Source organism: Lynx rufus, unplaced genomic scaffold, assembly GCF_022079265.1.
Source record: "Lynx rufus isolate CCGP_SWC_20201006 ecotype Redwood Valley unplaced genomic scaffold, mLynRuf1.p SCAF_3, whole genome shotgun sequence".
NCBI classification, from domain to species: domain Eukaryota; kingdom Metazoa; phylum Chordata; class Mammalia; order Carnivora; family Felidae; genus Lynx; species Lynx rufus.
The window spans coordinates 184068899-184140987 of record NW_025814845.1 but is presented as its reverse complement, the minus strand read 5'-3'; the positions used below and the strand labels follow the sequence as shown (position 1 = coordinate 184140987).

Sequence of the window (72089 nt, the reverse complement as noted above, 5' to 3'; positions counted from 1 at the left end):
CCCATGACCCATGAGATCATGACCTGAGCTGAAGTCGGACACTCAACCAACTGAGCCACCCAGGCGCCCCTCTTTTTTTAAAGTAAAATTAAAAATGAAAATATTTTATAAATCTTCTACATATATACATTAGTTTTTAAACAGAAAAAAACAATATTTTTGTGTTACTCCAAAGGTAAAATTGGTAGTAAATTAGAAATAAATGCAAAAATTAATAAAGCATATTGCCAGCTGTGGTTTAGGGAAATGGGAGCCTTATGATAAAAAGCTTGGAAATACATGCTGAAATTTAAAATGCATGTAGGCTTTGCTCCATAAGCCTCTGAGGTACTTTTCTCTAAATAAGTGGTTTCTCAAATGTACTCTTCTGTCCAATACAACCTGAAAACTCTTGGGTGGTAATAAAAAATGTAGACTACTAGGTTTTATCTAGGATTTATTAAATTAAAATATCTACAGTCATCTGCAACTTACGATAATCTGCAATTTCAATAAATTCCCCACTTGAAAACTTAGTGCACCTTCAAGTTTAGAACTGCTATCCCAAAGACATGATCACACAAGTGTGAAAAGTTGGTCACTGGAGCATGTATTGTCTATAACAGTGGAAAACTGGTACCTGGCCAACAAAACTACACTGATCTTGACACGACCTAGAAAATAATCTCAAGAAATTGTTTATTGTGAATCTAACCCTCAAGAAACAATTAGAAAATGCAGATTTGGGAATATTCTACAAAGCAGTGAACTGAGAAACTTAACAGAAGACCATGGGGCGGGGAAGGAAAAAAAAAAAGTTTAGAGAGGGAGGGAGCCAAAACATAAGAGACTCTTAAAAACAGAACAAACTGAGGGTTGATGGCAGGTGGCAGGGGGGGAGGGTGGGTGATGGGTATTGAGGAGGGCACCTGTTGGGATGAGTACTGGGTGTTGTATGGAAACCAATTTGACAATAAATTTCATAATAAATAAATAAATAAATAAATAAATAAATAAATAAATAAATAAAACAAACTGGCAATGTCATAAAAGAATGATAGCAATGTAAATTAATCTTGTCCATAAAAATACAAACTGTGTCTGGTAGAATGCAAATGATTACTACTATATGGATATGATCAATTATTTTTGAGGAGGAGAGAGAGAATCCCAAGCAGGCTCCACACTCAGCCCAGAGCACTAGGCAGGACTCCATCCCACAACCCTAGGATCATGACCTGAGCTGAAATCAAGGGTCAGAGGCCCATCCCTCTGAACCACCCAGGTGCCCCAATACTGACCAATCCTAATAGATTTTGCATTTATTTGTAAATCCATTACAACATTCCCTAATTGACATATATATGTAGTTTTTCGAATTCTTTTTAAACTGGTTATATCTTGATTCCTTCATAAACTAAGAGATTTAAAAAAAATCTTCACTCACGTTTTTATATTTGTATGAGAGCCACCATTATATCCTCTTAAATTTTATGTTTGAGGGAACCTGGGTGGCTCAGTCAGTTAAGCATCTGACTCTGGCTTTCAGCTAAGGTCATGATCTCATGGTTTGTGAGACTGAGTCCTTCATTAGGCTCCACACTAACAGTGAAGAGCCTGCTTGGGATTCTCCCCCACTCCCTCTGCCCCTCCCCTGCTCGTGCGCTCTTCCTCTCTCTCTTTCTCTCAAATTAAATAAACTTTTAAAATTAATTAATTTTATCTTTGACCCTTAAATGTCTTCTTATGAGCATGACAGGTTTTGTTTTGTTTTTTTAATTTATATCCAAGTTAGCATATAGCACAACAATGTTTTCAGGAGTAGATTCCTTAATGCCCCTTATCCATTTAGTGCATCCCCCCTCCCACAACCCCTCCAGTAACCCTCTGTTTGTTCCCTACATTTAAGACTCTCTTATGTTTTGTCCCCCTCCCTGTTTTTGTATTATTTTTGCTTACCTTCCCTTATGTTCATCTGTTTTGCATCTTAAAGTCTTCACATGAGTGAAGTCATACGATGTTTGTCTTTCTCTAATTTCACTTAGCACAATACCCTTCAATTCCACCCTCGTAGCTGCAAATGACAAGATTTCATTTTTTGACTGCCGAGTAATACTCCACTGTATATATATATACTACATCTTCTTTATCCATTCATCTGTCAATGGACTTTTGGGATTTTTCCATACTGTGGCAATTGTTGATAGTGCTGCTATAAACATTGGGGTGCATGTGCCCCTTCAAAACAGCATACCTGTATCCCTTGGATAAATACCTAGTAGTGCAATTGCTGGGTCGTAGGGTAGTTCTATTTTTAATTTTTTTGAGGAACCTCCACACTCTTTTCCAGAGTGGCTGCACCAGTTTGTATTCCCACCAGCAATGCAAAAGAGATCTTCTTTCTCTGCATCCTGGCCAACATCTGTTGTTGCCTGAGTTGCTAATGTTAGCCATTCTGACAGGTGTGAGGTGGTATCTCATTATGGTTTTGATTTGTATTTCCCTGATGATGAGTGATGTGGAGCATTTTTTCATGTGTCAGTTGGCTGTCTATTCATGTCTCTTGGAGAAGTGTCTATTCATGTCTCTTGCTGATTTCTTCACTGGATTATTTGTTTATTACGTGTTGAGTTTGAGAAGTTCTTTATAGATTTTGGATACTAACCCTTTATCTTACATGTCGTTTGCAAATATCTTCTCCCATTCTGTCGGTTGCCTTTTAGTTTTGCTGACTGTTTCCTTTGCTGTGCAGAAGCTTTTTATTTTGATGAGGTGCCAATAGTTCATTTTTGCTTTTGTTTCCCTTGCCTCCAGAGACGTGCTGAATGAGAAGTTGCTGTGGCCAAGGGAGCATGACAGTTTTATAAAAATACTAACAGTATTTTAAAAAAGAGAGTATTGTGTAAAATTTAAAATATTCAAAATAGGCTTATTATTGTTTCTTTTTCTAAAAGTTTGGTCTGGGGCACTTGGGTGGCTCAGCTGGTTGAGCATCCAACTTCAACTCAGGTCATGATCTCCCGGTTTGTGGGTTTGAACCCTGCATTGGGCTCTGTACTGACAGCTCAGAGCCTAGAGACTGCTTCAGATTCTGTGTCTCCCCTTCTTTCTGCCCTCCCCCACTTGCACTCTCTCTGTGTCTGTCTCTCTCAAAAATAAACATTAAAAATTTTTTTCATAAAAAAATAAAATATGTACATATTTACACATACACATATACTAAGATATAAAATAAGGTCATAAAATAACCTTATATATGGGATATAAAAGATAGAAGTATAAAATAAAATCATACAACCAGGAGCTCTAAATTACCTACCTGGGGCTACTATAACAAAGCCCACAGCCAGAGGCCCTCAAGCAGAAACAAATATTGATGAGCAGATTAAAGAAAAGACCAGACGCCACTGAAGGCAAAATTTGCCTTAATAATTGTATAGTCCTTACTGTCTAACACAGTGACAGCCTGTTTCAAGGAGTTTGTTATTTATTTAGTTATTGCTGCGTAATACATTGCACCCAAATAATCATTCATTATCTCATAGTTTCTATGGGACAGGAGTTTAGTCACAACACAGTGGTGGGGGCTTGTCCTAGCTACACAACATCTGGGTCATCAACTGGAAGACTCAAGGCTAGAAAGCTAAAATCACCTGAATGCCTCACTGAGGCTAGAGGCTGTGCTTCTGAGTTGGCTTGTCCCACAAAGCTAGCAATTTGGTTCCTTGCCACATGGAGACCTCCTACAGGGCTGACTGACTGTCCTCATAACAAGGTGGCTGGCTTCTCCCAGACTAACACAAGAGGAAAAAGCCAAGTAGAAGCTCTCCTATACTTGGAAGTCACACAGCATCAATTCCACTATTCTTTGAAACCAGCTGCAAGTTCTTGTAGTAGTTCAAATAGGAGATTTTTAGGTAAAAATCAATGACTTAGTGATTAATTAAAAATTGAAAAAATTTTTAATTCTCAGTTTTGCTGCTAAAGACTGGGCTGGTAGTATAATCATCATTCTTGAGGTCTGCCAAAGAAAAAATTTTAAACTAGTTAAAATTAAACTAGTTTAAAATTCTTCAATACAAATCAATCAGCTTAACTAAGCCAGGTGTAGACTGGTGAGGAAAAACTTGACTTCTTTTGTTTACTGTGGCTAGAAATAAGCAATTATTTTTATTTAGGCAATTAGAAAAAAAAAAAAAAAAGAACATTTTAGTACTTAAAAACAAAGCCCAAGTAACAATATTTGAAAAATATCAAATGAGTAATCATCTGGGCAATCAAATTCCAAGGTAAAAACAAAAGAAATTACAAAACCTTCCTGGCAAAAGCCACAGAAAATGTTAAAACAGTCTCAGAAAATGTGCTGTCACAACCCTGCTATTTCTTTGCATGGATTCGGTGCATGGAAATGGATAGGATATATTTGTAAAGATAAAAAAATGACTCTTTTCTCAAGTGCCTTTGATTTGGAATAGAAGCCAGAAGGACAATCCAAATGAAAGAACAAATCTACCTAGAAAGATGAGACAAAACAACAGAAGATTGTATACATTCAAGCCTCCTGCTTACTCTCCTTAAGAAGGACAGGAGAATTGCTTTGACTTGAAAAATATGCTAAGAGGTGAGCCATAGTGTCATAAGCCTGAAACTTGCTCCCTTTCAAGCCCTGCTGGGTAATAAGCAAATATACAGATGGTAAAAACAGAAACAGTGAGGAGGTTAATAAAGTGCTGGAAATTCATCTGTGATAAAAGATAATGAAAAAAACCTATGAGCGGGTAGGTGTGACATTGCTAAAGTAGTAAAAGTGAGTGCTGTAAAAAATAGGCAGTTTTTGAAGTATTCTTTTAAAAAAGGGTTCCTAGGATACTATGAAGTTAGGTTTCTTCATGCCTCCCCTATGTTTCATTCCTGTAAAGGATGAACAATATTCATTTTTTACTTAAAAGATTATCTGTTGATAAAATAAAGTGAAATAAGTAACTGTTTCTGAAATGAGTCCTATTTTTTAATGCTTCTTCTTCTAGATAGGTTTTAGCACAATTTCTTATTTTTGTTTATAAAACTATACAATAATTTATTCATGCAGTGAGAAAAGGAAATTATCTTTCCCATTATATTTATGCAAATGCAGCACATTATATATTCTCTACTCTACACCTTGCTTTTTGTGGACATATCATAATTTTGTAACAGACCCCTACCCAAATGGACATTTGGGTTTTAGACATTATTTCTTCTAATAACCACAAAATATCTACTTGTGACTTCTTACATTATTTTATTCAGAGATCACAAGGAAAAGAGACTCAAGCACTCAAAATTATTTATTTAAAATACACACTTTTGTTAAGTAAAGCTATCTTTTCAACTTAAAAGTTTATCATCCATTCATAATAAACTTATCACTTAAATCCAGTGAAGTACAATTAACTTTTTCATACTAAGTTCAAGACAGAATCAAATAAAAATACCTTTCTATATACAGAAATTTAAAAGGGTTTTCAAAATTACTGTTGAAAGTCTATTAGTTAGACTCTAATTGAAATTATGTGTTTTTTTTTTTTTTTTCAACGTTTATTTATTTTTGGGACAGAGAGAGACAGAGCATGAACGGGGGAGGGGCAGAGAGAGAGGGAGTCACAGAGTGGGAAACAGGCTCCAGGCTCTGAGCCATCAGCCCAGAGCCCGACGCGGGGCTCGAACTCACGGACCGCGAGATCGTGACCTGGCTGAAGTCGGACGCTTAACCGACTACGCCACCCAGGCGCCCCTGAAATTATGTGTTTTAACTGAATTTCTTTTTTTCTTTTCCTTCTTCTTAAATCCTTATTTTTTATGTGGCTACTCACTGTAGTAAAAACAGGTCAAACATTTATCAGTTACATTTGATTATATACTAAGAATAATTTCTCTAGGTTTCACAAAATTAGTAAGTTTTTACTCAAAAAAACCTTGTCTTTCTTCAGAATTTCAAATGAGATCTTCTAAAACAAAAATTATGTGTTACTCAGTTCCTAAGCTCAGCTACATGGTTGAAAGATTGACAGTTTGTTATATTCAAAGAAGGTCAAGTTAATACCACCAAAATACTTCCACAAAGAAAAATATTTTATTTTTTTAAGTTTATTTATTTGGAGAGAAAAAGAAACAGCATGAGTCGGGGAGGGGCAGAGAGAGAGAGGGAGAGAGAATCCCAAGCAGGCTCAGTGCTGCCAGCACGGAGCCCGATGCAGGGCTCGAACTCACAAACCGTGAGATCGTGACCTGAGACAAAACCAAGAGTCAGACACTTAACCAACTGAGTCATCCAGGTGCCCTCCACACACACAAAAAAAGTTTTTAATTGCTATATATTAAAATATATTGGCAGCAGGTGTGAAAATGGATGTATAAATATATAACAACATAAATGTGCAACTTATAGACTTTAAATATTAACCTTTAATTTCTTTATATGAGTACTTAAAATGTTAAATATATACTTATAAAAATAATTTTAGTTCTCTGTACATTAAAGATTTCAGTGATATTTTTTCCGTATAAATGTGATTAACATAAAACACTGATATTAAAAAAGAATATTCCCCCTCACTCCCCACTAGCTTAAATAAAATATAAACTTTATTTCTCTTTCCTATTACCTCAGTGTGAGCCCAGACGACTGCAGCAGACTGAGCTCAATGTGACTGCTCTTCCATTCTTTAACGCTGCTATGCCCTCCGTTACCATCTACCTGACTAAGGGTGGGTTGCCACAATGCTTCTGTTGTAGCCAGTGAACAGGAAAAAATGAACTCAAAAATTCAGTCCCACAAGTGACATGAATTAGTCTGCACTCATTCCACTGATAAGCACTTAGTTACAAAGCCATAACAGCAAGATATTGCCCTATCAATGGAAAAAAAAGAAAAAAAGAAAGTGGATTTCAACTAGCAATCTCCACAGTCCCTCTCATGTTTTCATGTTTTTATATTTTATTTTATTATATATAAATATATCTGTATGCATAGATGATATGTGGAAAAATAGAGAATCAGCGCAGGCCACCTGTTTCCTTCCACATGAAACTCTAGAGATGTCAAAGAAATAAGGACAGAGGACCTTTTTGTTCCTGACTTTAATCTTGCATTTCAGTAAAACATTTGCTCTAGATCATGCTTTTGTTTTTTCCTTTCTTTTTTCTTTCTTTCTTTCCATTCTGTTTTACTGTGCTGAAATTAAAACATACAGAAAAACAGAACAGTCTCCCTGTACCTATTATCTAGTTTCATTAATGATCAACATTCGGTTCTTTTACTTCACTTATTACGCCAAAAATCTTTTTTTGAGTATTTTAAAACAATAGCAGACATGCCATATCATCTGTAAATATTTTAATATGCATCTCTAAAAGATAAGGGAAATTTTAAAAAACAATCATGATACCATCATCACATCCAACAAAATAACATTGATTCGTTCCAGATGCTCTTTCCTATAATTTTTTTTACCAGTAAAGTTTTTTTTCTTTGTAGTGTTCTCATATATTCTTTTTATTAGAGACAAATTAGTAATTTTCCTGGAAATATAAACCTTTGAAGTAGGCAAGTGGGGAGAAGGAGCTATGAACACTTCACCAGGAAGCACTCTTTTCTGCTCTAGCCCACAGTGTTTTGAACTATTAGTGTTCCTGGTTTCTGCAATACAATTTAGCTCTTAATTGTCAATTGTCTTTTAATATTTCACATGTGTACATTTGTTCTCCAACTATGCAGTGAACTCACTAAAGATAAATTCTTATACTGCCTTATTTTACACAATGCTAGACTCAACCAATGTTACTCTCTTTCCAAAAATTCTTTGAAATCTCTCACCTTCTTTATTCATAATTACGTTTTCAGTAGCATTTCAGCATTTCATAAAATTAAACAATGAAATCAAGTCTCCATTTATAATGGCAAGATTTTTGTTAAGTTTAATGTTTTTCAGTCGGAGTCAAAATTCACGTAACAGCAATATCAAATCCCTACATCAAAATGTCAACTACCGACTGCAAGATACTGGAGTAGAGAATTACTGATTCTTAAATTTGTTTTATTATTAATTTTTTTTTTTTATTTTAAGTAGGCTCCACACCCAACTTGGGGCTTGAACTCACGATCCTGAGATCCAGAGTCACATCTTTTATCAACTGAGCCAGCCAGGTACCTTTTATTGATAGATGTTGGTTACATTTCTCACACTCTTGTTCAAGTAAAAAGCAAGGGCAATAAGAAAATGTGGAAAGATCTTGTCCCTTAAAAAAAAAAAAAAACAACCTCTCAAATAAATATGATAGAGGTCTCTTGTAAGCATCTTCTATTCAGAAACCACTGTTCATGCATGTATCTAATTAGCATAATTAGTAGAATGCATGCTTTGCATTTTTAAATACAAAGTCCAAGGATAATTCTGCATAATTGACCAAAATAAAGCCACATCATTAAGGATGATTGTGGCAAGACTGAAGTGAAGAGAAGCAGTTTATAAATATTATTAATAACTGCAGATAGTAAAGAATTATTTTAGTTACAGCTAATAAATAAAAACACAATTCCAGGTATGCCAGTGCATCAATCAAACTGGGATATGGTGAACACATGTTCTTATACCAGCCTTTTAAGGATTATTAGAATGAACTTCTCTTACTGCCACTACCTCTAGAATGGGCTCTTGATACTCTCAGCTCAGCTTCATGCCCCTTTCCCTGATTTCCACATTTGACATCCCCATCCAGTGGTGCTGTTAAGTGGGAGGCAAAGATAGTATTAACTTGAATCAGGAAATATCTCAAAAATGACAGAGCCTATGCTGAATTTTAGATGGGGATATGTCATTGGAAATGAATACCTACATTTAGAATGTATTAGTTAGAGAACATTAGTCATGGAATAAGGAATACAGGCTTATTTTATGAGATATTAGATAGGCATCTTCTTCTCCCTTGCTTAATTCCCATTCCTCTCTCGTAGGAATTTCTCCTACGACTTCATTTGTATTGAATTGTTTGCTCCCTGCCTTCCTCTTCCCTACTCCAGTATTTTCATGCCATGGTTTATACTGGAAATATCCGTGAATGACCTGTGCATTTAGTGATAGGTGTATATACATCCTTTGCAAGAAAATCTGGGAAGAAACAAGAGTTTTAGTTCTCTTCAGTAAATGTTTAATGGGTGACCATGAACAACTCACCTAATTTCTATGACCCTTAGATTTTTCATCTGTGAAATAAAGGGATTTGACTAAATTGATCCCTAAGATCTATTTCCAGTCTAAAACCCTATAAGACCTTAGAAGCTCTTAGTTCTTTTGGGGTCACATTTCTACAAGATTCTTTTAATTTGCTCATGGCTCAATAATCATGAGAGAACAGAGTCTTCCTTCTCACAATCATCGTAAGAACTTGATAAACTATGGAGATACAGCACCATGTAGCTAGCAACTGCTCAATAACAGAACTGAAGCTTTATATGTTAGATTTTCTACAGGGTTTTAAAAACTTTTGTATAAAGATCACATGAACAGTAATTTGGAAAATCTTCTAATTCATAACTTGCCTTATTAACTTAAAAGGTAATGAAAGTTACAAAACCCTGTGATTATAAAATACAGGAAGCCTGGATATACATTAATTAATCTTCTGTTCAAAGACCACCATCATTAGGGTGATATTTTTGGATAGGTTCTGTCTCGCAAATATAAAACTACATTATAAAAGTTTACTTAATTGCTAAAGGACCATGCTAACACCATCAAATTGACTATTCTGCTAATATTTAATTCTCATGGTAGAAAGTTCCCAAACTTTGGAACTTTTTATTTTTTGTTTTTTTAAACCCTGGCTATATTATTTAGCATGAGTCAAATTTTGAGGTAGTGTCAATTTTGAAATTCTGCCAGGCATGAAAAGGATTTCAACTCACTGGCTTAATTTACATGGCCACGAACTTTATAGCTTATCAGGCTCAATCTTGTCATTTTTGGCTGCGAGAGGCAGATTTTCACCTACATACGAGGTTTTAGCTGTAATATTTGTTATTTTCAAACAGAGCCAACTGTTAATTAACTTTTTAAAAGTAGGTAATACATGTGTGCACACGATACAAAATATGAAATACAAAAATGATTTACCAGGGAAAGTCTCCCTCTCATACCAATTTCCCAGCCACCCAGTCTCCTGCCAGCTCACATAGTTTTGGCAGATTGAGAGGAGCTTACAATTCTTTATTATTTTGTCATCTCGTGGAAAAGTCATTATAAACGGAAAATGAGGCAGCATTTTCATCTACGATCTGTTCTCCTTATGTTTCCATGACTCTTATTAATTTAAGATAGTTTATGTATCACTGTATAAGTAAAGCTCTAGGTGCTATACATTCTTTCAATAATCACTTTCTTTCATGTCTTCAGAAAATAAACTGTTTCAGAACTGCAACATGGATATATTCTTTTTTTGTTAGCTGAGATAGTTTAAACTTCAGTAAACTTTTGTTTTACAACAGTTGTGGATTTACAAAAAAATTTGGAGAGATGGTACAGAGAGGTCTCACATACCCTGCCCTCAATTTCTATTGCTAACATCTTACACTATATGATACATTTCTCATAACGAAACACCAACATCCACACTATTAACTGTATATAGTTCATTCTATTTCATTAGTGCTATGAACTGAATTTTGTATCCTCTGTCCCCTACCCAAATTCATATGTGAAAACACAAATCTTTACTTTGATGATATTTGGAAGTAGGGGACTCTGGGAGCTGATCAGGTCGTGAGGGTAGTGCCCTCATAAATGGCACTGGTGCCCTTATAAGAAGAGACACAAGAGAGATGATCTCTCTCTCCATCATGTGAAAACACAGCAAGAAGCTGGCTGCGGGTAAACCCGACAGAGGACTTTCACCAAGAACCAAACCATACTGGCACTCCGATCTCAGATTCCCATCCTCCAGAACGGTGAGAAATAAATGTTGTTTAAGCCACCCAGTCTATGGTGAGTTGTTAAAGTCCGAAATGACTAAGAAAATAGTTTTTCCCTAACGTCCTTTTTCTATTCAGAATCCTATCAGGATCCCACATTACATTTAGTTGTCAAGTCTCAGCCTCCTCTGGTCTGGGACAATTTCCCAGACTTCCCCTGTTTCTGATGACTTTGACGGTTTTGAGGAGTACAGGCCTGGCATTTTACAGACAGTCTCTCAATCCTGGTTTGGTCTTTTTTTCATGATTAGACTGGAGTTACGGGTTTTGAGGAGGAAGATCAAGATGAAGTGCCATTCTGATCATATCAGAATACATGCTATCAACATGACATTGCTGACAATGTCCACCATAAGCTCCTGGCTGAGAAATGTTTGCCAGGTTCCTTCCCTACAAAATTACTCCTTATTTTATTTCTTTTCCATACTCTAGTATTTGAAAAACAAGTCACCAAGCATGGGCCTACTCAAAGGAGAGAGGAGTTAAACCTTGCTCATTGGGGGGGGGGGAGGTATTTATGTAAATTATATGTAATTCCTCTCTATAGGCTATTTGTCTCTTTTCCACTATTAACAGACTTTACTTTATGTGTATTATAGGGTTCTTTGTATTAATGTATGAGAGAATACCAGCTACAACTAACTAAACATTGTTGCCTGAGATATTTCTGTTACACCTTTAAGTGAAGAAAATAAATGCTAACAGTTCAGTTATTCAACCAACATATATCGAACATCTTTAAACAAGCTTCTCTGTTAGGCACCTGATAAATACAACATGGCACAATGAATTCTTGCAATGGAACTTATGGTCTAATAGAAAATTACAATATGGTGCCATTAGTTACTGCTGAATATATGTACATGCAGAAGCCACTAAGGACTTCTATTCAGAAGGAACTCAGGATCATCAAACATCTTAGATGGAAGGGGATTCCAGGCAATTTAAATTATATCTGTGTAGATCTTTACACATTGCAAAATTACCAACTGCTTGTGTGTGTGTGTGTGTGTGTGTGTGTGTGTGTGTGTGTTTTAAAAATAGTGGTGGATGGATAGAAAATAGGTACCTCCAACTACTATAGCTCTGTGGCTTGGTGGCATGATGTTAAAAAAAAAAGAAAAAGAACATGGGCTTTGGAGACCAACATACATTTTTTTGACACCAATGTCACCCCCCAGGTATTGCTGTCTAATTTTAGATTAATAACTTTAATTCCCTGAGCTTTCTTATTTTCTCAAGGTTGTTGTATTCAAGCTAAGTCAGCAAAAATGGCTACATATTTTCCCCATTCTTCATGCATACCTCTTTGCCAATGTGATTTTGCATCTTCTGTTATCAAAAGGTAAAGACCATTTTCCTACCCTTGAATCTGGGCTTGGCTTCTTATAACTTGTCTTTTGCTAATGGGAAATTAGCAAACATAATGCACACACTTTAAAAGAGCTTGTGGGAGTAGGGGTTCACTTCCTTACTGTTGCTGGAGTCTTGCTGGTATGAATTCAGGTATTCCTGCTAAAGGATGAGACCCGTGCAGGAGACCTGAGGTACCCTTACCTATAGACAGCCACTCCCACAAAAGTGAGTGAGGCCACCTGGGTAAACCAGCCCCAAGCTAGTCCACTGACTGACCACAGAATGAGCAACTGACCACAAATGCATGAGTGAGCCCTTCCAAGAGCAAGAGAAAACTTGTCCTTATCAGCAGAGCCCAAAGTGATGATCCAAATTGTTTCCAAATGGTTTATTACACAGCAAGAGATAACTGATAAGAGTCACATATACCACCCGGAATGGTGACAGGAATCTAGTTAAGTATTCCAAGTTTCAGAGATAATGCTATATTTTTGTTTTTCTTTATTAGTGAGGTTAGACTACAGTTTAAAATGAGAACAGTAATCCCAAGCAGTCCCTAACCTGTTCCCAAAAGCCTCTACCCTAGCCATCTAGCTTCCTACAAAATTCTGATGGTGATTTTCTGTCCAGTAATTATCCCATGTTATCTATTTTCCTATTATTGAACAACTGTGTATGTGCATGATCTGGGTAAAGAGTGCCTTCATACTACAAAGCCCCTTTTCAGGAGAAAAACTGATCTGGTTGTTCTTCCCCAGAGATGAGATACGTTTTTGCTGATCCCAATCTAGAAAACATGTGATTCTGACTTTGAAAGTGTCATATGCGATCACTGTAGTTAGAACAAGAGAATGCTGTGTTTTTTCTCTAAACAGTCAAGTTAACTTGTCCTGCAAAGCACAGATCTTTCCAACGAAAGGAAGGAGTGCAAGTTGGTGATTCCTAGCCCTAAGAATAACATGAATCCAGAAGGTAAATATGAGTCAGCATCACTGGGCCCCCACTGGGGATACAGCAATAACAACTACAAGCGGCCCAACACCAACTCCTCTGGAGTTAAACTGAGGGTACAGGGTACTAGTCCCATTGAAAATGGTAGTTGCGGCATGGCATGGCATGATAATAAATCTATGAACAGAATGGATGGGAAACAATACATCAAATGAGAGTTCAAAGGCTCCACAATAAGTGTCTCATGCTTATTCCAGTATGACTGCCATTGCTTAAAACGTTGAGCTCTTCATGGGGAATATTATGAGGAAGCTGTCCTACCATGATACAGGCAGGCATCATACTGGGAAGTACACTCGAGATGCAATGAGATGGGGTGCCTGTGGCTCAGTCAGTTAAGCGACCAGCTTCAGCTCAGGTCATGATCTCGAATTTCCCGAGTTTGAGCCCCAGGTCGGACTCTGTGCTGAAATTCAGAGCCTGGAGCCTGCTTCAGATTCTGTCTCCCTCTCTCTCTTTCTCTCTCTCTCTCTCTCTGCCCCTCCCCCACTCATGCTGTCTCTGTCTCTCAAAAATAAATAAACATTAACATTTTTTTAAAAAAATAAAAGATTCAATGAGAAAGTCATTCTTGTAAAGATCAGTGGCAGAGAAAAGAGGTGAATTTTTTCACTCTCCTCCACCTCCAGGGGGAAAAAAAAGGAAGGAAATAATGATTATCCCATTAATAACTACCATAGATTACAGTCCTCCTGTCGATTACACTATTCATCATTACAGTTATTCAAAGTATGTTCCATATAATGGCAATAGATGCTACTTGAACAAACCCAATTTGTTTGCTTTGAGAGGTTCAACCTCTCAGAATAATTGCTTATGCACCTTCTCCCCCACCTCTTTTCTGTTACAAATACAAAATCACCCAACAACTACTCACAAATAAACATTACTGAGTTATTAGTTCATCAGTAAGATCAAATGGATCAATAGGGTGATAGGATTTAAAACTCCACTTTGATTCAGAAATCCAGTTATTCAATTATTACCATCCTATTGTGTGTCTACCCTTTGGGTGAGTTGTTTAGCTAAAACAGAATTTACTTGAACTAAAAGGAAGAGAGGGTTTTTCCCACCACATCATTTAAAATTGGCTAGAATTCATTATGTATCTCTAGAGATTAGGTAAAGCAATAAATTGGATATATGATCAGCTCTGGAAGCTAATGAGCTAGAGAGTGGGTGGGAATCCAATAGGTATAGATTAAGAATAGTTATGAATGTCAACCCTGTCCTGGGTGGTGACTATATCAATAGATTATATGCTAAAGACTGGTTGTTCTTTTTTCTAAACTTGCCTGACTCTATTTTCATTAAAATATACAACAAAAACACTTGTTAGAAAGGTATGGTTTTCAAGATGAGCCTAAATTTGAGAAAGAACCCTTAAAAATAATGTTTGAAATATTAGATGTAGAATTTTATACTCACTACACAGGGGAAAAAAAACATTAATTTTTCAAGCACACATGAAGTATTAAAATTTGTGCGTGTAGTTAAGGACACAAGAAAGCCTCAATACATTCTGAAGATCAACATCATATACACTGCATCTGCTGATAAAGCAATCAATTCAAAATCACGAACAGGTAGGTAATTGATTTAAGATATTACCTAGAAAATTAACAACATGCTATTAGAAAGCTCTGGAGGGGTTCCAGTTCAAGATGGCGACACAAAAGGCCACTGAGCCCACATGTTCCCACCAACACACCTTATCCGTTCTCAGAAAAAAACCCTAGAACTGGTAGACCGACTCCTAAGCCAACAAGAGATACAACAACAACAAGAGAAGGTCCACATCTGAGCAGGTAGGAGAGGCTGGGGCACAATCAAGTCATAAACCCCCCTATCCCCGCCGCGACGACTGGGAGGGAACGGAGCGAAGGCTTCAAAGACCACGACCATCACCCCAACTTTTAAGACCTGCACCGGCATGCCCAACCCCCAAAACATCTAGGTTTGAAAAGCAAGCAGACTTTGTCCACGAGAGGAGAGCCAGGAGGCTATAATCTGAGCAAACAGCCCTTAAAGAGCTCGCGCGCTTGGACTCACCGGCCTCAGTGCCCAGCGCGGAAGCGGCTCACTGAGGAGCGAAGGGCGTGCAGGCTCCGTGTGGGAGACGCTCATTTGCTTTTTCCTTGTCTCGGAGCTTCGGCCTGAGCGACAGCCATATGATTTCGCACACATTTGGAAGTCGCTGGGGCTGTCCCCAGGGAGGGAGGTCCTGGCGGGTCGCCGTCTTCGGCCTCCCGTCCTGGGCTCTGGAGCCAGTATCTCCCTCCCGAGCTCCCTCAAGGGTGTGGTGCGGAGGGCATTGCGGCTGCGCACAGAGCGTGCCCCTTGAGGGCCTGGCTCTGATGGCTGCCGGGTGGGAGCTTACGGTCCTGGGTCCCCGGGGGCTGTAACCATCAGAGAAATCATTCTGGGCAGGCTACCACCCCACCTCCCCACCCCACATTGCACAGACTGACATACCCCAATCTTTCCGTTAAAAAAGTCCTATTTGCTTGTCCAGGAGCTTATGCCTGAGAGGCGGACTTCAGGTTTGACTCACTGGTAAACACCTGCAAAGCTTTGTGCTCTCGTGCTCTCAGGAAACGCTAGGCTGGTGCCCCCCGTCTTTGTCTCTCCTGCCGCCTTGCTACAGCTTACCAGTATGTCCCAGACAGGAGCTTACACACTCATCCGGAGCCCCGAGGTCTGTGACTGTTGCCCAGGGGACAACTCTATTGCCCGGCACTGGTGGTTCGCAGGGTTCCAGTCCCACTGGACTGTCTGTATCGGCCTACTGTAAAAGGTGCTGCCTGAGGATCTGGCTCCCAGTCAGCCTGACTCTAGGTGCTGAGATCCTCCCCATTGGCACACTGACAGGCTTTGCTACATTCTCAACTCCTGGAAGCTATTAAAAATAAAATGGGCTGCTCCGACAATCACAGGGGTTTGAGAGACAACCAAGAGCTAGGGCAAGGTTGAACAGTAATGTTCATCTCTTACATGAGCCCACCACTTCCCCCCGGGAGACGGGGACATTTTATCTAATGCCTAGAAACCAACACAGTCAAGCCAAATGAAGAGAGAGAGAAATATGTTCCAACAGAAAGAATAAAGTAAGATCTTAGAAAGATCTCTTCCTCATGAGGATGGGCTACTAGGGACAGAAAAATGTATCAATAGTCACCTGGAAATTTCAATAAAACCATTTAGTGGTTTTTATTTTTCTAACACCCGTAAGCTGACTGAATCCTCTCCTCATTGATGCCATCTCCATCCCTCTGTTCCTGAATGTATAGATGTATAGATGACTGGGTTTAGAAAAGGAGTTAAAGCTACATCAAATATGGCTAGAAATTCATCCAGATGTGTTGAAGGAGAGGGCCACACATAGAAAAAAATCAGTAGGCAAAAAATAAAATCAGGACAGTACAATGAGCTCATGATAGAGTAAAAGGAGCCTTGGCTGAACCTCCAGAGGTGGCCAAGATGAAGATGTAAAAGGATGAGCAAGAAGAAAGCAACCAAGGAAACAAACCTACGATTAGCAGTGCCTGTGAACTTCAGTTATAAGTGTCTGTGAAGGCAAGTTTGATGAGCCAAGGTATGTCACAGTAAAAGCTGGTCTAATACATTAAGGGCTACAGACAGGCAAGTTTACCACAGAAGCCAATTGGCCCAATGAGTGAATGAGACCAATGGTCTAGGCAACCACTAAAATCAAAATGCACATTCATGGGTAGAGAGGCTTACATATGGCCCTATAGCTGTCAAAGGCCATGGCTATGAGCAGCACATCTTGTTGCCTTCAAAACGGCATGGCTAAAGAAGACACAAGCTATATAGTCCCCAAAGGAGATGACTTTCCATTTCTTAAAAAGATCACAAATCATCCTGGGTACTGCAATGGAGCAAGATATCAGATCAGTGATGGAGAAATTGGCTAAGAGAAAACACATGGGAAAATGTAAGTAAGGGTCAGAGGTCACAGTAACCATTATGAGGACATTTCCCATTAGATACAAAAGAGAAGGAAAGAAAAAAAGGAAAAAGAAGCTGGATCTCCTTGGAATTGGAGAGTTTCAGGAACACAAGCTCCGACACCACAGAGTGGTTGGCTCCATCCACTGGCTCATCCACAGAGTAGGTTCACTCTAAACCTTCGTTACCTTAAGAAAGAAAATGACACAATTTTGGAAGGAAGAAAATGAAATAATTCATATTAATACTATTACATTTTATATAATACCCTCTATGGAAAAGTATATACATTTTATAAGTCAAATATTACCTGAGCATTTCACAAAAATCAAATAATCCTTTTGGATTATGTAGTTACATATGACAGTAACTGAGTTGCCAAATTGCCTTGCTAACACAGGGAATGGTGCCTAGGAAAATTTATTTAAATGACAAGTCTTTCATACCCTATATAAATTACTGTTTCTGATCACTTTTTGGGGGCAGCAGCTAACTCAAATGTAGGCGTTTAAGCAACTAGGAGTTTTGACAGTATAAAATGCCAAATAAATTTGGAACATCTGGTGCTATCCAAGTATAATGAGCCTAAATGAGATACATCGGAAGGAAGAAATGGACAAGGAAACTGGAGAAATAGGGAGTCTGGAAATGAGTCCAATAATCTAAAAAAGGAAAAGAAGCAAAGCAAAGAGCTGCATACCAGAAGAAAGTAACATGTATATGGTTTGGTCTTCAAAGTTTCAAAGACAAGATTTGATCCTGGTTGAACACACAAAACCAGAGGAAGATATCCAATTGCCCCTGAAAGAATAATACTTTGTCATTTTTTGTTCTGAGCAAAGTAAGAATAATTTCAAACAATTTAGAATTAAACAACAAAAACATCCCATGTTAATATTTGTGGAACACAGAGCAGTATCTAGGGGGAAATAACTTTAAATATATTAATTAATATATAAGAAAGATTTACAACAAATAAATTAAGAATTAATTTTTTAGTTATCCTGTGCTGATAGAGTAATTCCTAAAGTACAATTCCTACAAAAAAAAGGATAAATGCTTCATTATTTTTCTTTATTTACTAGACAATAGAATAATATATTGATTAAATAATAATTCTCATCTCAGGATGGTAGGATTATGAATGAATTTTTATTTCATGTATACCTTTATTTATGAGATATTTTTAAATGAAAAATATCTAACCTTAAAACCATGTAAAAAAAAAGCATTCCTTTTGAAAAAGCAATCAGGCAATAAAGATATCTTTGCAACTCAGTAAAATTCCTCTCCTCTTCTGAAGTATTAAAACTTCTTTATATACATTTAAAAAAATTTAAGACTTCTCATGAAATCTGAAACTGAGGTCGTTCCTGGAGGTTTTTTATGAAAGAATCTCCTACTAAAGTTAAGACCTCTGTTTTATGTCATTTTCAAAAAGATAGCCCCTCTTGTGTGGGGGCATTGGGTCAATATTCACTCAGAGGAATGAACAGCACTTCCTGAATCACCATTGCCTTTTTCTACAGAACCTGGATTTTCCCCTAGAGATTTCCTATCCACACATACGCAACACTGACAATACTCAGAGGTTATAAAACCTGACAAATCACAGCTTGAGGTGAAAAGCTTTAGGACTGAAAAATATCAAGAGGAATTAGAAATGAAAGATGAATGCAATTATATTCATTTATTTTATAGCTAAATTATAATTGGAAAAAAACAAATAGTAATATGTTTTAAAATCTCAAGACTGATTATAACCATTAGCAGTATCATAATGTTGACCTGTGTTACATTAAGAATATCCTTTTTCAATGAGATGTTAAATTTAATAAGCTAATGAAGGAATGACTTTTCAGAAAAGGTAATAGGGGAGTTTTTCATTTTCAATTTCAAACCTGTGCTTCACTTTCTAGAATGCTTTTATTTAGAGGACAGAGGTGTTAGGAAGATTGTTGGTATGTTATTTTCCTTTCCCAGACAGGACTGACAAAACTTAACTAACATAGTCCAGCTTCTGGAAGAACAACAAAGTTCATTCTATATAGCATCTTATAAAGTTTGTATAAGTAATTTAGCTAATAGTACATATGAAAATGTTTCTCATTCTCAGAATAATTTGATTTTAGAGAAGTATATGGGAACCAGCTAGGTCCTCATTTTTCTCCCAACTCTTTATTTTGAAAATGTTCAAATCTACAGGAAAGTAACCAGAATAATCCAGTGAATACCATCTCTATGGGCTGAATTGCATCCCTCCAAAATTTATGTATTGGAGACTTAACCCCTAGTACATCAGAATGTGGTTGTTTTGAAGATAGAGTTTTAATTAGTGGGAGGGTGGAAAAATAAGATAAAAACAGAGAGAGAGCAAACCATAAAAGACTCTCAAATACAGAGAACAAACTGAGGGTTGATGGGGGGGGGGAGGGGGGAATAGGTGATGGGCATTAAGGAGGGCACTTGTTGGGATGAGCACTGGGTGTTATATGTAAGTGATGAATCACTGGGTTCTACTCCTGAAGGCAAGACTAGGAAATACTGTATTTTAGCTAACTTGAGAATAAATAAATAAATTAATTAATTAATGAGCAAGTTAAGAGAAGGCCATTGGGATGGGCCCTAATCCAATCTGACTGGTATCTTTATAAGAGGCAATTTGGACCCACAAAGACACCAAAGGTGTAAATGCACAGAAGGACAACCACGGGAAGAGGCAGAAAGGAGGCAGCCATCTACAAGCCAAAAAGAGAGGCCTCAGATGAAACTCACCCTGCTGACACCTTGATCTTGCACTTCAGCCTCCAGAACTGTGAGAAAATAGATCCTTGTTGTTTAAGCCATCCACTCTGTGGTTTTTTATTATGGCAGCTCTAGTGAACTCCTTATTTACTTTTCATAGAGAACTAATCGTTAATATCTTGCTACATTTGCATACTGTCTGTCTCTGTCTCTCTCTCTCTCCACACACACACACACACACACACACACACACACACACAGACACATTTATATATATATATATATATATATATATATATATATATATATATATATACATATATATAACCACATGTTTGGCAGAGCCAGAGGAAGGGATGAACCATTTGAGTATTAATCACAGGCATCATGATACTTTTCTCTAAATACATCAGCGGGCACTTCCCAAGGATTATTATATTTTCTCATATAACCACATCACAGATTTCACATTCTGGAAATATAGATGTGGGGCACCTGGGTAGCTCAGTCAGTTAAGCGTCCAGCTCTTGAATTCGGCTCAGGTCATGATCTCACAGTTTGTGAGTTCAAGCCCCACATCAGGCTCTACGGTAATGGGTGCTGAGGCTGCTTGGGATTCTCTCTGTCCCTCTCTCTGCCCCTTCCCTGCTTGAGTACATGTGCATGCGCGTGCTCTCTCTCAAAAATAAACTTGAAAATATTTTAAAAAGGAAATATAAATGTAACATAACATTTATTAAATATACTGTTATATTTAAATATTCCCATTTGCCCTAACATAGCTAGGTTTTTTTGTTGTTGTTTTCTCTAACCCAAAATTTAATCAAAGCACACACATTACATGTAGTTGCCCCATCTCTTTAATCTAGGATTGTTAGTTTGTGTTTTGGGGGGAGATGTTTTTTTTTTGTTTTTTAGGTCTTTTATGACCTCAATCTTTTAAAAGAGCAGTTGTTTTGGAAAATACCTCTCAGTTTGAATTTGTCTGATGGTTTCTTCATAATTAGATTCAGGATAAACATTTCAGGCAGGAATACCACTCATGTGATATGTCCTTCTCAATTTGTCACATGAGGAAGCTTATATCAGTTTGTCCTATTATTGAGGATGTTAAATTTGACTATTTGGTTAAAATTATGTCTTCCGAATATCATCATTGAGAAATATTCTTTTATCTTTGTAAATGATAAGCTTTCTTTTGTCTGATAATTTGACACCAGGTGACTATCATGTTCCCCAGTAATCTTTCACTTGTAGGTTTTAGCTCATTGATGGTTGTTGTCAGAATAAATTATTATGATGGTGGTTATAATATGATGATTAAACACTCTGGTTTCTCTTCAAATTGTATGATTATTGAAATATATATCATTAGTTGGAATTTTTCTTCAAAAAAGGACTCTTTTTCCCTCTTTCCCTTTAATTTTTTTTTTCCTGCCAGAGGGGAGTCATGAATTTTTTACTTTATTTTATTTATTTTTTAAATTGAAGTATAATTAACATGCAAGTTATATTAGTTTCAGGTGTACAACATATTGATTCAACAATTCTATCTATGACTCAGTGCTCACCATGACAAATGTAGCCACCATCTGTCACATAACAACATTATCACAATATTACTGACTACACTCCCTATGCTGTATTTTCAACTCCGTGACTTACTTATTTTGTAACTAGAAGTTTGTATATATTAATTCCCTTGACTTGAATTTATTTTATTCACTTTTTCTGATATATTTCTGTCATTATTCATTTGGATGTTCAAATCGTCCCAAATTTCACAAGCAAGAGTGTTTTCAAGTTGACTCCTCCTAGCTCCTTGGTTTTTGAGCATGACTTTGTTTTCTGGCATAAGAAGATATTTGTTTAAACCAAAACGCAGTAAAAGACAAGCTTTCCCATTTTGTTGTTAAGTCTCTGAGGGTATATTTTAATCTAGAAGAGTTCCCTTCTCTTTACTCTAAAATCATATTGACATATTGAAGAATCTGATCTAGTTGCTATAGTTTTCCACCTTCTAGATTTTGTCTAATTGTTTCCTCGTGATATCATTCAACTTTCTTTATCACGTGTATTTCTATAATGTGAGCAAGAGATGGAAAGATTTCATTAGCTACAGGGTAAATATTTTTGGCAAGTGCATTTTATAAGTCTTACTATACTTTATATTATATCACATTAGGAGCCATATAATATTTAGTTGCCCTACTATTAAATTTAATAGACACCCTATTATTAAATTGAGATGTAATTTCATCATCTGTGTGTATAATAAAATGTTTTTACCACATTCACAAAACTCATGTTTTATTTTTTATTCAAATAAGAGATTATTACCTAATGATTGTAAATGAGATTTTATTGATTCCAATAAATGTAGTTAATAGCTTCTTCAGGCTATATCTTTAAATATCAGAAAATTGCAAGTAGAGTAAAATATCAACACATTTCAAAACTTAGATTCTAAAATTGGCATTTTCCTTTGTGGCCTCACCAATTCTACAACTAGAGATATTCTACAGTCACTTGTCAAGTTCATAAATATGATATAGAAGGATATTCAAAACAGGAATATTTATAGTCACAAAAATGTAAAAACAACCAAGGATTCATTCTCAGGCACCTGGGTGACTCATTCGGCTGAGTGGCCGATTCTTGATTTCAGCTCAGGTTGTGACTCTGTGTCAGTCTCTGTGCTGAATGTGGAGCCAGTTTGGGATTCTCTCAATCTCTCTCTCTCTCTCTCCCTCTCCCTCTCCCTCTCCCTCTGCCTCTCTCTCCTGCCCATGTTCTCTCTCTAAAATAAAATAAAATTAAAATTAAATAAAATAAATAAAACAATAAAATAAAAAAATATATAAATATATACCTTTTTTTAAAAAAGAGAGGATTTGCTCAATTTACTGTGGAACATTTAAAATATAAATACTATGCAGGCATTAAAGTCCATTAAGTAGATCTCCTCGAATGCATACAGAATCCTGGGCAAGACTTATTTAGAAAAGAAAGCAAGTTTCAGAACCCTTTATATAGTGTAATTCCATTTATGTTAAAAAAGTTTTTAAATAACTCATTAAATAATTAGAGAATATTTGAAAACATACACAATGAACTTTTACCTAACAAGAAAATGTTAGGTAATAACTTTGATAAGGTTAAACGAGGATTTCTTTTTTAAAAATATCTATTTTAGGGTGCCTGGGTGACTCAGTGGGTTAAGTGTCCAAATTCGGCTCAGGTCATGATCTCACAGTTCATGGGTTGGAACCCTGTGTCGGGCTCTGCACTGACAGCTCAGAGCCTAGAGCCTGCTTTGGATTCTGTGTCTCCCTCTCTCTCTGCCCCTCTGCCTCTCACGATCTGTCTCTCTCTCTCTCAAAAATAAATAAACATTACAATGAATAAATAAAAATATCCATTTTAGGGGCATCTGGGTGGTTCAGATAAACATTGGACTTCGGCTCAAGTCATGATCTTATGGTTCATAATTTCAAGCCCCCATATAGAGCTCCACATTGCTAATGTTAGGGATTAGCATTGGGATTCTCGCTCTCTCCTCGCTCTCTGCCCCTCCCCCTCTTGTGCTTTCTCTCTCTCAAAATTAATTTAAAAACTTTAAAAATAAATAAAACTAAAACTATCCATTTTGAATAAAGATTTATTCAGGTTGACTTACTTCTGCTCTTTAAATTTTTCTGGATTACTTTTCAAGTATATATTGCATCAAGTCTCTATATCTAACACTCCTCAAATTTGTAAGAATAAAAGACTGTCTTTTGCAGAAGTCAATACTATTTATTCAGTATCAGAAAAGCAAACAAGTTGTGTTGAGTTTATATGTGAGCAGCCCAACCTTAGGGCACTCTCTGGCTAGTCTATCTAACCACAAATATGACTTCAAAGCTGAAGATTGACCAAAGATCCCTGATCTTGTTACAGAAAAACTGAAGCCAGCAGAAATCAGAATTTATAGATGTGAAAACCCGGATTTCACGAAAATAAAAATCACAATAATAACAACCAGAGCAAATACTGGGGAACAATTCTCTTGATAAATAGAAGAGTAAATAAGCAGACCACCATAACCAAATGATAGTACTTCCTTAGATGTGAATTGAATGACCACCGCCAGCAACAACAACAAAATTAGTTAAATTAGTAGAATACCTCTAGCTAAAGGAAGGTTCTGATTTCAAACAAACAAACAAACAAACAAACAAACAGAACCATTATCTACAGAAAGGATATATATACACACAGAGAGAGAGACTGACAATTCTGATTTCAAGAGAATACGCTTTCCAGTTTGTACATTCTTGTAAATGACATGTTCTGCTAGCCTACAGGAACTACTAGCTCTTTATATTTCCCAGCAACGGTCTGTCCCTTTCTCTTTGGGAAGCACTTAATGAGCCATGTACTCCTGGAAGTGAAAAGAGAGCACACAAGGGCTCTGGTTCTGCTGACAGAGTCATTTCCACTGCTCCTGATGGTTTTTGGGTTTCACATTGTATTCACTTCACCTTTAATTACAGAAAGTGAGACTTGTTTCTTTGTTTCCCTTTGATTTTGGTCATCTTCTCCAAATTAACTTGAGGCTCTGTCTCTCAAATAGGAAGTTAACATTCATTCAAGTCAAGAACGTGGGAGTAAGCTTTTTTTTTTTTTCTCTCCTTACAGATATTCTTGAGCTATTCAGCAAAACCTGTACCCACATTCAAAGCCTGTAGATTTAATTATATAGTTAAAAAAAATTAACAGCCAAGTAATCGCTGCTCACCTTCAGATATGGCTAACAAAGCCATCTTTCTTGCTCATAGATGTGATCCTTCAAGCTAGCAATGGACAAAACTAAACCCTCCTTTTATATCAGATCAATTGCACAGACACCCAATGCCCCCAAGCTTTCCAAGAACTGTAATGTTCAAGGACACTGCAATGACTCAGGCCACCTCCTGGCACTTCCCCAAAGAAATTTTGCTAAGCATCTCTCCTCTCAGATTTCAGGACACAACTGGAAAGTCACCTAACAAACATTCCCTCCATCCATATTCATGTAAGTTCTCTGTGGTCTAATTTAATGGAATTCATCTCCCTATTCAATCTAATTTTAACACAAAAACAAATACATTTCTACTTCAAGTAAAGGAAGGATAATATGCCTATGCTTTGCTTATCTCCGTGGGCTATTGCATTGTATTCTATCATAAGGAAACTAGTCTTTTGGGGAATACATAGAAATTATAATGGAGCAATTAGACAGCTCAATAAAATAGAAAGGAATTTAATTCAATCAACAGAACAAGGAGAATAATCACATTAAATACAGTACTAGTGTATAGTGTGTGGAATATTATCCCAGTAATTACAAGCCTCTTGATACACCACAAAGCACATTCAAGTTAAGATACTTTAGCTCAGCTAACTGATCTGCAAGAAATGTATGAAACAAACATTCCTTAGGTCATTTCTATTTTAACCTCATAAAAATCTATATTTCTACTTTACTTCCTTTCTGTCTTCCCCGGTAGCTCACTGTGTAACTTCTAATAAAATGCCTCCTATTCTCAGAACCCTTCCAAAATGTGCCTTTCTAAAGCAAATATCTCAGATGGCACAACTAGTGACTGATTTTCCTTTTATCTATCCCCTCTTCACCCTGCACAATGATCCCATTAACTGTATGTATCCTTACAAAACTCACCTCCCTGGTTGCTTTGTCTCTCAAGTCCTTGTTTTCTCCCTAATCCATTTGTTGCTGTTCTATCTTCATTGGCTTCTCTTGTAGGTTTTATCCCAAAAGGAGCATCTTCTTCCTGTGGGCCTGACCTTGGTCATCCCATAGTCACCTTGTGTGTGAGTGAAACACCAACCAAATTTCAAACCCCAACCCATCTGCTTTCCCCCATCCTTGATTCTCATTCTCAGCTATTTCTTTTTTTTATTTAAAAAAAAAATTTTTTAACGTTTATTTATTTTTGAGACAGAGAGAGACAGAGCATGAATGGGGGAGGGTCAGAGAGAGGGAGACACAGAATCTGAAACAGGCTCCAGGCTCTGAGCCATCAGCACAGAGCCCGACGCGGGGCTCGAACTCATGGACCGCGAGATCATGACCTGAGCCGAAGTCGGCCGCTTAACCGACTGAGCCACCCAGGCGCCCCTCATTCTCAGCTATTTCTAATTATAAATCTTAAAATCATCTGGAACTGAACATATCCCAAATGAAGCTCCACATTTGATTCTCCCTCCCATTCTAGCACATTCTACCACAGAGTCAAGAAGACCCAAATCTTTATGATCATGATTGAGATCTTGCTCTTGAAACCTCTACACCCAAAGGTTGGATGACTCTATTCGGGTTATCTCTCTTTGCTCCTGCTTCATCTACACTATCTCCTTTGTTCTCTTGGGTTCATAAAACCTGTTGAAAACTCTACTATGATAATTTTTAAATTAATCCATCAAATTTGAGATTTTTATTCTTAAATTTCTAAATCTACTATCCATACTCTAGCATTTTTATTTGAGCCCTAACCTTTTTTTTTTTTTTTTTCTTTTCCAACATTTATTTATTTTTGGGACAGAGAGAGACAGAGCATGAACAGGGGAGGGGCAGAGAGAGAGGGAGACACAGAATCGGAAGCAGGCTCTAGGCTCCGAGCCATCAGCCCAGAGCCTGACGCGGGGCTCGAACTCCCGGACCGCGAGATCCTGACCTGGCTGAAGTCGGACGCTTAACCAACCGTGCCACCCAGGCGCCCCTTGAGCCCTAACTTCTTGACTTAACTCTAAGGTTTGGCTCTCTAATTATTTTTTAATTTACAATAAAAATAATTTCAAATATGCAGTCTTATTTGCATTTAAAATTGATGTGAGGGGCACCTGGGTAGCTTAGTTGGTTAAGAGTCTGACTTCGGGGGCGCCTGGGTGGCGCAGTCGGTTAAGCGTCCGACTTCAGCCAGGTCACGATCTCGCGGTCCGTGAGTTCGAGCCCCGCGTCAGGCTCTGGGCTGATGGCTCGGAGCCTGGAGCCTGCTTCCGATTCTGTGTCTCCCTCTCTCTCTGCCCCTCCCCCGTTCATGCTCTGTCTCTCTCTGTCCCAAAAATAAATAAACGTTGAAAAAAAAAATTAATAAAAAAAAAAAGAGTCTGACTTCGGCTCAGGTCAAGATCTCACGGTTCATGGGTTTGAGCCCTGCATTGGGCTCTATCCTGACAGCTTGGAGCCTGGAGCCTGCTTCAGATCGGATTCTGTGTCTCCCTCTCTCTCTGCCCCTCCCCTGCTCACGCTCTGTCTCTCTGTGTCTCTCAAAAATAAGTAAACATTTTTAAAATTTTAATTAAAATTGATGTGAAAAAAACAATTTTTTAATGCTTGTATTTTATTATAAAAACAAAAACAGTTTTAGATTTGAAAAAGAAAGACTATACTTTCAGGAATCATTTCTATAGTTTGTTACTAGATTTGAAAAAGAGCAAGGGCTGAAACAACTATTTTATTTATGTACATAGATGAAATAAAAAATAAGTGCTATTTATTTTAGCCAATTGATATTTGTCCTATGAGCTTTGAATGTTTTTATAATGTCTTTATGTACAATGTAAACTCCACGAAAGTAAGTGCTTTATCTCCAGCATCTACCTAAGTGCCAGGCATTTAGTAGACACTCAATAAATATTTGCTTCCTCAATAATTATAAATTTCAACAGCTATGAGTGGAATTAAAGTGTACAGTAATTTTCCCTTCTATTTCTCCATGTACTTAGTTTCTATTACCACTTTGGCAATTTCTTTTGTATTTTATCGGAAGTATTATAAGCCCAACTAAGTATGTGTCCATTTACGTAGATAGGCAGATATATGTGTGTTTGTGTTTGTGTTTGTGTTTGTATGTGTGTGTGTGTATACACACTATAACCATCCTTTTTCTTGTCTCAAATGGGGACGATCTATACACATTTCCGTTATCTTACCTTTTGTATTTAAATATTTTGGTGGTCATTCATATTAATTTTTGGAAAACTCTCTTCTTTATAAAGATGACATAGTATTCCTAGAATTAACACATACTCAATTTATTCGGCCAGCCTGTTATTGGGGGCATTTAGACTACCAGGGTTTTGTGATTTTTAAACAATGTTGCAATAAATATTCTTGCATGGATATCATTACTCATATGTGTGAGTATCTGGAGGATAAAGTCTTAGAATTGGAATTTCTGGATCAGAGTAAATGCATTTAAAATGCTAATCATCTGTGTACCTGGGTGGCTCTGTCAGTTAAGTGTCCAACTCTTGATTTTGGCTCAGGGCTTGTTCCCATGCTTTCGTGGATTCAAGCCCTGCATCAGGCTCTGTGCTGACAGTGCAGAGCCTGCTTGGGATTCTCTCTCTCCCTCTCTCTTCCCCTCCCCTGCTTGCTCGCTCTCTCTCTCTCTCCCTCTCTCTCTCTCTCAAAATAAATAAACATTTTTAAAAAATAAAAAAGGGCGGCTGGGTGGCTCAGTTAGTTACGTGTCCTACTTCAGCTCAGATCATAATCTCATGGTTCATGGGTTCAGGCCCCGCATGGGGCTCTTTGCTGTCAGCACAGAGCCTGCTTCAGATCCTCTATCCCCACCTCTCTCTACCCCTCCCCAATTCATGTTCTGTCTCTGTCTCTCAAAAATAAATAAATGTTTAAAAAATTATTAAAAAATAAAAATAAATAAATAATATCCTAATGTTTATTGGCAAATTTCCTTCTGTAGACATACCAATTTATACTTCCAACAAAGTATAAGAGCACCATTTTCCTTCATAGTGGCCAAAACAAGACAATGATTTTTTTTTTGTTTCTTTTCTTCTTTTCATGTTTTCATCATTTGAGTATTTCTTTTTTTGAAGATTTTTTAAATGTTTTTTATTTATTTTGAGAGAGACAGAGAGAGGGATTGAGAGAGAGTGAGTGGGGGAGGGGCAGAGAGAGGGAGGGAGAATCCCAAGCAGGCTCTGCACCATCAGCTCAGAACTCAATGAGGGGTTCAATCCCATGAGCCCATGAGACCATGACCTGAGCTGAAATCAAGAGTTGGATGCTTAACAGACTGAGCCACCCTGAGTATTTCCTTTTTTATTTTAATTCCAGTGTAGTTAACATACAGTGTTATACTTATTTCAGATGTACAATATAGTGATTCAACAATTCTATGTGTGACTCACTGCTTGTCATGATAAGTGTGTTCTTAATGTCCATCACCTATTTCACTCATCCCCTACCCACCTTTCCTCCAGTAACCACTAGTTTGTTCTCTATAGTTAAGAGTCTGATTTTTGGTTTCTTTCTTCTTTTATCCCTTTCTTTGTTTTGTTTATTAAATTTCACATATGAGTGAAATCATATGGTATTTGTCTTTCTCTTACTGACTTATTTCACTTAGCATTACACTCTAGATTCGTCCATGTTGTTGCAAATACCAAGATTTTGTTTCTTTTTTATGGCTGAATGATATAAATTTGTTAAGATAATTTTCTTCTTTTTCCTGATACCAGAATAAAATTATATTATGCCCAAGCTCAAAAAAGAAAAAGAAAAAAGAAATGTAAATGAAATAAATATGTCTTATTAATTATCCTCATATTTTAAAAACATTTGTATTGCCATTTCTATGAATTTCCAGGAACAGTATACACCATCAACTTATTTTCACTATTTTCTATTCTATTATAATTTCAGTCATTACCTTTTTCTCACTTTCCCACCTTCTTGGCTTTGCATTTACAATCCTCTCTTCCTAAAATACCTTTTACCAGCATTTCCTTATACCTTAAATCAGAATCTTAATGCTGTATGCATAGAATATCTCCAGGTTGTGGTGCCCTGGAGAAACTGGTACCATATTATTTCTGGGTAGACAAACTGGGAGAGCAGAAACAGAGATTAGATTTACTTGTCATTGCAACCATGTCGGTACTTTTGAGTTTTATACAAAGCATATACATAACCTATATGCCAGAAAATACAAGCATTAACACACACCTGTTAATAATTCACACCTTGTTTTTTAAGGTATAGCTTGAGTGTAATTTTGAACTGAATGTTATTTATCTTTACTACTATTAACACTCATGAAAATTAACTATATACTCATAATATATTCTTTGAATTCTGCCAACACTCTAGCACATTCCTTAATCAATGTAGGTACTCAAAAGCTGTTTAATTCATTTAGCAAACCTTTACTGAGCTGCTGTTCTGGGAAAGTATCTTGGTAATCACTGGCAACAGGATTTACAGTCACAATTCCTGCCCTTAGAGATCCCAGTTAATGATGAAGATAAACACAGAGATAAATAACTTTCATAGGTGCAATTGAGACATGCATAGAAAGAAAATAATAAACATGAAGCGATTATCTATCTCAGCAATTTCCAAAGACTGAGTCAAATAGCCCCTTCTCATGATGATTTTAGTTGGTCACCAAAAACATTTTTTTATTAGATAATGATTTATTGCAAAAAATATATCACAAAAACTAATAATTTGTGGAGATTAATTTGGTATGAGGTTAAAACAGACAGTTAATTTTAAGAAGTCAGTCACAGTAAAGAAAAATTAAGTAAATAAGAGTTTTGAGAGAGCAAAGCTCTTGGAACACTAGTGAGGCAGAGATAAGGATAACTGATGTTTGGCAACTATTGACCAATCAGATGTCAACCAGAAACATGCTGCACTGGTAATGATATCAGAATTAAATTTGGAATATCTTCCCGTTTTTGAGGGTTTACTCTGGATCCAGGTTTATGTGCTTTAGAGTATCAATAGTCACAATATCCCAAAGACATGTATTTTCTTGAGGAAACAGAGACTAAGAGAAGTGAATTAAATGGTGCACACAAGTAAAAGTGTATTCTTTAATTTCAGTACAACTGTACCAAGTAGGTGGCTAGTATTGGAGGAGATGATAGCTAATTTTACTCATCTCATAAATCTTGGATTTGAATGGGGAAAAAAATCCTAGGTTAATAAATACCTTTTATGAGAGATGCTATGAAAGGGGATTATGAGCACTTATGGCAGAACAATTAGGGGTGGGAGGTAAGGGTAGAGAAGAATTCCTTCTGAAGGTGATGTTAAATTTGGCTCTCACGAATAAAATAGGAGTTCCTGGGCATGGCACAAAGAAAACTTCAAGGGAAGTTCCTAAGGAAAGACATGAAAGAAGTCTAGTGTGGCTGGGTATAAAGAATTCCCCACAAACAGTGATGGAAGAATGTCTGTGTTTCCATGGTCCTGCCAAGAGTAGTTGTCAAAGTTTTGGATTTTTGCCAATCTCATGGGTCAGAAATGGTATCTTAAGATAGATTTAGTTTCCACTTCCCTTATTATGAACCTCTTTGCTTTCTTTCTTTTTTTTTTTAGAATTTTCTTTATTTGTTCTTATTTTGTATTTGAGAGAGAGTGCTTGAGTGGGAGAGAGGGGCAGAGGGGAGAGAGAGAGAGAGAGAGAGAGAGAGAGAGAGAATTAATCTTAAGCAGGCTCCGTGATCAGCACAGAGCCCAATATGGGGTTCAATCCCAAGACCCTGGAATCATGATCTAAGCCAAAACCAAGAGTCCAATGCTCAACCTGCTGAGCCACCCAGGCGTCCCTATGAACCTCTTATTTTAAGCCTAAGAACAGTTTACATTTCTTTTCCTATAAACTATTATATTATTGACATATTTTATTTTTCTATATATTTTTCTATTTTCATCTTTTGTCTATGATGTGAGGTATTTATTTGTTTTCTAATTTGACACATACCTTTCAGTTTTATTATTTTAATTTGTGATGAGGAAAGTTTCAATTACATTTTAAGCCAAATAAATCTGTATTTTACGTGGTTTTGAGTTTAGTGTCATATTGAGGAGTATTATGTAATCCCAGATTATAAATGTATTTTTCTGTGTCTTCTTTTGTATTTTTCTGATATCAAGTGCTTTGCTTGTTTTCAGATGTTTGCTAAATGTTTGCTAAATACATGATCATTGGGATTTATTTTGGCACAAAGTGTGAGGTATGGATACAATTAGATTTTTCTTGAATTATTTTCATTGTTGACTAATCTATTTTTTCCTAATTGATTTGAACACTGCCTTTATCTAATACTTGATTCTTATAGCATTTGAGTACTTTATTGGACTTTTTTTTTTTTTGATGTTTATTTATCTATTTTGAGAGAGAAAGAGAGAGAGCAAGCAGGGGAGGGGCAGAGAGAGAGAGAGAATCCCAAGCAGGCTCTACATTGTCAGCACAAAGCCCAACACTGGGCTCAATCCTAAGAACCATGAGATCATGACTTGAGCTGAAATCAAGAATGGGACACCCAGCTCACTGAGCCACCCAGTCACCCCTACTGGACTTTATTCTATTGTATTGATGAGGCTATATATTCATCCAGTAGTGATGTCATGATTTAATTACTATTGTTTAATTGTTTTATTATCTTTTTTTTTTTTTTTTTTTTTTGAGAAAGAGAGTGCAAACATGAGAGACGGGGGACAGAGAGAATGTTAAGCAAGCTCTATGCCTTGCACAGAGCCCAATGCGGGACTCGATCCCACAACACTGGGATCATGACCTAAGGCAAAATCAAGAGTCCTACGCTTAATTGAGCCTCCCAGGCACCCCAGGAAGATATATTTGGGTTTTTTTTAATTATTTATTTTGAGAGAGAGAGAACACACATGTGCCAGTGCATGTGCAGGGGAGGGGCAGAGAACAAGAGGATTCCAAGCAGGCTCTGTCAGTGCAGTGCTCAATCCCATGAACTGTGAGATCATGACCTGATCCAAAATGAAGAGTTGGATGCTTAACTGACTGAGCCATCGAGTCACCCTGAAGGAAAATATCTTTGTAATAAATGTTTTGATATACTAAATGATCAGTGTTCTGAAGATTAAATGAGATGATCCATGTAAATTATTTAGCCCAGAATTCACAATGCATATAAACCTAGAAGTTTTTCTGGAAGTTGCTTTTATCTTTTCCATCTATCTATCCAGCTCCTGTCTAACAGTCACATAATGTTTATTTATTTAGCCATTTCCCCTTATTAACATTCCCCCCTCTTATAACTATGTTATAACATTTGTTAGAATGTTACATGGGGTAAGTCCCAGAAGTGGATTTGCTCTATCTGAACCAATGCATTTAAATAGATTTTTTTCAGGTTACCCTACAGAGAGATTGTACTCAAATACATTATCTCCAAGTAATTATCAGTCTCTGTTTCCTATAACCTTGGCAAGAAAGTGTTATAAATATTTGTACATGTAAAAAAAAATCATTGTCTTCTTAATGCCTGAATTTGTATTCCATGCATTATTAGTGAGGGTAAATGTATATCTATTGTCTACTTTAACTCTGCCATTGTAAAATACATTTTCATGCTTGTTTGTTTTTTCAACTTATTTTTCTTTTGGATTCTTTGTCTTTTCTTTATTGATTTGTTGGAGCTCTTTATATTAAGACTATTAATACTTTGTCATATGTGTTGCAGAACATTTTCCCTAGTTTGCCATTTGTCTTTATGTAGTTTTAAATATTTTAACCTTTGTTTTATGGTATTCAGGATTTATGGCATGCTTGGAAAAGCCTTTCCTATTCCAAAATTATAAAGCTACATTTTTCTGTAGTCTTTCACACTCTTGGATTAATATGTTTGCATTTGTGTCTTTAATCCATCTGGAATTTATTGTTGAGTTTGAGGTAAGGCTATCACATTTTATTCCTAACTGCAGAGCCAAATGTTTCAAACTATTTACTGGATAATTTATTGTTTATATCCAGCTGGGAGTTCCCATCTCATTATTATTATTTTTTGGATACTATTTATTGGCTCTTTTCACACATTTGTTATTCCACATACACTTTAGAACCATTTGCTGTGTTTCAAGAACATTCTGAAGGGACGATATTTGAAATCATTTTAGAAATTAGGTGATAATTGCCATTTGTATGACATGAAGTGTTCCAGTTAAAAGCACAGTGTGTCTTCCCACTTTTAAGGTCTTTACATAAACTTTATCATGAACTTCTCCATAAGTCTTTCATTTCTTATTAGTTCCTATATATTGAATCATTTTGAGGGTTTTATTTTCTTTCAATGAGATTATTCTTGCTTTGCCTTATTTTAGTTATTGATAAAGTTATCTCTGCAAAATACTATGAATGTGCACACACACACACACACACGTCATGAGATTAATAATAAAGCACCAAGATGTGAGATGTATATGAACCTTTGGGTGCATCACTCTAATTGTACATGTTTCATGAGTCTATGGGTCAAGAATTACACTATCAGATATATACCTAAGTGAAATCAATTCATGTGTCCACCAAAAAATGTGTATACGAACATTTATAGCAGTTTTGTTCACAATAGGTAAAAATTGGAAACAATCCAAATGTCTGCCAATAGGAGAGTAGATAAGTTGTGATTTGTTTATACTATGGGTTACTACACAGCAATACCAACAATAATAAAATAACTGCTGATACAAGAAACAGCATGGAAAATCTCATGACCACCAATACTATGTCATTCTATTTATGTGAACTTCAGTTACTGGTAAAACTAATCCTGTAGTAGAAGTCAGGATAGTGGTTGGGGTGTCTAGGTGGCTCAGTCAGTTAAGCCTCCGACTTCAGCTCAGATTATGATCTCAGCTCTGTGAGTTCGAGCCCCGTATGAGGCTCTGTGCTGACAGCTCAGAGCCTGGAGCTTTCTTCAGATTCTCTGTCTCCTTCTCTTTGCCCCTCCCCAGCTCACACTCTGTCTTTCTCTCTCTCTCAAAAATAAATAAACATTAAAAAAAAAAAAAAAGAAGTCAGGATAATGGTTACTTTGGGGAAGGTTAGGTATTGTCTAGGAAGGTGTACAGGATGATCCTGAGGTATGATGGAAATCTTTTGAATCTAAACTTAAGTGGTAGCATCAGTAGTCCACAAATGTGTACAAGATAATTGATTTATACACTTAAGATTTGTTGAGTTTACTCAACTAAAGTTTATCCACTTTTTTAAAAGTAAGCTTCCTAATAGGCTTGTGCATATCTAGTCAGTGAAATAAAAATGATATTGAAAAACAAACAGGGGCATCTGGGTGGCTCAGTCGGTTAAGCGTCCGACTTCAGCTCAGGTTATGATCTCTGGTTGGTGAGTTCGAGCCCCACAATGGGCTCTCAGCTGACAGCTCAGTGCCTGGAGCCTGCTTCGGATACTGTGTCTCCCTCTCTCTCTACCCCTCCTCTCCTTGCACTCTCTCTCTCTCTCTCAAAAATAAATAATAAACGTTAAAAAATTAGAAAAAAAAAAGAAAAACAAATAAAATAAGAGAATCATTGTCTCAAAAATCCACTTGTGACCATAAGACTCATTCTAAGCACCAACACTTTGTTCTGCTTTATCCGGAGAGCCCCCAATATTCAATGCAGCATGCCCCTGGAGGATCTTTCCTCCTACACCTGCTGCTCCTTATGTGTCCTATATTTCTCTTCATGACATTTCTATCTCCCAGTCTCCCAAGTTAAAAGTTATGGCATCATGTTTTACACCCTATAATAACTGAACATCATCTCATATAAATCTCTTTTCCCCTTTTTACTAACACTATCTTCAAATGGAGTACAAAAATGCCTTTGGATGGGATCTTGCCCACACAATCCCTGATTCCAGTGTATTTTGCAAAATGCTCTCAGCTTAATTTTCTACAACAGTACTTTCTGCTATGATGGATATAGTCTATAGCTGCACTGTCTTAATGGGTTAGCCACCAACCACAAGTACTGGGCACTTGAAATGTGGCCAGTTTGGCTGAAAAACTACATTTTAAATTTCATTTCATTTTAAGTAATTTAAATTTAAATAGCCACATGTGGCTAGTGTATCGTGTGTTGAATAGCACAGCTGTAGAGATACAGCCCCACAAATGGGATTCAATTGTACATATTCACTGATTGTAGTTCCTGCACCAGTATCAGTTCAGTTCTTGTTCGTCATAACGAACAAGTCGGGATGCCCGGGTGGCACACAAATACAACTGTAATTAATGTGATATAGAATGTTTCTTGCAATTCCCCTTCCTCTGTTAAGGTTTTAGTTTGTGTAACTGGAATCATAGGATATATAATTACAAATGCACTTGATTTGCTTTGATGACTAGTTACAAACTGACTCTTGATTTCTGCTCATCTCAAGATCTTGCAGTTAGTGAGAATGAGCCCCACATCTGCTTGGGATTCTTTCTCTCTCTCTCTCTGCCCCTGCCCCGCTCTCTCCCTCTCAAAATAAATAAATAAACTTCAAACAAACAAACAAACAAGTAATTTAGCATAATGTACTTCTCCAGGCTGGATTTGATCTATTAACATGGCTCAAGTAATCGAAGAGGAACACTTTTTTTTTTTTTTAATTTTTTTTTCCAACGTTTATTTATTTTTGGGACAGAGAGAGACAGAGCATGAACGGGGGAGGGGCAGAGAGAGAGGGAGACACAGAATCGGAAACAGGCTCCAGGCTCCGAGCCGTCAGCCCAGAGCCTGACGCGGGGCTCGAACTCACGGACCGCGTGATCGTGACCTGGCTGAAGTCGGACGCTTAACCGACTGCGCCACCCAGGCGCCCCAAAGAGGAACACTTTTTAATGCTAAAGCTTTTCTTACCATTGTCCATAAATACTAGATTATTTTTAAGTGATTTGACTCTGTTCTGCAGGTATGCCAAAAGGTTTCCATTCTCTACTTATCAACCTCATTTGAAAAGCATCTTATTGGAGTCTCCATCCCAAATAATAAAACTATGTGTGGCTGAAGCCAGGCAGTATTGTCTATTATATGTACAGATAACCAAAAATTATAAACAACTTAATTGGATCCAGTCAAAACTTGGGTAATTCATTTACAGTAAACCAATAGGATATAACCATATAGCTATTAAAATGATTTAGATTTGTACTGACACAGAATGATATTTATATCAAACTATAATATAAAATCAGCAGGATATAAAATACTAAACATCCCAATCCTAATTTATTTTTAATATAAAAATATGTATACATTCACAGAGGAATAAATTGAAAGGAAATACATTAAAATGTTAACAGCAGTGGTTTATCTGCAGGTGGTAGAATTTTTTGTAGTCAATCAAAATTTTCTATGTTAATTGGCATTAATGCTCTTTAAAAATGAAAACAGCATATTCAAATCCAGCAGTGTATTTCCACACGAGATTTAATTTCTGAGTTTTCTTCATAATCCATGCATAGCTACAATAGTAGGCAAAATGGAAATCCCAAGGTTAGCTTTGTTAATTCTTCAACAATGGGCATCTACTGATGGAGATTCTGAAAAGGGAAAATTTAAGACTCCATATATAGCCCCAGACAATGTCAAGTATAGTTCTATAATGGGAGCAGTATTGTAAGAAATACTTACCAATTCCAAAATTTGGAAATCTATTCAAAGATTCTAAATGAAAAGAGGAAAAGAAAACTAATCCTTAAAAAGGGGATTTGGGGTGCCTGGTGGCTTGGTTGGTTAAGCATCTGACTCTTGATTTCAGCTCAGGTCATGATTTCATGAACTGTGAGATAGAGCCCTGTGTCAGGCTCTGCACTGACAGCCACAGCCTACTTGGGATTCTCTCTCTCTCTCTCTCTCTCTCTCTCTCTCTCTCTCTCTCTCCCCACCTCTCCCTCTCTCTCTCAAGAAAATAAACACTAAAAATTTGGATTGAAAAATAATATCTAGTGGAGAGGATTTTTCTAAACATAGCACATAACCCAGATACTATAGAAGATTCACCTGCATGGTAAAAACTACAAAAAGCAACATCAAAACAAACAACTATTGGGAAAAGTCTGCACCTAATATCACACAGGGGAAACTTTCTTAATACATAGATACTTTGTATAAATCCAGAAATCAGAAACCAAAAATACATATGAGATATAAATGCAAAATTCAAAATAGTCATTGGGGCCCCTGGGTGGCTCAGGCGGTTAAGTGTCTGACTTCAGCTCAGGTAATGATCTCATGGTTTGTGAGTTCGAGCCCCATGTCAGGCTCTGTGCTGACAGCTCGGAGCCTGGAGCCTGCTTCTGATTCTGTCTCTCTGTCTCTCTCTCTCTCTCTCTCTCTCTCTGCCCTCCCCTGCTCACTCACTCTTTCTCTCTCTCTCAAAACAAAATAAACATAAAAAATTTTTTTTCAGACAAAATAGTCATTATTTTTGGGAGGGAGGAAAAGAGAAACAATCAGGGAGGAGCCCATAGAAATCTTCTAAGATACTAGTAATCTACTTTTTTCTTTCAACTAGGTGATGGGTTCACAGTGCTTTTATTACTCTTTAGTAACTCTGTGTGTGTGTGTGTGTGTGTGTGTGTGTGTGTGTGTGTGTGTAGTCTACTTATCTACACACATATATATTCTGTATGTATATTTCCAAAAAAATGCATTAAACAAGGTTTGATTATACTACAGGTCAGAATAAAGGGAGAGAGACAATTGTGAGTTAAAATGTATGTTGGCATCTCTGTGAAGAACTAGGACATACATAAAAATGATAAGGCACATACTTTTTGACCCAATATTTCTACTCTCAGGAAATTCACTCCAAATATATATACTTGAACATGTATTATACGAAACTATATTATATGAGTCTGTTTATTGTAACATCATGAGTTGCGGTAAAAATGTGAAAACAGGGAGCCTAGTATAGAAAACACAGTAGTGTTTTTAGTACATATGCAGCTGTAACAAAGAATAAAGAAAAAATACATAGATACACAGATAGATAGATAAAAGGAATTCCATGACATATTATTTTGTGAAAAGCTATGTGGACAAGTATGCTATATTTAGTTTATTAAAAAGAAATACATACATACTTGTATCTTTACAGACTCTCTGGAAAGAGATACTTGGTTGGATAGAAGGGCACATGTAGGGAAGTAGTATTATCTATATAAAGACTACATCGAAAATTTTTTCACATGGCTTTGTAATTAGTCATCAAAGCAAATCAAGTGCATTTGTAATTATATATCCTATGATTCCAGTTACACAAACTAAAACCTTAACAGAGGAAGGGGAATTGCAAGAAACATTCTATATCACATTAATTACAGTTGTATTTGTGTGACAGAGCTCAGGGGCTAGTTCACATTTCTCCATTTTCTTTAAAATTTTTTTTAATGTTTACTTATTTTTGAGAAACTGAGAGAGACAGAGCAGGAGCAGGGGAGGGGCAGAGAGAGAGGGAGACCCAGAATGCGAAGCAGGCTCCAGCCTCCGAGCTGTCAGCAAAGAGCCCGACGCCGGGCTCGAACCCATGAACCCTGAGATCATGATCTGACCAAAGTGGGATGTCCAACCGACTGAGCCACCCAGGCACCCCTTCTCCATTTTCATATTGACAGCTCACAGACTTAGCAATACAACCTTCCAGTGTTTCTTATAAGCTATCATAAGGAATTGGTCCTGACAAAATGTGAAAAAAGATAACATATTAGTTCCTTCCTCTTGTGTAAGGAAAATGTTCAGTTAATCTCTCACACCATTCAATAAGGGCTGGAGTAACAGCGAATTATCAAAAGGATACCTGCTCAGCTTCACTGGAACAATTCTGTCCCGACCCTTCTCTGGGAGAGCAGAACAGATGCAAACTTCCCCGGTGAATTGCTTCCTTCTTTGCAGAGAGGGAAGAGGTGAGAAGGAGGAAGTGTTAGAACTATTCTTTCAGTCAACACCTGGAACTAGGCCAGTATCTGACACTGCCCTGCGAGAATACCATGAATGCAGCCCCCCAAGGACTACAGAAAGTTATTTGATTTTACTGAATCAAAACTAGAGTCTGAATGTGTACATGTCTCTGAGCGGAGAGAGAGGGTGATAAAACAAATGTGGCCAAATGTGAAGGTATGTAGATGTTCATTGGAATTCTTGTCCCACTTTCCTACAGGTCAACTTTTTTTAAAAAGTTGAGGTAAAAAGGAAAGAAAAAGTCGGTTACAAAGTCTTTCCTAACGCTGAAAATGTAAGATAGAAAGTTGTCTAGTCTCAGCCAGTTTCTAATATGGGAGTGGAGGATAAGGATGTGATCGAGTGGGCAGTGTCTAAACCTTTGTTGGAGGGGTAATGCTGTAATATAAAAGATGCTCCTATTCCTTACCTTCGTCTTCCTTTTAACACATTAATATCATCATGGTCTTTAAGAACTATCACGACAACGTATAGCCTACATTAGTTATTTATTGCCATATAACAACATTTGTCATATCACAGGTCAGGAGTCGGGAAGGGCTCAGCTCGGTGTTCTGCAATGCTACAATCAAGATGTCACTCAGGGCTCAGTCATCTTTTGAAAGCTTTACTGGATAGAGATTCTCTTCCAAATTCTTGTGGTTGTTGGAAGCATTAACTTCCTGGATGGCTCTTGGACTGAGAGACTCAGTTTCTTGCTGGCTGCTGGCCACAGGCTTCTCACGGTTCCTTGACATATTGACCACCCAAAAGGCTACTTGCTTCATCAAAGCCAGCAAGGGAGAAAGACTCTCAGAAAGACAAATGTTACAATCATACATCACATAATGACAGATGCAACATCTCATCACCTTTGCTGTTTTCTATGGTTAGAAGCAAATCCCATGTTCCACCTACACTCCAAGGGGGTGGATTACACAGACATGAATACCAGGAGGTGAGGTCATGAGGCTCCTTTATAGACTGTCCACCACACCACCTTAACAAGGGCAAGTGTTTTCTTTTTTTATTTTAAGAATGTTCAAACTGGTCTTCCTTATAGTTTCAGAGATCGTGTGTATCAATTGTCATCATCCCTAAGACCCTCCCTTACCTTTCTCACTTTATATAGTTGAAGCCAAGTCCTCCTAGAGGATATTTGTATCATTTTTACTATTTATTTCTAGTTTGGATGTTTCCAAATATAGGATATGAAATATTCTAAGAGACTCTTTTATTCTATTTTATACTATTATTATGCTTACATAATCATCATAGAGGCCAACTTAAAAATATCTTTAGAAATTGTTATAACTTTATAAGTTATAACTTGGAAAGCTTTCTGAAAGTTTACATCATTTTTCATAGACCATAATTTTGCAGGGAGATCTATAGTCCATGGTGTGGTCTCTTACTAAGTTGCTTCTGCTATAATCTTTTCTTTCTCCAGGAATAGGTACTACTCCCAATGTCTTAATTTCCAAAACATTCTATACTTTTTCACTCCTTTCTGAAAGTGAAAATATTTGTTATGATATCCCCAGATACTAATATACATTGTCAAATGGATAGAGGTCTAAAACTTCCTTCAAGTCACTGATTACAATATATTTGTAAAAACATTTTATATTCTGACCAAACAGAGATAAACCTTAAATGAAACGGGTTTGCAGATATTATAAATCATTAGTCCAGGGATTTTTACTAAATGCTTCCAAGATGCCATGCACTGAGATATTTTTGGGACAGACTTTACCTCTTAGGAACACATATTCCAGTGGTAAGAGGCCATCCTTTTATATGATGTAGCCAAGTTTATGAAGATGCAACTATGGGTACAGTTTTTCTGAGTAAACCTGTACATCAGAGAAAAAGATGAAACCAGACGTGAACCTTCCTCTGAGGGAAACTCTCCTCTTATTAGTCAGCCTCTAGTCCTCAAGTCCCTTTTTTAAGATTATCTAGAATAGCCTCAATCTCCTGGAAATGAAATACGTGTGTTCTCTATGGCTTTGACCCTACAAAAGAGCTCAATCCATATTGAGCTGCCAATACTCAATCAGTAGTTGGTATTCGTCAAACCAGGACCCTCATGGGTTCCCCTGTCTGTGGTATTAATGGTGTTAGTGGCTAGGAGAACCATCAGGGGATGTTTATTCTTTTTATGTGCCTCCTATGTGTCAAGCACAAAAAGCTTTAGATTTATTGGCTCATTTAATACTTTCTAACAACCCAGGGAGGTTCATACTATTATTCCCTATTTTATAGATGAGGAAGTAATAACAAGAGAAGTTATGTAATTCATTCAGTGATTTGTATCTAACGAAGAGGATGCTATAGACTTTGAGACCAAGCAGGCCATCTAACCCAAATTCTTCTGCAGCTTTTGGTATCAATTCACTACTCGTCCCCCTCTTCCTGAGAATGGTAGTAGGACATGCAAAAGCGTGGATCCCTGATTATGCCAACAGCATAGCTTCAGCTGCTCCAGAAAGTGATGCTTGGCTTTACACTTAAACCCTTCTCTGATGCTTTCTCCACTGATTATCGTGTAGAAGAAAAACCATTTGTCAAGAACCTCCCAAAGCCAAATTATTCCTGGGGGAAACCTTGAGAAAGCTACTTTTTACCCAACGCTGGCCATGCTAAAACCTCATAGTTTCATTTTTCTACAGTTATATTATGAAACCTGGAGGGGTTTTTTTCCTCCTCTTTTTTGATCCTAAGTAATGTTCATGGGTCATTCTATCTCCTCAGACTGAAGTCACCATCTTAATCAACTGGAATTTGCTCCAGGATACTTGCAATTCCGCCATTTTTGTTGTGACAATCCCAGGTGTTCCAAGACTTAACAACAGGTCTCAGTGCCCTCAGGTCATCCCTATCCCAGCTTCCCAGATGTAAGGATTCCTGAAAGGATCCAAAGTTCCTCACAGGGGTCAAAAGCTAGCAGATCAATTTTTGGGGGGGGCGGTGGGGGTTGTTATCACGTAATTTGAATGACTTCAAATAGAAATGCTGATTCATATTTTTCTTGGAAAATAGCAGGAAGATCTGGCAGTAATGGAACCTTTGTTTCCTACTGGCAATACTCTCATGGAGTAGAAAGGCTCTCTAGTCTGCCCTGGTCAGCACTGCCCTGCTTCATTCCTTCTTTTCAAGATTTCTTCAAGATTTCAATTCGCTGCTCTAAATCTGTGCTATTCAGGGTGCTCTGCAGCTAAGCAGCACCAGCATTACCTAAGGCTTTCAGAAATGCAGAATTTCAGGCCCATTTCATACCTGTTTAATCGCTCTGCTTAATCAGAGTCTGCATTTTAATGAGAGGCTTAGATGATTTCATTGCACATTAATGTCTGAGTGGCCCCGATCACTTCCTGTTTCACCTTTACTCACCACCTGCTAATGTGCAATTTTACATTCCGGCAATACTGAGCTCCTTGTAATTTTCCTACTCAAACCAGCTACTTTTCTTCTCCTTGACTTGATGGTGCTATTCGCTTTGCCTAAATGGCCTTCTCCAAGTCACCTGCATTGCCCTACAAAACTCAAACTCATCTTTAAATTTCTGCTCAGAGGCCCCTTGGTTTTAAGTCACCCACCCATCCCCACCCCAAGTGTAATGAACTAAGGCGTTCCTCCTCTGTGTTCTGCTAATGCCCTGTATATGATTCCTTAAGACTATAGCTGTCTAGTTATGTGGTTGTCTAGACTGTAAACTTCTGGTGAGCTCAATGAATGTTCTATCCATTTTTCTAGGTCTAGGTCCTATAAGTGGGTTGAATGATGGTCCTCAAAAAGATATTTTCATGCTCTAATTCCCAGAACCTGTGACCTTGACCTTATTTGGTGAAAGGGTCTTTGATAGTGTAATTACATTAAGGATCCTGAAGTGAGATCATCACCGGCATCCAGTGGGCAGTAAATCCAGAAATAAGTATCCTTATAAGAGGCACACAGAGAAGAAGGAGGACAAGAAGGCCATGTGGAGGTGGAGGCAGAGACTGGAATGACACTACCAGAAGAAAAGGAACATCTGGAGCCACCAAGAGTTGGAAAGGGCAAGATTCTTCCCTGGAAGAATCCTTCCTTCAGAAGGAATGTGGCCCTAGTACCATCATGATTTCCATCTTCTGATCTCCAGAATGGCAAGAGAAGAAATTTCTGTTGTTTTAAGCCAATGAGTTTGTAATAATCTGTTATAGCAGGCAGTCCTAGGAAACTAAGAAAGTGCCTAATATATTTGATAATTTTCTAATTGTATAACAATGGCTGCCGTTACGAGCTCCTACTAGCTACCAGGCATTTTTTTCAGGTGCTTTTCAGATATGTGGAAAGATAAACCACAGGATGGGTGGAAAGGGTATACAGACGTACTACATACAAGGTACTCAGAGGAGGAGAGTGTTTGTTATCACACACATTCTCACTTAAAGAACTGGACTACAGATGATGCTTTTAATAATCAACTGAAGATGATTCACCTGTAGGAGTTCATCAACTCTTTACCAGCCAGCCAGCTTGCTCAAGGGCCCTTGAAATCTTAAATTTTTTTTTTTAACATTTCTTATTTTTGAGACAGAGACAGAGCATGAACAGGGGAGGGTCAGAGAGAGGGAGACACAAAATCTGAAACAGGCCCCAGGCTCTGAGCTGTCAGCACAGAGCCTGACGCAGGGCTCGAACTCATGGACCGCGAGATCATGACCTGAGCTGAAGTCGGCCGCTTAACCGACTGAGCCACCCAGGCACCCCAAGGGCCCTTGAAATCTTGAAAACAACAATATAACTAATGAAAAAGAGCAACACATAAAGGATAGATAGGTCGAAGAGTCAAAGAATACCCAAACCTAGTTGAGCTCAGTTTCCAAATGCATAAAAACTTAAGCACTTTTATGTGTTTTATAACTTTTTCTCCCCCTCATAACCATCGAGGGCTTACAGGAAATGCTGTTCCTTATAGCAAATGAATATTTAAGTTAAATAATTCTGCTTTTTTTTTCTGAAAAATTATAGTAATTATGAAATCAAATACTTGGTTAAAGAGTGGCACCTATAGGCAGTGCTGTGCCGGGAAGTGTTTAACAACAAGCTGAAGCGAGCAGCATGAATCTCCAGCATTCACTGATTGCCATGGTGTAAATACATTCACCATGACGGACTTAAGGTTCGAATGTGATGTCAACTGGCTGGCATTGTTCCTAAGAATGTAACAGTTGGCTCTCATGGGCTTTATCACAGCAATAAGTAGGGGCGACTAACACAAAAATTATCAGGGTTCAGATTAAAGAAGTCTACTTACTTGAACAGGGGAGAAACAGGAACTGGAAGAGGCTGAAGAATGCTTGCAAACTACCTGAGTGACACAAAGCGAGAAAAAAACCTAAAAAGCAGGGTCTCTAATGTGATCCAATTTTTATGACACTTTATCTTTCCACACACCCAGAGATACACAGAGAAACACGCTAGACTGTTTTATCTAATTCTGTACATGACCCAGTTAAGGTAAGGAAAGGTAAGGAAGGAAAGGTAAGTTAAGGAAACTACTATGAAAAATTATGCCTCACTGTATGTTAACTAACTTGGATTTAAATTTTTTTAAAAAGGGAAAAATAAATAGAAATAAATTTTCTGACAACTTTTATGAATGATTAAACATATTTAAAGGAAAATAGAGGATAAAAGCATGGATTCTTGGATCATAATACTGGGATTTGAACCCTGACTTTATGCCTGATTATTGCTAATATTGAACTTGTCAGAGCTTCAATTTCCGTACCTGTATAGTGGAAAATAATAGGGAAAATAACCTACTTCACTGGGATACTATGACATTAAATGAGATAATGCAAAAGAAAAAAAGAAGAAGGAGGAGGAGGAGGAGGAGGAGGAGGAGGAGGAGGAGGAGGAGGAGAAGAAGAAGAAGAAGAAGAAGAAGAAGAAGAAGAAAGAAAAAATTATGCCCAAGAAATGAGGGAAATTGAGATCAACATAATGTTCCACTCCATGTTAAAACAATACTAAGACCGAAGGTAATTTAGCAACTAACTTTAGGCAATTTACTCCTGAAAGATAACTATGAATCACCTAAAATGGTTTGATTGGTAAGCCATGCTCATCAATACTTAATCAATACCTAGTTTACTAGGCTCAATATCTGCCAGTTCTCTGCCCCGCAAAACCCACCTTAGAAATTATCTGACACAGACCTTTAAAACCCTATAAATATTCTTCATTAATTTCCCCTTTTGAGACCCTACATATAGCCTGGTAACCTTAAAGATAAAACTATCGACTATTTTACCAGCAAAATGGGTTTAGTTGGGAATAGTAGGGAATTGCAATTTAGGACATGTAAACTCCAGCAAAATCTTACACTATACCAGAGAACAAAGGAGGGGAAGACTCTCTTGCAGAGGAGAGAAGGGAGTTGGGATGGGCTGTTATAAACAAAAAATGCATTGAAGTAAACTGGGAGTATGAAGGATAGTGGCTTTTCATTGGCTGAATGTGACAGTTTCTCATTGGCTAAGCCGTTGCCAGGGGAAGAGAAAATCTTTCTTCCTTATGCTGGGGTACTATAGGCTTCTTCCCCATGGGTCTGCAGAAGGCTTCAGGAGAGGTGCTTGCTGTGTGAGCCCCTTCTGGCCTCAGGACTCCACTTCAAATGAGGCTTCCTTTATTTAGATCCACACTCCCATGTGTCTTCCCTTAATGCATGAAGTCTAATGAACACAACTTTGCTTTCTGGGAGTCTAATTGTGTGGGTAGGTCTTTGTAATCCTGAGAGAATCTCAGAAATAGATACCTTCCCTCCACCCCCCCCCCTTTGGATGCTCTTGTTTGGATGCATACCTAGAACTACAACCACCATCTGGATAGGTGAAAAACCCCGCTTATGACAAAAGGCAACATGTTGAGAAAGAAAGGGAGGGGAGAATGGATGGAGTGTGGCAAAGGGTGGAAAGAACATGATCTAGTCTTCAGGTTGCTGGGCAGCAAATCAGTCTCAGATTCCCACTCTGTTTATGGGGGTTGCAGAGGTTCAGAGCTTCCGGTTACTCATGTAGTTATGGCAGAGAGAGGCATTGCACACACAGAAACAGAGGCACAAACCCCTCGAAAGATCAGATGACATTCCCCGATTGCTTTTATCCGTGGTAGATAAACTTCACTGAAGTAAGAGGGCCGCACAGAGCAAGAGCAGGTATCTTGGTGCATCTTCTAGTTGCTACTGACATTCTTTGTACAAGTCTCATGATAGATCCCAAAAGTGTAGTTTGAAGTTGAATCACAGACACTTTATATGCAATGCTTACATTACCATTCAATGATAGTACACAATTTGGTTGCAATATTTCCACTTCTAGAAATTCTACAAACATTGGGACCTACCTGGTACAGAAAGGATCAGAACACATCCTTACCCTGGGGGAAAGGAAAAGCCAGTGAGCACTCAGATTTATTGGTCTCAGTCGCCTGTTATTCTGAGGGTCTGGCAGACCCTGGCATTCCCACCATTGTCAGTTTATTAATTTATGACATATTAGTTAATTTTTGCTATTCACTTAATATAAGTAACATTAGGTTGCATGAATATGTTGCATCATATTAATTAAGATTAATAAGTTCATTTGATTAATTTTAAATATTTAAAACAATTCCCATGCATCCAGGATTCAAACCAGGGCTTACTACTCTGGGACAGCTACCGAACTTGGAAAACGTTAGCCTAAAAAGCACAAGTTTTTTGTTAGACACAGGTTTAAGGGCACACTGCAGTGTTGGTGGAGGACAAAATCACTCACAAAGTAACCAGTAGCTAGCTGAACACTGGTCTCTGCACCAAATCCTAGCTGGAACATCTCCATATGTTTTTTTGTTGTTGTTGTTGTTTGTTTGTTTTTTTCTTTAGATATGTTCTTACAAGGATGATTTTCTGTTAGACTTTAATGTTATTATGTTTGTCCTAAGTGTGGACTTCTGCATTCCTGCAGCAGTTGATAGTTGGTTTATCTTTACCAAATTTTCACTTTATCTTCCAGCATTTGGTCTTGCTTGGGGAGCTCCCTGGGTCTTCACCGCCTAGCCTCCTTACTCTTATTGGCTTGTTTCTTATTTTCCTCCTTAAATTGGGAAATTGAAGTGTGCACGTTTTGCCTTGTTTTGGAATTATACATATTTTTCTCGTGAGCTCCAAAGGTCTTGATAACACTGCAGACAGAATACTTTAAAAAATCCCTCCTTTTATAATTGTCATAGAAATAATCTGATATTCCAGGTAACCTGTGAGATTAAATTTCTGGTTGTTTAAAGGAATTATAGTATACCACTGAATAAGTGGAGAATATCCAGCGTTTTACATTTTCTTTTGCAAATAAATACTGCAGTTCGTAAGATCAAGAAGAGCCACAAGGATTATAATTTTAAAAAATCAACATGAAAATTATAGGTCCAACACCTCTACTTCCCTCCATTCCTGCTACCTAGGTACACTCAACTCAGGACTTATAGAATTTACATAGTTCTTTAAAACATTTTTTTTAATGTTTATTTTTGAGAGAGACAGAGACAGAATGCAAGTGGGTTAGGGGCAGAGAGAGAAGGACACACAGAATCCGAAGCAGGCTCCAGGCTCTGAGCTGTCAGCACAGAGCCTGACGCGGGGCTCAAACTCACAAGCTGTGAGATCATGACCTGAGCCGAAGTCGGATGCTCAACTGACTGAGCCACCCAGGTGCCCCAGAATTTACATAGTTCTTAATGTTTCATTTTTAGGCATTATCAGTAGCTCCCTACCCTAAGAAATCAGAATTTACATTACCCGCATCCCCACAGATAAACTTTCCCTCCCTCATCATTCTAATATAATCATACCAACATTTGATTATATCAATTTTCATTGTGTACTCTGTGACCCAAGAAATATCCTTCAGCTGAGCAAATATAAATACTCTTCATTAATCAACGTTATTTTCTTTAGACTTACCTGCCTCATTTTCCCTATGTTTTCTTTCCTTACTTTTCAAATGTACCAGTCACTAACTCATCCCTTAAACTTTCCTATGGAGGTATAAAGCTCTTAATAGTCAAACATCTATCAAATAATCAGTTCTAATGATTTTTTCCACATCTTTCTGTGAATCTTCTGTTCTACTTTGGGCAAGCTGTTGCTGATATTCTGGGAATTTTCTCCTTCACCAGCATTTTGGTAATTCCCTTACCTCTTTCCTATGTTGCATTTACCACTTCTGAAATTCTTTCTTTCACAGTATACTCCCTCATTGTAATGGAGCACATTCTATGATGGCTTAGCAAGCAAAGAGCTAAGCTCAACTGATAATTTGGCTAGGTATGGAATGTAAGTTGGAAGCATTTCTCTGCAGAACTGGGAAAGGCATTACTCCTTTGACTTCTATTTTCCAGTATTGATATTAAGTACGAAGCCATTCTGATTTTGATTTTGTGTTACCTATTTTCTCTCCTCCTGGAAGTGGTTAGACTCATCTCTTTATCTCTGATATTCAGACATATCCCTGATAATGTTCCACCTTGCTGTGGATGCCTTCATTCATCACGTTGGTATAAGGGACTCTTTCGATGTAAAATCCATCAATTTAAAATGTGTTTGAAATTCTCCTCCCCTCCACTTTCTCTGTTCTCTTAATCCTGGATTACATTTATCCTTTTCAACTATTTTTCATCTTCTTGCTTTCCTCTCTGGAATATTTCCATCTTTTTTTCTTCCAGACTTCTTACTGAATTTCATTACTGTAAGAACTATAAAGTTCTTCATTTTTTTTGTTTACATATGCATAGTATTTCTAGGATATCTTTTCATTTCTGAGGCAATTAATGGTTTTAGGTTTTCCTCCAAATTCCACTTTCTTACTGTTGGTCTTTGTCTACCACATTCCATATTTTTCTTAAATCATTTGTGGTTCATTTTTATCTATGATTAGGGTACTTAAAAGATGACTGGGAAACTAGGTGGGACAACAAATACCAGGTCTTTCCTCTTAGTTTAACAGTCTTTCTTGGGACAAGGGATAAACCTGATCCCAGCATTCTAGAAGCCATCTAGGGGCCTGGGTTTCACTATTCAGTATTCAAGCTTTAACTTCTTTTCTCTCTTTTCAATAAGGTGTCTCACCACAACCAACACATTAAAAGTCCATTCATTTTTTAACAAGAAGTCCATTCACCAATATTTAATGAGAGGCTCCTGTGGGACATTCACAGTGTTTAAGGTGAGACAGCAGTAAATAAGACAACTTTTCCAAAGGGAAAATGTATTAATTATGTTATATTCTATAAAAGTATGGCTGTATTGTCAAAAAGAAGCCACGAACCTTCTACCGAGGGAATAAAATCACTCAGATATGAAGTAGCTAGTGATCATATGTCTGTCTTTATATATGTGAATACGCATATATGTATATCTTCTCTTCAACCTAGTTTTTAAAATGAAAGGAGAGTTTTAAACCTTGTATAGGAATGCTAATTTAGAGAAACATAACCAAAGAGAGGAACTGCAAATGCTTCAAGAGAGAGAAACCATTAGCCAAACAGGACTCTCGAGAATGCCTTGTTTTTTGAGACTCATGTTAAAGCTACAGGGGAATTTCTCAGAGCAGCCATCATGAGCTAAAGGGATTTCCAGTTAGTACAAAAATCTTAACCTACAATGATCCATTTTTATGAGTAGCTATAGCCTTCTCTTTTGCAGACCCTTTTTGTGACCTTTGCCCTCCTAAGGCCAGAATTACTATATTCCATCAGTGCCACAAGAATAAACTGTTGTGCAAAGATCTGTTCTTAGTGACTGAAAAGATTTAACCCCAATGGATTCTTTTATTTGAAGCAAGTATCCAACTCCCCATACCGCATATTCATCTCAGGCTTTATATCTGAGCTGGAAAGTTAGTCTACTATTGGGTCAGAAAAAAATTGAGCTCTGATTTTTTAAATCATATTCAGAAACCTGCCTGGAAAAACCAGATGGTCACTGGATCATGATGAAAGGATCTTAGAGAACTCTGTTTCATTACTAGCTATCCTATTGAGAAAACAAAATAAAAGCCATTTTTAGAGAGTTCCTTAGACAACATTATATTCTAAAGCTCCAATGTCAAACTGTCTTATTTGCCCATCGATGTTAGGGATCTGTGTTTTGTTCTCTCATGTAAAGTACCTGGAATATAGTGATATATGTTGATTGTACTGTTCTCCATTCATTCAAAGCCCTTGCCATTGTGGAGATTACATTCCCGAGAGAGAAGATAGATAAATTAAAGAAGAATCCAGGGAATTACTGTTGCTATAAAGGAAGTAATGTAAGAGGAAGAGTGAGGATTGGATAGAATGTTCAGGGAAGGTCTTTTTTTGTGGAGTGTAGACCGAGGAAGATAAGAGGGGAAGGAATGTGTCAGAAGGCCACCACAGTAGTTTAAATGAAAGACAAGCCACAAGAACTAGTGTGGAAAGAGGAAAGATGGTTAAAAAAAAAAAAAGTTTGAATTAGGATATATATAGAAGTACTTGGTGATGGATTGAATGTAGAATGGGAACAAAGTAAAAGGGTCAGTGATGACCCCTAAGCAATTTGAAACAAAGTGAAGCGTGAAGCTTACATGAAGCATGGGATGCCTAAGAAGTTGGCACACTTGGGAATGTAGTGGGCTCGGAAGGTGGGGAAGATATTCTTGATGGATATTCACATGTCTTTTTCTCAAGTTTTTGAAAAGAGGCTTTGGTCTTAAAGAGGTGAAGCATGTCACACACCTTCTCCAATTCCCTAAATTACTCAACCCAGGAAAGTAGTATCTCTCCCTCTCCCTCTAAAACAAGCCACCAAACTCCATAATGAAGAATAGGATAGGGGCACCTGCATGGCTCAGTCGGTTTATTGTCCGACTTCAGCTCAGGTCATGATCTCACATCTGTGAGTTCGAGCCCCGCATTAGGCTCTGTGCTGACAGCTCTGAGCCTGGAGCCTGCTTCGGATTCTGTGCCTCCCTCTCTTTCTGCCCCTCCCCTGCTCATGCTCTCTCTGTGTCTCAAAAATAAATAAAAACATCAAAATTTTTTTTAAAAAGACTAGGATATTCTCAAAGAAAATTCACATGTACAGTTCCTGGACTAAAATTCACTCACCTCTGAAGTTCTGAATTTCAACATCGAACGTAGGAATAGCTTTTAACTTCAGAAATTTCGCAGGCCAAAGAACAAGAGTTAAGGAGATTGCAACAAGTACCCTTTGACCCTGAGGTCCACCCTCTTTTTCAAACAGAAAATCCACTGGTTTCTGGAATGACCACATAGTTCTATCTGAAACAGGAAACACAATGCAGGGTATCTTTAGCTGACCGGAGAGTGTTCATTAGAATAAACACAAAGCTCATAAAAATACTCAGAAACAAAAATATTCACCTAAATCGTAATCTATTTTTTAATTAAAAAATTTACTATACAAATACATAAGGTAAAATTATTTTGAGAAATGTGAATTTCACTTTTACATCTTATCAGGCTTTGACTTCCCCCACCTTCCCTTCCAGTCAATCCTAGTTATCTGACTGAATACCTTTAGGGAGAGACAAACTGAGTGGGTGGAAAGATTAAATAGCCTGTTTAAGAGATTGTGTTACTATTTGGTGATTTCTAGCAAATTTTTGTCTCTGTAAATTAAAAATAAAAGCATCTACCTCTTAGAGTCAAAAGATCCAGATGATACATACAAAATATTTGGAACCTTACCTTGCAGATAGCATATTAGAAACTTAAATTATTTTAATATGTAATATTTAAATTCAATATCCTTTTTGTCATCCTACCACATTCATCATCTATTGCTGCAGAGAATTCTTTCCTCTCCTGTGGGCGTAAATTTCCAATGTCACACTTAGTGCTTTTCAGGGCAAATTTCCCATTCTCTTGCATACTTTCCAATTTGTCAGGACACAACTAAAATGTGACCTCAGTCTTTTTACATTCCCCGTCTATGTGCTTTTTACCTTCCATGTACTACTGATGGACGATGTTTATCACACAATAAGCAGGAAACCCAAGAAATCAGAACCTTCCCCATGACTTCCCCATGAATTCTTTATCTTCTCTTTATCCTTTTCTTGCTTTATACAAGATCAAGAAAATTAACTGCAGTGAGGTCACTTACCTTTCCTTCTTTTAGCCCCTTATAGATTATTTCAAGCAGCCTGACCTGACTCTCAACTGAAGGTAGGAGTAGGTCTAGATTGGTAGCAGCTGTGAGCCTTACCTTAATTCTTAACCCAGAAAGGTATCAGTAGTTCAGCTATAAAGAGCCTCACAGCTTGATTTTTGCTACACATTGTAGAGCACTATTTCCAAGCTATAACTACAGAATGAAACTGGATTTTTAACTTAAATGTACCCTGGGCAAAAAACTTAACCATATGCAAAGTGTTTTAAGGGTAGCGATATCGTTCCGGTGTGGTGGGATAATCCTAGGTGTTTCAAATCACTGGAGGCTCCTCTGATGACCCAAGATAGCCTTCCTCTCACTTAGCCCAGGATCCAAGACATTCAGTTTCTTAAAGCAACTGCTAATTATATCTTACCAGCCAACAATTTTCCTAAAACAGCAGTATGGTTGGCAATCCCAGTCACATGAACCGTGCACACTCACTTGTCACTAGATGCCATGCAAAGCTTACTCTCATCTGTAAACCAAATAGCCTACCTCCCCAGTATTATCACCATGTCTTTACCATTTTAAGACTTAGAATTGCAAGCCACACAAAAGGCTATAGCCACCGACCAAACCAGCTGTTTTGTTTCTTGCTTTTACTAATTTTCTTCTTAATCTTGGCTGCATATTGTAACCGCCCAGACAGCTCTGGAAAAATGATGCCTGGGTTCCAACCCAAGATGTTGATGTAATTAGTGTTTCAGGAGGGGTGGCTTATTCATATTTTTTATTTTATTTTATTTATCTTAGAGACAGAGGGAGGCAGAGAGAATCCCAAGTAGTCTCTCTACTGTCAGTGCAGAGTCCAGTGCAGCGCTCTAGCTTATAAACCGTGAGATCATAACCTGAGCCAAAGTCCAGTCAGGCACTTAACTGACTGAGCCACCCAGGTGCCCCAGATAATTTAAAAAAAACTCCTCAGGTGATTTTAGGATAAATCAAATTTGTAAACCTGCTACTGTACATGAACAATAATTTTTTTCTTTTTTTAATGTTTGTTTTCGAGAGAGAGAGAGAGAGAAAGAGAGTGAGCATGATGGGATGGGGAAGGCAGAGAGGGGAACATCATATCCAAAGTGGCTTGAACTGATAAACCCTGAGACAATCACCCGAGTTGAAGTTGGATGCTTAACCACCCATGTGCCTCCTCCCCCAAGACTTATTGTGATTTGCTGTGAAGATGTGCAGACTTTTCTTGTCTTGACTTTACTTGTATATCTTGAAGCATTGAATTATCAGGCTTCTTATAAGAAATCTAATTATCCGTGTAAGAAAGTAGAATACTTGCAAAAATAATTTTAAAATATTCACATTTTCTGCAATACCTCCTCCCCACCCAGATAAAGTACCCGGGGAAATCGAGTTCTCTGTTTAGAACGATGTCAGGAAGTCTTGACACTGCCAGTAATAGGATCAAAGGATGTCTTCATTTCACCTGTCACTGTGATGATGTCCTCAAATCTAAAGTCTTGATTATATCTAATTGTGTTTTCAGAAGTCGCTAGAGTCCTTAACTTAGTCCTATAGAGTCCAGGCTGTATTACTTCTCTAAGTTCCCAATTTTATGCTGCATATGCATTTACTGTTCTAATTAGTAGGGCCCTTCCGTTATTATCATTCATGACTCAGTTTCAATGTAACCTCTGCCACTAAATAGGTGTTGAAAGCCACATGAATATAAACTCTGGGATAATGAACTAGATTCCAACTCAAGTGTGAGAAATCTTTTATTGGATTACTTTATGTAGATTCTTTTACAAAGTCAAACTCTTTACTTCTGCCCCCTCTTAGATTTCATGCCAAGGAAGACTGTGGGCTAATAGTAACATCACAAGAAGAAACGGGAGGAAGACAAATGCTAAGTGAGTCTGAATTGGTGACTCCACTTGGGATACAAAGAGAAAATATGGGCCTGAGAGCTCCTTGGAAGGTGAGGGAAGAGAAATTATAAATGAGGGATCTGTTTGCCACATCATAGAAGGATATGTGCCCAGACTCACAGTCCAGGAACACTCCAACTTTGTGCATCTGCTCTCCTCTCAAGGAGACCCTCTTCAGAGGGGGAAAGGCCCAGAAGGTATAATTGGTTCCCATCAAAGAACCCATGAGCAAGACTTTATTTCCCGAAGCGGTGGGTAGATCACCATGTCTGCTGGCAGAATCTTCAGATACCCCCAACTGCCACTTGGTGGCCTTCTCCACATCCACCTCCCAGTAGTGCCTCCCTGAGGTGAAGCTTTCCACACCCAACACGGTGGCACTGAAGACAAATCTTCCTGGGCTGCGAGGCAAGTCCTGCTGGACATTTCTGAGATGCATGCTTCTCAGATCCTCAGATAAGACCAAACAGGGATTAGCTGTTTTAGGATCCAAAGTGACAGCTCCTGCAGGGAGAGAGAAACTCAGTTAAATTCAGTGAGAGTTGTCCATGCCCACACCACAGACTATTTCTAACATGCAGAGGCTTGCCAATGAGTGGGCTCAAGTGTCAGAGGCAGATATGGAAGAGGCAATCCAAGAGTTCAGGACAGGTAACCTCTGAGCTTTGTTTCAAGAAGTGGACACCAGAGAAGAAAGTGAGATAATGGAAGGAGATGCAATCTGAGGAGGAAGAACAAAGAATAATGGAGCACACAGAGGTTTGGAAGTACCTGTCAAACCAGAAAGGAATTTGAGCAGGCTGTAAAAATGGCATCCAATCCTACTTAGGTATCATCTGGGACCCATCTCTACTCCTCTGAAGATCTCCAAGCCTGGAACTCCAAGATCTATTCCCCTAAAGAATCATCAGAATCTCCTAACAGATCAGGCTTTTCCCTGTGACCGGCTGTGATTCCCTGTAACTGAATTGCTCTCATCTTAAATATCACTAGAGTGTGACCCGGATGCCTATAAATTGTTGCCAGCAGGCCCTTGATATTGAGTAAATCAAAAGAACATATTAGCAGAGGCTAGAAGACCTGAAGGAATCCTCCAGAAAAAAAAAAAAAAAAATCAAGCTGAGAACAAGAAAGCTCAATGTGATTTCTCATACTTGGATGAAAGTAACACTTGCCTTCATACCTCAAAATGTTCCTTCTCTTTATCTCTTTCTCCTCAACAGTTTCTCAGGGCTAAATGGTGGGTCGTCCTTTTCACTACATGCACTCTTTCTCCCCAGGTTACTTCACCTAGCCTCAGTTTTAAATATCTTCTATATGTTCATGGCTTACTTCATGGAGAAGTTGCAAAATACCAGTTCAAAATAACACAGGCATTTAACACATACTGTGCCCAAAATGGAACTTCAAAACTACCCCTTTCTAGTTTCTACTTCAGTTAACAGCATACTTACTTCTTCAGTTGCTAAAGCGTAAACCTGGAGTAGTTCCTTATTTCTTACTCTAATTTCTAATCCAGCAGAAAGTTTTGATGCCAAATGCACTTAAATTTCTGGAGTTTAGGCCTCATTCATATTATTAGGTGGTCTTAAAAGCCATAAGACTTTACATTTAAATACAAGCTGTCCCAAACTTTTAGTATTTCCAGAAGATGGGCAGAAACATATGCGGACTCTCTCTACAATAACGCATATATTCATTTTTGAACTCAAAGAATTTCTAAAAATAATATCCAAGGAAAAAAGCAAAACTTTCTGTTTAAAAAAATCAAACACATACTCAAAGTAAGAAAGCGCTATTTTTTTTTTAAATTTGTTTTTAATGTTTATTTTTGAGACAATGCGAGAGACAGAGTGCAATCAGCAGAGGGGCAGACAGATGGAGACACAGAATCTGAAGCTGGCTCCAGGCTCTGAGCTGTCAGCCCAGAGCCTGACGCAGGGCTCGAAGTCACAAACCGTGAGATCATGACCTGAGCCAAAGTCGGACGCTTAACCAAATGAGCCACTCGGGCGCCCCAAGAAAGCACTATTGAGATTAGCAGAAATAAACCTGAATAACTTTAGATATTGGAATTACCAGGCACTGAACTAAAATAATTTTTGCTTACAAGTTTGAAGACAAAAGAAAAGCTTAAAAATATCTACAGGATATAGAAAAGCTAAAAAGCAAGACCAAATGGATTTGACAAAGAACAAAATAGATTATCTAGAAATGAAAATTAAAGTGTCTATGACTCCACCAAAAGTCTGCTAGAACTGATATATGAATTTAGCAAAGTCGCAGGGTACAAAATTAATGTACAGAAATTGGTTGCATTTTTATACACGAATAATGAAGCAACAGAAAGAGAAATAAAGAAACTGATCCCATTCACAATTGCACCAAGAACCATAAAATACCTGGGAATAAACCTAACCAAGGATGTAAAAGATCTGTATGCTGAAAACTATAGAAAGCTTATGAAGGAAATTGAAGAAGATACAAAGAAATGGAAAAACATTCCATGCTTATGGATTGGAAGAATAAATTTTGCTAAAATGTCAATACTACCCAAAGCAATCTACACATTCAATGCAATCCCAATCAAAATTGCACCAGCATTCTTCTCAAAGCTAGAACAAACAATCCTAAAATTTGTATGGAACCACAAAAGACCCCGAATAGCCAAAGTAATGTTGAAAAAGAAAACCAAAGTGGGAGGCATCACAGACTTTAGCCTCTACCACAAAGTTGTAATCATCAAGACAGTATGGTACTGGCACAAAAACAAACACATAGACCAATGGAATCGAATAGAGAACCCAGAATTGAACCCATAAATGTATGGCCAACTAATCTTTAACAAAGCAGGTAACAGTATCTGATGGAAAAAAAAAGTCTCTTTAACAAATGGTGCTTGGAGAACTGGACAGCAACATGCAGAAGAATGAAACTAGACCACTTTCTTACACCATACACAAAAATAAACTCAAAATGGATGAAGGGCCTAAATATGAGACAGGAAACCATCAAAACCCTAGAGAAGAAAGCGGGAAAAAACCTCTCTGACCTCAGCCGCAGCAATTTCTCACTTGACACGTCTCCAAAGGCAAGAGAATTAAAAGCAAATATGAACTATTGGGACGTCATCAAGATAAAAAACTTCTGCACTGCCAAGGAAATAATCAACAAAACTAAAAGCCAACCAATGGAATGGGAAAAGATATTTGCAAATGACATATTGGATAAAGGGCTAGTATCTAAAATCTATAAAGAACTCACCAAACTCCACATCCAAAAAACAAATAATCCAGTGAAGAAATGGGCAGAAGACATGAATAGACACTTCCCTAAAGAAGACATCCAGATGGCCAACAGGCACATGAAAAGATGCTCAACGTCACTCCTCATCAGGGAAATACAAATCAAAACCACACTGAAATACCACCTCACACCAGTCAGAGTGGCTAAAATGAACAAATCAGGAGACTATAGATGCTGGAGAGGATGTGGAGAAACGGGAACCCTCTTGCACTGTTGGTGGGAATGCAAACTGGTGCAGCCACTCTGGAAACAGTGTGGAGCTTCCTCAAAAAATTAAAAATAGATCTACCTTATGAGCCAGCAATAGCACCGCTAGGAATTTACCCAAGGGATACAGGAGTGCTGATGCATAGGGGCACTTGTACCCCAATGTTTATAGCAGCACTTTCAACAATAGCCAAATTATGGAAAGGGCCTAAATGTCCATCAACTGACGAATGGATAAAGAAGATGGGGTTTATATATCCAATGGAATACTACTTGGCAATGAGAAAGAATAAAATCTGGCCATTTGCAGCAACGTGGATGGAATTGGAGGGTATTATGCTAAGTGAAATAAGTCAGTCAGAGAAAGCCAGATACCATACGTTTTCACTCATATGTGGATCTTGAGCAACTTAACAGAAGACCATGGGAGGGGAAGGAAGGGGAAAAAAAAGTTACAGAGAGGGAGGGAGGCAAACCATAAGAGACTCTTAAGTACTGAGAAAAAACTGAGGGTTGATGGGGGAAAGGGGAAAGTGGGTGATGGGCACTGAGGAAGGCACTTGTTGGGATGAGCACTGGGTGTTGTATAAATAAACTGAAGTGTCTATGGACGATTATAAGAAAGCTATATATCAATATGCCTCATTAACCTAAATACCAAAATTCTTTAAAGTATTAGCACATTGAATCCAGCAATATATAAAATGGATGAAACATCATAACCAGGTTTACTCCTGGAATGCAAGGCTGGGCCAACATATGAAAAAATATATTTACCATATTAATATATGAAGAAAAAATATGCATCTAATAAATTCAACATTTGTTCACGATACAAAGTTTTAGCAAACCAGGAATAGAGGGAGAACTTCCTTAACTTGATGAAAGGCAACTACAAAAACCTACAGCTAATGAAAAGTTCAAGGTGAAAGACTTAATGCTTTCTTTCACCCTAAGATCAAGAACAAGGCAAATGTTTCTCAGTGCTCCTATGTGATATTATATTTGAGGTCATAGCACCAGTACAAGGTGAGAAAAATACAGAAAGGATTACATATTGGAAAGAAATAAAACTGCCTGTATTAATAGAGCACCTGACTCTCTTTGCAGAAAATCCCAAAGAATGTATAAAAAAGCCACCAGCTCAGAATGAGTTTAGCATAGTCATAGATGCAATGTCAATATATACAAATTATTTTTATATATAAGCAATAAACTAGAAATGAATAAAATTTCAATTAGAAGTGTGTATAAGAACTAAAAACTATAAAATACTTAGAGACCCATCTAATATGCATGATATTTGTTTGCTGAAAACTTCAAAACATTGATGAGTGAAGCAAACCTAAAAAATATGTCATCTTATCCCTAAATTAATCTATACGTTCAATATAACACCATTTAAAATCTCAGGGTTTTTTTTGTAGAACCCAACAAGCTGATTTTAAAATTTATGTGAAAAAGCAAAGGATCTAGAGTAGGCAAAATTATTTTTATAAGAACAAATTTGGAAAACTCACATGCCAATTTTAAGACTTCCTATAGAGTACACATTCAAGACAGTGTTGTATTAGCAAAAGGAAAAACACAGTGATCAATGGACCTATTAGAGTCAATATAGACCTGCTTAAACGTGCCAGCTGATTTTCAACAAAGGTGCTAAGTAAATTTAATGAATAATATCTTCACCAAATAATGCTGGAACAACATGAACAAAAAAGGATACATACATGAACAAAAAAAGGAGCGGGTGGGGAGTTATACCAGATCCTGAGTCATACACACATATGACTCCAAAAGAATAACAGACATAAATGTAAGAGCTAAAGCTTCAAGAAAAAAAAATCTTTATTTGGATACTAAAATACTTCTTAGCACACAAATAGCACAAACCATAACAGAAAAAAAAGTTGGTAAGCTGAATTTCAAAATTATTTGCAATAATCAAGATATACAAGCCACCCAAGTGTCCACCAACAGATGAATGGGTAAAGAAGAAGTGGTAGATATACACAATGGAATATCAGTCAGCCACACAAAAGGATGAAATCTTGCTATTTGCAACAACATGGATGTAAATAAAGACTATAATGCTAAGTGAAATAAGCGAGTCAAAGAAATACAAATACCATGATTTCATTCATGTGGAATTTAAGAAACAGAACAAATGAACAAAAAGAAGACAAACTGAAAAACAGACTCTTAACTATGAGAACCAAACTGATGGTTACCAGAGGGACACAGATTGGGGAAGGGGTATAACAGGCAATGGGGAATAAGAATACACTTCTCATGATGAGCACTGAGTAATGTACAGGCTTTTTGGATCACTACTTGCGCACCTGAAACTAATAAAACACTGTGCACTAACAACATTGGAATTAAAATTAAAAATTTAATAAAAAAAGAAAATATAAATCACAGAGTGGAATAAATATTTGCAAAACGTGTCTGATAAAGAACTGGTAAATATTAATCAGAAAATACAAAGAAATCACAAAACTTAATAATATACAACAAAATTTTAAAAATAGGCAAAATGTTTATAGATATACTTCAAATAGATATAATAAAGTACAAATAAACATGAAAATATGTCCGACATCCTTAGTCATTTCACAAATGCAAATTAAAATTTAAAGTGATATATAACTACGTATCTATTAGGTCAGCTTTAATTAAAGAAAAAAAAAGTGACACTACCAAATGCTTATGACGATGTAGAGCAACTGAATCTCATACATTAACAGTGGGAATGCAAAATGGCACAGCCAATTTGGAAAACAAATTTTACAGTCCCTCTCCTAGATATGCAACCAAGAGAAATGAAGTCATGTCCACTTAAAACTCTCTAAGCAAATATTTATAGCATATATTTAGAAATAATTCAAGTGGCCATGGAACTGCAAGAGAATAAATTGTGGTCTATTCATACAATGGAGTACAACACAACAACAAAAAAGAATAAACTACTGATACACACAACAAACTTGGATATGCCTCTCATGCTTTACGCTAAGTGAAAAAAGCCAGACTCAAAAGGCTACCTACCGTATGAATCCACCTGCAGGACATTCCAGAAAAGGCAGTGGGGCAGGAGATAGAAATCTTTCATTATACATGTTGACATTTTTTCCCCTAGAAGTTTAATTTTTTTTTTTTAATTGAAATCTTCTTGCAATCATGTTTCAGGGTTGAAAACTGGGAAAGGATTTGCACAGGAGAGCCTTTCAACATAAGAGCATACAATTATTTTCTTGATAACTATCCAATGTGCATAGCATTATTAAACTCTCCAGTCTTTTTAAATCCTTAAGCTCTTTGGAATCTACTTGTATTTATGGTAGGATGTTCGCTGGATTTTCCAATACAAAGTCAAGTGCCCTGTAATCATGGAGGTGTGTCGACTTACTTTGCAGAACTTTGAGCATTCTGCTCATTCCTGTTACTTGGCATAAACTCAGGTCCGTGATTTGGGCTTGCTCCAGACACTGAAGTAGTAGTGACTCACTCCTATTAAAAAAAGGACAGCCTGTTATCTGTGCAGACGCCAGGCCCCCCACTATTCAGAGGATGGATCTTGTTACATGACCTCCCGATCCTTACCCCAACATCCCTGCTCCTGGGTGCTCGTGTATCAGACCTTGACTCCCACCCCAATGTTTCCAAAATGAAAACTTACCTTTTCAAAGAAGATCCTGCATTCTGCAGGGTGAAAAAGAGATAAGGTCAGTATCTGAGCCACGCCTCTTGTGAGTTGTACCCCTGAAAATATCTTCTCATAATGAAACTCGATTTCTACATAATTTCCTCAGCTTCATGGTACTAATTATCAGATACCAAATTTTAACACTGAATGGTAGAAGTCAGAAAAAATACTTAAAATCACAGTTATATTCCCAAGGTAACTATTTGGGTTTTTTGTTTTAATATTCTTAGTTTTATTATTCAGGGACTATATAGTCATTTTACATGGAATTTAGAACCTGCTGAGTCAGATGATGTCTTGACAAGATTTATATTTAATCTGGATGTCTTTCTTTCCTTCTTTTAAAACTTTTTTTTAAGGTTTATTTATTTTGAAAGAGAGAGAGAGAGAGAGAGAGAGAGGCAGAGACAGAGACAGAGGGAGAGAGAGAATTCCAAGCAGGCTCTGCACTGTCAGCACAGAACCTGATGTGGGTCTTGAACTCACAAACCATGAGATCATGACCCGAGCCGAGATGGAGAGTCCAGATGCTTGGGGTGCCTGTGTGGTTAAGTGTCCGACTTTGGCTCAGGTCATGATGTAATGACTGCAAAATTTATCACATCATACACTTATAACACAATATTGTTTTATATATTCATTATACCACGCATTAGATCTCTATTGTTTATTACTATTTATTACAAGTTTGTGCCCTTAAACACCATCACTCTTATCAACGATCTGCCACCCTATTCCATTCTCCAGTAAGTACCCTTTTACTTTTGTTTTTTTAAATAGGTTTAACTTTTTTAGATTCTATATATAAGCAATATTGTACAATAGTTGTATTTCTGACTTATCTTGCTTAAGCACAATGTGTTCACAGTCTATCCATGTTATCACAGATGGGAGGATATTTTCCTTTCTCATGGCTCAGTAATATTCCATCATGTATACGTACCACACCTTTTTCATTCATTTATCTGTTAATGGACATTTGGGTTGTTTCCAAACATGAGTATGTGTATCTCTTTGAAATTCTGTTTTCATTTCCTTTGGGTATAGGCACACAAAGGGAATTGCTGGATCATATGGTAGATCTATTTCTCATTTTTTGAAATACTTCCATATTGTTTTCTACAGCGGTTGGACCAATTTACATTCCCACCAACAATGTTTAAGTACTCCCTTTTCACCACATCCTCACCAGCACCCATTGTCTTTTATTGATGATAGTCATTCTAACAGTTGAGAGGGTCTATCTCATTGTAGTTTTTTATTTAAATGTTTATTTTTGAGAGAGGAGAAAGGGAGGGAGGGAGAGGGAGGCAGGGAGAGAGGGGGAGAGGGAGTGGGGGGAGAGGGAGAGAGAGGGAGAGAGAGGGAGAGAGAGGGAGAGAGAGAGAGAGAGAGAGAGAGAGAGAGAGAGAGAGAGAGAGAGAGAATCCCAAGCAGGCTCTGCACTGACAGCATGGCTCGATCCCATGAACCATGAGACCATGACCTGAGCTGAAATCAAGAGGTGGACACTTAAATGACTGAGCCATCCAGGTGTCCCTCACTGTGGTTTTGATTTACCTTTCCCAAGGGACATATTTTCCATTCCTCACCTCAGTCATCTTATCCAGAATAGTCATCATTTCAAACTCTGCCCATCTACTTGCTTTCTATACTGTCAATGGCAAGAGTTGAGCAGGTGCAAGGGCTTGCTAAACTGGGGACGGTGGGGGAAGCTGGGTCAGAAGCTGAGCATAACTGAGCCAACTGTCTGGGACTGGGCTCTAGAATAGAACCCAACAGTTTACCAGCAAGTATTTCTCAAATAAGAGCACTCCCATTGCAAATATGAGTCCAGCAGCAGCAGGATATAGATAAAGTCTTAAAAAGATAATAATTTACTAGTTGAAAGGTGATGCATTTAAAATATACAATACTATGCAAATAAATCTCACCCTTGTTTCTCCAAGGTTACTGCTCAATGTTTGTGTTACGATCTCTGCGTTTATTTTGCCAAAGTCAGTCCGTGAATGTTAACGAACATATGTCTATACATATATACGTATCCACAAAACCAAACAAAAAAGCAGTTCCGTATGTTTCCACTCCAATCAAATACCCTGAAAATACCTTTTACCACTATAGAGTTGTTTCATTCTTTTTTTCTGGTTGCAGAATATTCTATTGTATTGATGTGTCATTATTCGACTAACCAATTATTCACCCTAATAAGGGATATCTCAATTCAAACTAATTACTGATAGTCTTAAGGTGAGAATTCATACCATGAAGTAACTCTCCCCTGTACCAGGGTTTTAGATAATTCATAATGCTTTTGGTGACTGCCAAAAGCTACACAGCCTTCATGTATGTTTGCAAATTATAGAATATTCTAGAATTGACACTTAATGAGCACGGTCCACTTCTCATTTCTCAAATACTGCAATGAAGATCATTTCTGGAATCTTACCTGGAGCACCATTAGGGTGTCTTTCCCACACTTCTTCTCCAGCTCTACAGTCATCTTTTGGAGGCTGCAGATGTGTCCTGAAAGCCGGCCTTCACTCTCCTTCAGTTTATTCATGTTCTCTTTCCCCAAATCGTTCAGTCTCTGCAGAATCATCTCCTTATTATTATTTTACAAGTGATAATCACATTTATTCACTAATTCAACTACCTCTTCAATGCACTTTTCTTCCTGCCATTTCAGAAATACATATAAGTAGATATGGCCTGACAACTCCTCTGTATCAAGAAGGACACCTCACTAGAAGCTAGATTCTTTGACACGATATATTTGTGTTGATGTGGAAGGTATGCACATAGTCCACTTATACAGAAGACAACCTGACTCTAAAACAGATCACGTTATTTTGCTGTACAGTTTTGTCCAGAAAGTCTCCTATTACCTTCATTAAATTAAGATTTGAAATTAAAAATATAATCAATTAATAAGAAAGAATGAATCAAGCTACTGACATTTTTTATCCTTGCAAAGATGCTTTATCTAGGCATAAGAGCACATGCTCATGTTATCTTTCTTCTTAACACAAATGATGCATATTATACCTTACTTAAAAAAAATTTTTTTAATGTTTATTTTTGAGAGAGACAGAGAGTGAGCAGGGGAGGGGCAAAGAGAGAGGGAGACACAGAATCTGAAGCAGGCTCCAGACTCTGAGCTGTCAGCACAGAGCCCGAAGTGGGGCTCGAACCCACGAACTGTGAGATCATGACTTGAGCTGAAGTTGGTCGCTTAACCTACTGAGCCACCCAGGCGCCCCTACTTGTTTTTTATTAATAAATAATATGTTCTTGGAGAGCATTTCTTATCCATACACATGCGGCTGTGTTATCTTTTCTAACTGCTGAAGAGCATTCCATTTTAAGTACATAATACAATCTATTTTGAGAGTCCTGTATTGATGGATATAGGTTGTACTTAATCTCTTGCTATCATAAACATTACAGTTAATAATAATGCCTAATAGTCTCCACTGCATAATACGTACAAACACTATTTAAAGAGCTTTATGTAGATTATCACATTCAATCCTCACAATAGCATAAAAACTACAGGTATTTTCTCCACTTTATAGCTAAGGAAACTGAGTCTCAGGTTAAACATGTATAGGTTAGAGTAGCCACTTAGAGACTAGTAAATAGCAGAAGCCAGGTAGGAATTTCACCAGTCTGGCTTCAAACATGACCTCTAAACCATGGCTCTACACTGGAATAATTTTACAGCATTCCCTTATCCTTGGATCTTTTTATATGCATGTAAGTATATCTGTAAGATAAGTGACCGGAAATAGAACGGCCGGCTGAATACATACATTCTTTTAATGTACATGTGGCTGTCACTGGATGTCTCATTCTAGAATTGGCATAATGTTCAGCTCCCCTTTCCCTCATTTCCCAAATACTGTGAGCGTGCTGTTTTCCACCTCTCACCTGTAGCGTTTCCTGGGACTGCCCCTTCAGCTCTGTGGCAAACGCCAGCACTTGATTCAGATGGTCTTCCCTCAACTTTGGGTTGAATACGCAGTCTTGTAGGCTCCGGAAGTTCATCTCTTCAACCATCAACCGGAACCTTATTCTATATTCAGACTCAATCATCTCTTTAAAATCCTGCTCTTCTCCCTTCATCACAGATATAGATAAGAGACTTCAAGTTAAACAGCAGAGATAAATATTCATGGTCACTTTCCATCTCTAACTCCAATATAAAGACAAGGGAATATCAAGTACAGGGGAAGAAACAAAATGCATACATACAGAGGGCAAAGAAAGTTTCAAGATCAACCAACATCAACATAATCTTAGAACATGCAATGCAGATGAACACATGTTAACCGACTTAGAAAACTGAGGAATCTACAATCACAGTGACAAAGAGGGGGAGATGAGGAAAATTGGAAGGTGGGGCAAATGGATTTGGCTGATGCTTTGGATAGTGAGTATCAGGAAAGGGAAATGGTAGGGTGACACCAAAGTTGTTAGATAAAGCAAGTGGAAGAAGGAAGTTGCCAAAACAGGAAAACAAGGGAGGGATAGATTGTAGAGGCAGGGAGTGTATCAGCAGCTCAGTTTTTGGATATGCTGGTTTTGATTAGTCAATCAGTCATCCAAAAGAGATGTTGAATAGAAGTTGGATGTGAAAGCCTGTATCACTTGGAAGTTGGAGCTACAGACTGGCACCGGGAGTGGCCAGCTTAATGATATTTCATCTCATGAGACTCCGCAGTCAATACTTATCAAGAACCGAACCACTGCTCACCACCTCTACCACTAACCTCTGGTTCACCATCACCTGTCCCTGATAACTACAACAGTCCCCTGTCAAGTATCCCACCTCTGCTCTCACCCTCCTACAGTCTTGTTTTATCTCAGCAGTCAGTGTTTCTGTGAGAATGAAAGTTCAATCAAGCCACCCCTCTGTTCAAAACTTTCCTCTTGTTTCCCTATTTCATTTAAAAAAATTTTTTTAAGTTTATTTATTTATTTTGAGAGATTAAGACAGAGAGCAGGAGAAGGGCAGAGAGAGAGAGTGAGAGAATCCCAAGCAGGCTCTGCACTGCCAGCACAGATCCTGATATGGGGCTGGAAACCAAGAACTTTGACATCATGACCTGAGCTGAAATGAAGTCAGACGCTTAACAGACTAAGCCACCAAGGCGCCCTTCCCTATTTCATTTAAAGTCATCTGCCCTAGGGGTGCCTGGGTGGCTCATTCGGTTAAGTGGACTTTAGCTCAGGTCATGATCTCTCAAGGTTAGGTTTGTGAGTTTGAGCCCTACTTCCTGCTCTGTGCCGACAGCTCAGTCTGGAGCCTGCTTCAGATTTTGTGTCTTCCTCTCTCTCTGCCCCTCCCCTGCTGGCACTGTCTCTCTCCCCCTCAAAAATAAATAAACATTAAAAAAAAAAAAGTCAGCTGCCCTATAGATTTGGCCCCTGTATCTTCTAATCTCACCTATCAGCTTCCACTGCCTTTCCAGCCCCAACTAAGAACCTACCAGATTCTTCCCAAAACAGTATAACTCAATCCCTCAACAGCTTGAGTTTTCTCAAATGCCACTTTCTGAACAAGGTCCTGATCACTTTATTTCAAAGTATATCCCATCATGCTTCCCTCCGCCCACCCCTCCCTGAATGTATAGCATTTACCATGTAACATTCATTTTACTTATTTGGTTTACTTCCATGAGAATGTCAGTTGCACAAGGGCAATTTTTTTTTCCCTCTCCTACTACTGAATCTCCAACACCTAGTATAGTCCCTGGCAAAGAGTGGGACCCTAATATTTTATTTTTTTTTAAATTTTTTTTTTCAACGTTTATTTATTTTTGGGACAGAGAGAGACAGAGCATGAACGGGGGAGGGGCAGAGAGAGAGGGAGACACAGAATCGGAAACAGGCTCCAGGCTCTGAGCCATCAGCCCAGAGCCCGACGCGGGGCTCGAACTCACGGACCGCGAGATCGTGACCTGGCTGAAGTCAGACGCTTAACCGACTGCGCCACCCAGGCGCCCCCCTAATATTTTATTTTTGAATATATGGTGGTTAAGGCTGAAAAAAATGGGGATCAGTTGAAAAGTTCTTGCAGAGTCAGTCAATTCTTCTCCTCTATCATCTTCAACTAGCCATTTATTTTCTTTAAAATTGAAAGAGAGAAGAGTCAGAATCTGGATATCTGGCACAGAATAGAGTTAAAGGCTTGAGTTAGAAGGTTTGAAATCAGAAGTGAAACATGGGCATAACAGACAGCAAGCCCTCATTCTGGACAGTATTTCTCAAACTGCCTTTTAAATGGTTTTAGGATTCAAATTTAAAAAAAGGGGGGAGGGGCACCTGGGTAGCTCAGTTGGTTAAGCATCTGACTTTGGCTCAGGTCATGATCTCATGGTTTGTCAGTTTGAGCCCCGCATCAGGCTCTGTGCTGACAGCTCAGAGCCTGGAGCCTGCTTCAGATTCTGTCTCCCTCTCTCTCTGCCCCTCCCCCACTCACACTCTGTGTCTCTCTCCTTCAAAAATAAACAAACTTAAAAAAAATAATAAATGGTTTCAGGATTTACATGGCCACCAACACTACATGAGATGCTCACTCGCCCATGGCACTGTTATAAACTGTTATCAATCATTAGTATCTTCCAATAAGGGTTATAAATGTCATTTCACAAATTTAAGAGTTAATTTGTATTCTTCTTACCATAAAAAAAGTTCAGGATCTTCTTATTCAAAAGGTAGTTGCATTTCCTTTTCTGCAAAATCTCATTTCTTTGATCGTTTTTGTATTGAATTTCTAGTCTTCTGCTTATTGATGTTAGAGAGTTCTTTATTCGTAAAGAAATTAACACTTTTCCTACCAATGGATTTCAAATATTTTTCCTGGTTTGTCATTCATCTTTTGACTTTGTTTCTGTTATTTGCTGTCCAACGTTATAGGTAATTCCCTAAGACTCGAGATAAGCACTGACCTGAATCATCACCATTCTTTCTTGCTCATCAGCCAATATGCTTTTAGCTACTTCAAGTTTCTCCTTCAATGTGTTCAATATCTCCTGGAATAACTTCTGCAGAGAAATAGATCACAAAACTCTAGGTAAAGTAATTGCTTTAGAATAGTTAGATTTTTCACCTTGGACAACTGAAAAAGGGCCAATACACCTATGTTTTCTTAGCCTTTACGTTTACGGTCTAAATATAGTACCTGTTTAGAATTCTCTGATAAACACTGCCTAAGGGAAGTGGCCTTGCGGGATCAGAATATAGCCTCCCCTCCCCCAAATAAGTTAGTAAGAGGAGGCGGCCAGTGTTAAGAGTGCTCTGGGATCTGCAGGAGGCTCACCCTATAAACGCCAGCAGCCTCTTGTACTCCACACACCAAGTGATTCTCGTGCTCCTGAGAGTGGAAGCACTGGCCACACAGCAGGATTTGGTCATCAACACAGAACAACTGCACTAGTTCCAGGTGTTTCTCACAGTAGAGATCTTCCGGGAATTTTCGCTGTAACTGGGAGCTGAGCCTCCTGGACATCCTGGCAGGTGTCCCTAGGTGAACTTTCTGCCGTGGAATACCTCCCTGCACACTGAACCATAAAAGAGTGGCGGTGATTTGAGGGAGTCACACTTGCCGACCGCGGTGTCCACCCTCAGCCAAGCATCAGATACCCTCAGCGCATCCGCGGCTCCTCGAACCCGCAGGTCTTCCGCAGCCAGCAGCCACGTGCTCGGGGGAAGACACACGGGACTCACACCCGTATCCTGAGATTGAGGGGGCTTCCAAGTTTTCTCAAAATTTAGCACTGGGCTGAAAATTAGTTACAAGTGAGGACACAGGACACCACTTCCCCGTAAGGCACTAGGAAAAAAAAAAAAAAAGCAGCTGAAGAAGAAAGAAAAAGAAGAAAAGGCACTTACTAGAAGGCAGAGAGTATTAAAGCTCTGGAGGAACATCCGGGACTAGAGTGCCGCAAAGCCTGGCTTCAGGCATTTAAGGACGCTCTCCCTTTCCCAGGGCTTGCACAAGCCGGAAAACGCAGCCAGCTTCCCGGGCCTCCTTAAAGGGGAGTGGCACTTGGGTGCCAAATTTAAGGGAGACCCCGCTTTCTAAGTACGCATGCGCCTAAGTGTGAGGCACCTCAAGTTTTGGGGGCAAAGCCGAAGACATCTGTCATCTAAGAGCTGTCCAATAAAGATATCGATTAAAAAAATAAAAAGGCACCCCCAAAAGAAAAACTTAACAAAATTTAAGGGAAACTAGATTTTTCACCTTGGACAACTGAAAAAGGGCCAATACACCTAAAGGGAAACTGCTTTTAAGGAAAGAGAGAAAGAGATCTATAATCTCTTCCATCCCCATTTCCAGACGATTCTGATTACCTTTGAGCAACAATTCTGATACTCGAGGAACATTTTAATTCTATTCCTAAAAGGGATTACCCACTGAATTTGGGTAGCTTTTCACCAACGAATAATTGCCTTGCCTTACTTCTCTTTTCTAACTCCATCTCCAGCCATTGTTACGGTGGTGACACTGTAACACCCAAGTATTAATTTCTCAAAAAAAAAAAAATCCTCTATCCTGTTTACATTTGTCCCCATTCCATCTTATTAACCAGCTCTTTTGACAAACTCTTGGAACAAATCTGACAGACCTCCGAAGTCCCAGACTTCCATTTGTGGACTTACTAGCTTCCCCCTCGCCCGCCCACCATGATGCTCTCACTGTCACCCAAACCCTGCCATCAACTAGACCTCCTGTCTTTTCATTCCTTCTCATTTTTAATTTAAGACATGCAAAACACTTTTATAGTTATGAAGTTGATTAATTGTGTATGTATGATAACTTTGTATCTTGTGAGGTTTAAATATTAAAGCAGCAGTTTTCAAAGTGTGGTTCCCAAGACTTGGTTTGCCTTTTTTACTGTGCTAACATTTGTGCTGATAGTAGATAAAACTTCTGGCATCTTACCATTCATCAAGTAAGTAGCACCAAGTATGGTCATTTATCGTGTTTTTCAATCTCTTGCATACTCCCAGTTAATTTTTTTTTTTTTTTACTTAATAACCTTACTTTCTTGATGAAACAAAATAATAAGTGAGCTATTAAGTACAGGATTTAATTAATATTTTGGGTGACAAAATGAAAACTGCATAGAGCATTTATGCTGCATTTGGGAATACAGGCGTTGTCTCAAGAAAAAAACACTTTCTATAACTGAGTTACAAGCCATACTAGCCATGTTTTTTCCAGCACGTTTTTGTTGAAAGAACAAATGAGACAAATGTGGTCATTCAGATGTAGCGCTTTGGAAGATATTTTCTCAAACACTAACAGAGTGACCCTGTCATTTCAAGAAAACCAAGTGAGTGTATTAGTTGTCAATGATAAAATTCTGGCTTTGGAGAACTTGTATCCACTGTCGTAAGCTTGACAGCTTCCCAAGACTTTGACAGCTTCTTTTCTGATAAAAGTTGGTGGTGATATTAACAAATGTGAGTTGGATATTGTATAGTGAAATATGTCAACATTTGGAAAGTCTGAAAACTCAGTGAACTAATGTGTTCCAAAAGACCAATGCCTGATGTTAAGATTATGCAAGGATAGGGGCGCCTGGGTGGCGCAGTCGGTTAAGCGTCCGACTTCAGCCAGGTCACGATCTTGCGGTCCGTGAGTTCGAGCCCCGCGTCAGGCTCTGGGCTGATGGCTCAGAGCCTGGAGCCTGTTTCCGATTCTGTGTCTCCCTCTCTCTCTCTGCCCCTCCCCCGTTCATGCTCTGCCTCTCTCTGTCCCAAAAGTGAATAAACATTGGAAAAAAAAATTAAAAAAAAAAAAAAAGATTATGCAAGGATAAAATGTAGATGCAAAGTATCAGACAGAACAATGGATTTTAATACAATAGAAAACATTCATTGGTAAATTCAGG

General features: G+C 37.9%; 1 protein-coding gene and 1 pseudogene across 1 annotated transcript; one reads left to right on the top strand and one right to left on the bottom strand.

The window, feature by feature from the left end:
- The first annotated feature begins 27495 nt into the window (after positions 1 to 27495).
- Positions 27496 to 27587, top strand: LOC124521504 (uncharacterized; annotated as a pseudogene).
- A 27286-nt stretch (positions 27588 to 54873) lies between these two features.
- Positions 54874 to 69697, bottom strand: TRIML2 (tripartite motif family like 2). Its single transcript, XM_047092336.1, has 7 exons — positions 69509 to 69697; positions 69138 to 69233; positions 66115 to 66303; positions 64631 to 64771; positions 62155 to 62177; positions 61885 to 61985; positions 54874 to 55463 (listed from the first exon to the last, which is right to left on the bottom strand). The coding sequence occupies exons 1-7, from the start codon at positions 69695 to 69697 to the stop codon at positions 54874 to 54876; spliced, it is 1329 nt and encodes a 442-aa protein (XP_046948292.1).
- Positions 69698 to 72089: the final 2392 nt, after the last annotated feature.

What these genes read in the sequence shown, in the direction of transcription:
- TRIML2 (XM_047092336.1), bottom strand. Translation starts at nt 69,697, where the DNA reads ATGTCCAGGAGGCTCAGCTCCCAGTTACAGCGAAAATTCCCGGAAGAT. An exon ending in GCAGGATCTTCTTTGAAAAG is followed by an intron (nt 61,986 to 62,154) that starts GTAAGTTTTCAT and finishes TTTTTTTAATAG; the next exon opens with GAGTGAGTCACTACTACTTC. An exon ending in AATGCTCAAAGTTCTGCAAA is followed by an intron (nt 55,464 to 61,884) that starts GTAAGTCGACAC and finishes CTCTCCCTGCAG; the next exon opens with GAGCTGTCACTTTGGATCCT.